We start from the raw sequence: 60948 nt of genomic DNA, 5'->3' as shown, positions 1-60948 counted from the left end.
AGGAAAGTCTTGAGGGTCTTCCTGAAAACAAACAGAGAAGGAGATGCTCTTATTTCAGCAGGGAGCACATTTCAAAGCCCTGGGGCAGCCACCGAGAAAGCCCGGTCCAGAGTCACCACCAGACGAGCTGCTGGCAACTGTAACTGGACGTCTCCAGAAGATCATAAAAGGTGGGAGGGTTCATGACAAAGGAGGTGTTCACTTAAATAGCCTGGACCCAAGCCATTAAGGGCTTTATAGGTAATAATAACCAGCACTTTGTTGATACAGCACTTTGTATTTTAAGTGATACAGGAGGCCCTATTTATTTATGAGGGTTCTGTTCTCACCTAGTCATAAGAGCACACTGGAAACTTATTATTCCCAAGCTAAAGTTAATCTTCCCTTTTTGAGAGTAATTGTGGTGCAGAGGTTACACGGCCGGACTAGGAAGTCCCAGTTTCCAATTCCTGATCAGCCATAAAGCTCACTGTGTGATTGTAGACCAATCAACCCTCCCTCACAGGGTTGTTGTGAGGATATGAGGGCAGAGAAGGAAGAAACCTGCATGCCATGCTAAGTTCCTCACAGAACCAATGGGATATTATCTTATGAATACTCCAGACATGAAAACCTATTAATATTGCAGTAACCTTTATTAAAGTAGACCATATCCATTCCAAACAGTTGATTAAACACAGCACAAGTTTTTCATCTGTCAGTAAACCTTACATCTGCAAAAGGGGGTGTGGTGTGAATCTTAATACAATAACCCAATTCTGTTTCATGCAAAGAATTCTTTAAGAGATGCAGCAATGCAAGATGGCCACAGTTTTTAGCACTATGTGTCGCAAAGTCCCAATAATGCCAGTGTCCAATTGGGTCATGTCCTTCCATGAACCCAACACTTTGTGAATGGTTACAAGTCATCAACTTCTGCAAAGAAGGGTGGCATCTTTTTCTCCTCAGGCCATGGGTTGGCTTCCAGTGTCTGTGCTAGTATTGGAGACCCTGAATCCTGCAGAAATCCAGTCTCTGTTCATAGTGTTGACTGCAATGCTCTCCTGAAATCTTCCAGATATAATAAATTCTTCAATAGCAAATACCTCATCCAAAAAGACCGGGGCAGGAGGGCAGGAGAAATACTGGAATGCCACTGTAGAAAGAGATGGCCACATGTGCTTCCTTGTGTTCCAGTAGACCAAGGGATCCATACGTGAGAGAGCAAGGTCTATGTTGTCCTGCAGGTAGGATTCCAGTTCTTGACTTGCCAGCTCAGTCAAAGAGGAAGTTGTGTAATCACTAGAGAAGTTCAAGTATTCCTTCTCAATCTGTTGCATCAAATGCTTTTTCAATTGCCATCTTTGCAGATGCACATCTCCCTTCAGATATTCGCAGATGTGGTCCCTGAAGTATGGATGAAGCAATGTTGCAGTCTGGTACAGAATGTTTTCTCTTACCACAGCTAGAATACTATGGCCTTCCAGAGATTGCAGCAGCTCAGTTGCAAAGAGAGTAGCAGCAGCAGCAGCATCGGCCTCTTTCTTCAGCTGCTGGAAGCATCCTTTTATCGTGCTCTCAAGCAACCAGAGCTCATGAAGGACTTGGCCTAGGTTAGCATGATCCCTCCTGATTGTAGTGATGGTATCTTCACATGGCTTCAGGAGACAGGCTAGATGATGCAGCAAACTCCATTGCTGACACGTCAGGTTGAGTTCAGGGTTCTCCATTAGATAAGCACTGAATGCATTCTGCCGGGCAAGTAGAAACTGCATGAAGAGAAAGAGGTTATTTGATGGCGTTGGCATCTTCTCTTTTAGAAGTTCCTGGGGGAGACCACACAGCAACTGCATTTCTAGCAGGCGGTCGTGAGCCCCTGGGGATTGCTCAAAATGAATGCTGATTTTGCATAGGGCTTGGAAAAGCTGTCCTATGTGGACGTCTTCATCTTTCACCTTTTCCATCACCCTTTTCAACAGCAGGTATATGCAGTGGACGGGGGGAAAAATGCGTCCCAGACCAGCACCTGCCACAACCATTTCCACTCCCTTTGTGGCTGTAGTCACATACCCCACCTCCAGCTGCAGGGGACGGAGCCATTTGTCCTTCACCTCTCTTAGTTTGTGGGACAGGATTTCAGTCAGGTTACTCTGCTCAACCTCACAAATAGCCTTCACTGCCCGGCACCTGTGCAGAACTCCATCACAGTCCGCAGCCCAGTGTGCTATGATAAACATATAGCCTGTGGTTGGCCCAGTGGCCCTGACATCAATGGTGAAATGGACAACTGGGCAGAGTGACCTTTTCAGGAGTTGCTCAATTGCTCCATTGATTTGGTGTTCCAAGCCTAACTCAGCTGCAGACGCATTTTCACTTGTGGGCAAAATCTGGCCACTTTGGTGTCCAAGGAATGCAGCATTGCTTGCACTTGCAGATGTATAGTGCAGTACTGGGCCTCCGTCCTCCAAGCCTAGCTCAGCTGCAGACACATTTTCACTTGTGGGCAAAATCTGGCCACTTTGGTGTCCAAGGAATGCAGCATTGCTTGCACTTGCAGATGTATAGTGCAGGACTGGGCCTCCGTCCTCCAAGCCTAGCTCAGCTGCAGACGCATTTTCACTTGTGGGCAAAATCTGGCCACTTTGGTGTCCAAGGAATGCAGCATTGCTTGCACTTGCAGATGTATAGTGCAGGACTGGGCCTCTGTCCTCCAAGCCTAGCTCAGCTGCAGACGCATTTTCACTTGTGGGCAAAATCTGGCCACTTTGGTGTCCAAGGAATGCAGCATTGCTTGCACTTGCAGATGTATAGTGCAGTACTGGGCCTCCGTCCTCCAAGCCTAGCTCAGCTGCAGACACATTTTCACTTGTGGGCAAAATCTGGCCACTTTGGTGTCCAAGGAATGCAGCATTGCTTGCACTTGCAGATGTATAGTGCAGGACTGGGCCTCCGTCCTCCAAGCCTAGCTCAGCTGCAGACGCATTTTCACTTGTGGGCAAAATCTGGCCACTTTGGTGTCCAAGGAATGCAGCATTGCTTGCACTTGCAGATGTATAGTGCAGGACTGGGCCTCCGTCCTCCAAGCCTAGCTCAGCTGCAGACGCATTTTCACTTGTGGGCAAAATCTGGCCACTTTGGTGTCCAAGGAATGCAGCATTGCTTGCACTTGCAGATGTATAGTGCAGTACTGGGCATCCGTCACTGCCATGATGACTTTCAGTACTGGAGGCAGAGAGCAATGGAGCTCTGGGATGCATGAGTGGTACAGAGATGGTATTGAATGACTTTCTCTTCGGGTGGAACACTTAGCACAGTAGAGTGCTTGAACTCTGGCAAAGTGGACTCTATGCCCTCTGGCTGCACCTCTAAAGTTGGTGGGACCATGCAACTCCCTTCTGTTTCATACATTCCATAAGCATGGGGGTGATTGCTCCGAAGACGATGCAGTTGTAAGATTCGCAAGTTTCTGATAGGGTTCCTCTTCTAGATCGTTGGTGAAGCATGTAATGGTTGTGAACTGAAAAAACAAAGGTCAAGATAATGCAAGTAGTAACAATTGTATTATTCTTTATACACCCCATCCCCAACCCAATCTGGTGTAGTGCAACATCCACAAGTGCAATCTGTGAACCAGAAAGCCCCTTGGTTCTTATATCTATGAACATATTGTCTGGCTTGCCTTAGGCAGCCTGGGACAGCCAAATATCAAAGGTTTTTTTGACCTCTGAATTTTAGAACCTCTGCCTTCTAGAACAAGTTTAGGTATGCTTCCTCTATTTTCCCTCCAAAAGATTGTTTGCTCCCAGAGCTCATTGCATGCAAACCCTGATCATTGGAATATTTCATAGAAAGCTTATATGCTCTAAGAAGCAAAGCCAAATCTTCAGTTACAGTGTTTCGTTCAAAAAAGTATGCATTCTAAAATAAAAGCCTGTTCTTTCCACAGTAAAATCAGTTCAGTTGATTTTCACACTACTTCTAGGTATGGACCTTAAACCTTCTTTGTTGTTGTTGTTGTTGTTGTTTACAGATAACATGAGCCACTCGGTTAGTAACGGAAGGTCCTGAGGTGGTACAGGTTGGAAGCAGCTCTTGAGAGGACAAGACTCAGAGCAGGGGAGGCAACAAACTGGTTTTCTTTCTTAAGAATGTGGGCAAATAGTAAAAACGAACAAGAAAGCAAAGGGGAAAGCACAATATGAGTTTGTTAGGGCTAACTTTTTCAGGAGTTTGATTTCTGGTTGGTTAGGGATTTGTTTTTGACAGGGCCATTTCAGTTTAGCTAAGGGAGACAGTGGGTGGGGATTAGCTAGAGGCGAGTCACACAGCTTGTGAGAGGGGTCAAATTCCTCAGGAGGTACTGTTTGGTAGCAGCTCTTGAGAAGACTAGGCTCACACCAGGGGAGTTTTGCTACCCAGAGCTTTGCAAATAGGGGTTTGCTAACCGATGAAGGAGTTTTGCATAAAGTTTAGCAGGGAGGCACACATGTGGTACCCTTTATCACAAAAGAGAAACCCAGCATGAGGAGAAGGCAAGTCCTACACCACTACTGTAATTTCCTTGGAGGATAGAGCTCTAAACCTTTAGTTAGCCAACCACCACAGGCAAGACCAAGCTTTCAAGTAAACAAGCTCTATATATTCTAAACAGCAGAATGCTAGCAGGGGGAGTGCTTTCCATTGTATTGCAAAGAGTATTGAATGAATAACTATCAGAACTCAAGAGTTCTGAAGGAACTACAATGTGCAATTGCTGATCTCCTAGCAAAAATATGTAACTTGTTCCTACAGTCAGGCTCTGTACCAGAGGACTAGAAAGTAGATAATGTAACTCCCAATTTTCAAAAGGGGATCCAGGGCGGATCTGGGAAATTACAGGCCAGTTAATTTAACTTCATTGCCAGGGAAATTGATGGAAAGCGTACTTAGGGACAAAGTTGTTAAACACATGGAACAGGCCTTGGTGAAGAAGAACCAGTTTGGGTTCTGCAAGGGCATGTCTTGCCTCACTAACCTTTTGGAGTTATTTGAGACTGTCAACAGGCATGTGGACAAAGTTGAACTGGTTGACATTCTTGGACTTCCAAAAGGGTTTTGACAAAGTTCCTCACCAAAGACTCTTGAGAAAACTTAGCAGTCATGGGATAAAGGGGATAGGTTCGTATGTGGATTGGTAAGTGGTGAAGGAACAGGAAACTGTGGGAATAAATGGGCAGTTTATAGAGTGGTTAGGAAGTGGAGTCCCCCAGGGATCGGTACTGGGAACAGTGCTCTTTAACCTGTTCATAAATGATCTAGAAGCTGGGGTAAGCAGAGAGGTGGCCCAATTTGCAGATATCATTATACTTTTTAGAATTTATTTATACACTGATGGGATCTGAGCTGTCAGTGACTGGCCAGGAGATAGATCTTGGGGTTGTGATGGACAAAGTGTCAACTCAGTGCATGGCAGCATTAAAAAAAAAGGCAAATTCCATTCTATAGATCATTAGGAAGGGGGTTGAAAATAAAAATGCCCTTATACAAATCAATGGTGTGGCCACATTTGGAGTACTATGTACAGTTCTGGTCACCGTATCTTAAGAAGAACGTTGTAGAACTGGGAAAGGTGCAGAAGAGGGCAACCAAGATTATGAGGCAAGGCTCCTGGGGCTCTTTAGTTTGGAAAAGATGTGAATATGGGGAGACATGATAGCTGTGTATAATATTATGCATGGAGGCAAGAGAAGGTTTTCTCCCCACCCCACTCTACGCTAGAAACAAGGGTCATCCCATGAAACTAGTGGCCAGGAAGTTTAAGACTGACAGAAGTACTTTTTTACACAGTGCTTAGTCTATGGAATTCTCTGCCACAGGATGTGGTGATGGCTACTAGCTTGGATGGCTTTAAAAGGGGCTTGGACAAATTCATGGAAGACAATGGCTACTAACATGGCCTAGGCACCTCCAGCCTCAGAGGCAAGATGCCTCTAAATCCTGTAATTTGGGGTAGAAAAGCCACAGCAGGCACATTATTAAAAGTTGTTTATTGCCGCCTGCAGCATTTACGTTGAACCAGCATTTACACTAGAATTCAGCATCCAACTGTAGTAAGAGTTTAAGTATTCAACACAACAGGGAAAAAAATGCATGGTGTCCCCCTGTAACTGTGACATTTATGCCAATGTGGCATTTCTGCAATTTTCCAGCCCTTTTTCCTTACTGCGATGTTTATGCCAATGAGATGTTTATGCCTAAAATTATGTGACCAGTTTCAGGGGAGCAACAGCAAGAGAGAGGATCTATCCTCCCCTCTTGCCTGTAGGCGTCTCAGAGGCATCTGGTTGTGGGAAACAGGATGCTGGACTAGGTAGGCCTAGCAGCCCCCAAATGGGCCCAAACCAGTTTACCAATTCACTTGTGGAATTCTCTACCACAAGATGTGGTGAAGGCCAACACACTGGATGGCTTTAAGAGGGGTTTGGATAACTTCATGGAGAAGAAGTCTACCAACGGCTACTAATCGGAGGGCTATAGGCCACCTCCAGCCTCCAAGGCAGGATGCCTCTGAGTACCAGTTGCAGGGGAGTAACAGCAGGAAGGAGGGCATGCCCTCAACTCCTGCCTGTGGCTTCCAGCGGCATCTGGTGGGCCACTATGCGAAACAGGATGCTGGACTAGATGGGCCTTGGGCCTGATCCTGCAGGGCTGTTCTTATTTTCCTATGTTCAAACAAAACACTCATTTAAAAGCCTGGGTAAAAAGCCAAGATTTTACTTGCTTGCTAAAAAACAAAAAACAAACCCAAACCCTATGACAGTTAGAGGAAAAACATTGCATGGAGGAAGATCTGCTAAGAAAGCTTTATTCCTTGAGGTGGGAAGATGTAGCATTCTCCCACCCCTGTTAACTGAGCAAAGAGACACCTTTTAAAGTGGCGATTCTCTTATATTTAACAGCTGGGGGCAGGAAGCAACTGGCCCTATGCAACTCAAGCACAGTATCCTTCCAGTGGCTGTCACTGGTATCTGGCTTGTGTTCCTTTTTAGGTTGTGAGCCCTTTGGCCTTTATGTATTATTTATTTTTCTATGTAAACCACTTTGAGAAGTTGGGCTGAATAGGAATATATAAATATCCATAGTACTAGTAGCAACAGACAGAGGTGCTCTTACCCCTGGGCTTTGGGGCCAAAGTCCAGGGCCTCCACAGCCCCTGGGCCCCCCTAAATCCTCTTTAGTCTGTCCCAGGTGGTGTGGTCACCCGGCAGAGCAAGATGATGCTTAATTTGCTGGGTAGGGGGCATCCCATGTCCTTTAGGTCCAGGCTGCAAAATTACCTAGGTGCACCTTTGGCAATAGCATGTAACTATATGGTGGAAGTCATCTAACTCCACCATATAGATAAGATATTTCTCCCCACCCCAGGAGTGAAATTCTGAGAGTATTTCTCAACAACCCTGCCATTCTCAAGCCCAAATGTACTCCAAACTCCTTCATAGACAGATCAGTGTGAACTCTTAAAAGCTTCTCCAACTCCAGGCTTCCCAACAACTCACCACAGTAATTCCCCCACTTTTATTATAGTTTCTTTTCCATTCCTCCCCCACCACACACACACCCCATTTCTACCCCTTTGCAGAGAGAGAGATTTTACCTGAATTAATCAGTGGCTGCAGAAGACTATAACTTATCTATCTCATTAAAAGAAAAGGAAAAGGAAAAAAAACTAGGTCCAGAACTCAGCAGATTCCTATAGACTTTTAATAGCTATGTAGAAAAGAGGAAACCAAGGGCACCTTTTAATCACTGTTTGAAGAGGAGACTCTATCACCCTGGATTTTTCCCTCTGGAGCAACTCTAAACCTGGGGAAAAAATACCTGCAACTGAACTCTACAAGTCAGATTGCCTCATTCATCAGGCAGAAGAGGCCTGTTCAACTTTGGCCCTCAGCTGTTATTGGAGAACAGCTCTCATAATCTGCAGCCACAGTGACCAATGGCTAGATATTATGCCAATATCTGCAGAAGGACCAAAGCTGAGCAGCCCTGAGATAGTACCATTGCACATCACTCCTCCAAATTAAAAAGAAAAGAAAAATTACTTACTTGCTCAAAGCAGAACAAGATTCCCCAGACAATGACCTTGTACTCTCTTCTAACAAAAGTGTATCCTTGGTAGAAAGAGCTCTTTTTATAGGGAGTTGAACACTGGCAAAGTTGCAGGGGCCAGCTCCTGACAGAAGACAAAAAGGCAGGTGAACCTAATCCTGTTGAACTGAATGGAGAAGGCAGATCACAGCTGGGACTGTTGCGATTGTTTGCTAATCAGTGCTAAGTAATCAGTTTTACTTAGGTGGAACTAAATGAGTAAGGAAGCACACAGGAGAAACAACTAAGCGGAATTTACTCTGCACACCTAAAAACAACATCAACAACAACAACAACAACAACAACAGTGAGAGAAAGGCCAGGAGGAATATATGGTAGAGAAGTTTATTTTTTAGAATTCCTGACTATCTACTAATTTGTGGTATACACATAAAGCTGCCTTGTACACTGTCAAAATGTTGGTCCAAGTAGATGAGTATTGTCTACTTTGACAGGCAGCCACTCTCCAGGGGTTGTGACATGATCTTTGGCAGCCTGGTTGGTAACTAAAGGGTAGGAAGGAATTGACATGTTTCTGGTCAAAATTGTGCTCACTTCCATTTTGCCCTTCAAGGACCCACACTTTTACTTGGCCTTTGAGGCCCAAATCAAGATGGGGAGGATGAAGTGTTTGGCACTAGAAAAAATACCCCATGTTATGATGGTCCTGTATTGCCTTATGATGGAGCTGAGCTTCACTCCATTATAAGAATTCGCTCCATTATATTGCAGTCCCAGATCCAGAGTAAGGACCTTGAACTACAATATCATTCAACAGGGGAAATCCTAGGTCCCGGTGATGCAATCCAGTGTGAACCTCCCCCACCTGGGGCACTGTATGACCCCTGTGACCCTTTCCATGTGTTCATGTGGTATCATCCTCCTCCTCACCCTCCCCACCCCCACCTTGTGCTTTGTATGCTGGCTGGGGCTTTAATAACAGAACCAGAAGGAACCATATGCTTTAGAAGGCATTTGTGACTCTAGCATCTTCATTCGTTGGAGGGATTCTAGACTGTAGAAAATGCTAAGATATTTAGATTCTCCTAAGTCTATGGTCTCTGACAGAAGAAGTGCAAGCCAGTGACAGGTGGGCACCAGAAAACCTTTCACCCTGAGCTTGGGACAAGGTCAGGATGGTGGTGTCATATCACCTTTACTGGAGTGCCCTATAAAACCGCCTTTGTGTTGAGTCAGGATAAGGTTGATGAAAGGTGCCAGAAAGACACCCCTGCACACACACTTCTGAGCCAATCCTGCAAGCTCTTGATGTAAGCAGCAAACAGGTATGTGACGAGGAGTTTCTCCACCGTAAAGCTGAGATGCTTCATAAGGCAAGACAAGGACAACGCGTCGTGGAGCATCTTTGCTGGTGCCAGGCACTCCGTCCTCCCCCTCTTGAATAGGGCCTCAAAGACCAAGGAAATATGTGGGAGCATGGAGGGCACAACCTCATTACTGATCCTATGGCATGTACGTGGGGGCATCAGCCATAGGTTCTAATTTCTCCACCTTATGGAGTTTGATCCAAAATGCCATCTGCTTTACACTGGTTTTAAATTTGCAGGGTTTGTTTGTTTGTTTTTAACTATCAAAAGTCCATGGTTTGTTAAAAGGAAATTCATCATTACAATACTGGCAATTGGGTATCCTCCCCAAGATCACCTGTAGTGTTAATTCTGAAGAGGCAGGAAAATTGCATTATATTTTATATATTTCTTAAACAGTTATAATATTCTGAATTATACTTAACAATCATCACTGTGATATATTACAATATAAACCACAGTATCTTAGAAGGGGCATAAGGAATGCAGGGAAGAGTAGTTCTTCCCAACACTTTCCCTAAAGAGCTCTATGGGGGAAACATTGGGTGTGTTTTGGTGTTTGTGTGCTGCATATGTATGTAAGACCGGCCCTGCATTAGCAGGCTCAAGGCCTACCTAGTCCAGCATCCTGTTTCATACAGTGGCCCACCAGATGCCTCTGGGGAGCCCACAGGCAAGAGGTGAGGGTGGGTATGCCTTCTCTCTTGCTGTTGCTTGCCTGCAACTGGTATTGGGAGGCATCGTGCCTCTAAGGCTGGAGTTGGTCCAGAGTAGGAATGTGCACAAATTTGTTCACAGGCCCTTTTAATGGCCTCTGAACTGGTCTGAACGACCAGCTGTTTGGCCAGTTGGAAGGTGGGAGGGTATACCTTTAAGACTGGCCATGAGTGCAACAGCATACCTCTCTGCCACCCCTTCTCTGCCATTGTTGGGATCTGGAGATGCTATTGTGGCTGCAGGGGTCTCCTTAAATTCTCCCACCCCTCATAGCCCTCCTCATTTTTATCCCATTATAGGGATCATTGTGGAGACGGTGGCCATTTTGAAAGCTGCTGCACATGCCAATGACCATCTGTGTGGCTGGGTCATGACCCAGGCCACACAGATGGCCATTGGGCATGCACGGTGGCCTCCAAAATGGCCATGGCCACCACCAAGAGGTCCATAACAGTTACCCCTGCTAACTGGGCAAAGAGGCACCTTTTACCATGGTGATTCTCATTATTTAGCAGGGGGAGAGTAATTGGCCCTATCCACCCCCAGCACAGTACTTCCAGTGACTCTTGCTGGTGTGTGTCTTATGTTTCTTTTTAGAATGTGAGCCCTTTGGGGACAGGGAGCCATCTTATTTGTTATTTCTCTTTGTAAACCGCCCTGAGCCATTTTTGGAAGGGCGGTATAGAAATCAAATTATTATTATTATTATTATTATTATTAACAGGCCAAAAATTGCCTGTAATGGCCTCAAAATGACTGGGAGGTGGAGGAGAGAGAGGAACATCAGGAGATCCCTCCCCCTGCAGGTGCAACAGCACCCCCAGAGCCAGGCAATGGCAATAAGTCTACCGTTTTTGTTCTAAAAAAAATTTGCTCCTCTGAGCTAGGCCCGAACCGGTTCGTACTAGAGTTGGACCGGGCCTGACTCTAGTGTGCACGGAACCGGACTGGACCCAGTTCAAGTCTGTTTCTACTCAAAGTGAACCAGTTTGCAGTTTTGTGCATACCCCTGTTCATAATTTTGAGGTCTCACTCCCCATGCTTTTCAATAAGAGAGTTCCCCCTCTTCAATGGAAGAGGTTTCTCTCTCTTTCTAAGGCAGTAATGTATTTTCCCCATTTGCACCTGATTGGCCACTGCCCGAAGCAGGATGCTGGGCCAGATGGCCCCTTGGTCTGATCCAGCATGAGTTTTTATATTCTTAAAGAGGAGGAGGAGTGCACACAAAACATACCCTTTCCCAAGCAGCATTACAAGGGAGTAAGCCTTAATTAATGAGACTTCCTTCCAAACAGAAATGGAAGAATTCTGAAAGGTGGTGTTAGAGGGAGGAAAATGGGGAGATATTTTTTAAGATGTGGCTGGAAATGATTGTGAGGGTTTTTAAAACACTGACATCTTAAATACCGGTTAAAAAAACCCCCCGAACACCTCAACACAGACTGTGCTTATATAAATTTTGAATTATCCATGCAATTGCAAAGGGCACAGTATATTTGAAGTAAGAATGCCAATAGACCATCCTCTCCTACTTTGTAGAGAATAAAACAAGGAAAAGTTAACAACAGGAAGACCTTGTGGGGAGAAATGTATTCAGTGCATGCTCAATGGCACCGTCCTCTGAGGAAGCTTGAGATGTTCTGCTTTCTACACAGTAGGAAATGACATACAGAGCAGCCACTGCCATCCAAACATGCCACCATTTTATTAAAATAATTGAAGAGACAAGGCTAGAAGAGCTGCCATAACCTGCTCCTGAGAAGCCAGCTCCGGCCTGGCAGAACTGTTGAGTAGTCCTTCCCCCACCTTCCCTGGTTTGTTTCAGCCTTATATGTCCTGAGGGAAAGAGAGTTTGAGACCACCATTACTTTAAGTGTCGGCCTAAGGGCTTCTACACTGGGTCTCTCTGTGTGTGGTCAGTGGCACACCTAGGTCCAAAACCAGCCTGGACCTGAAGGGTTTCAGAAGCCCCACCCATCCCTGATTTTTTTAAAAATGTCCCACTGCTGTCGATATTTGCAGATCCCACCACCACTTGCATGGCCAGGGGGCGAGCCGGTCTCCTCCGTGGTGGGGGCTCCCAGACCTTCAAGGGGAACAGCAACCTCTTGGGCCACGCACTCAGGAAATACACAGCTGGGCGACCCACGGATCCCAGCGCGGCCTTAGCAGGCAGAAACAGCAGCCAGAAGAATGTGCTGCATTAGTTCTGGGCAGCATTACTAATCGGACTGGTTTATTGACAAAGTCTCTGATAATTTTATGTTATGGCTTTTTCTTGTCCCTGCATCTTATTTTTATTTTAGTTTAGCAGCGTTACTAATTGGCCTGGCTCGTTGATGATAAAAAGCCCCTTTTTATTTTGTTATTACAATGTTTTAGCTTACTAGTTTTCCTTATTTCCTACTAGACAAAGTTTCCTATACTTACTAACCTGAATACCTTTGCTACTTTTCCGTTATGGTATTTTCTATTTCCAATTCATGCAATTGGCTTCTAAAAGTTATTGTGACATTTTTGGTAGTCCTTTACTTTAAAAAAAAATCAAATTATTTAGAGAAAAACTGCTCTTAATTACAGATTATTTCACTCTGCCACTTTCCTTTATTATTACTATTATTATTTTTCTTCTGTTTTCCCTCAGTTTGCCTTGATGCAATCATTCAATATTTTTTGGTAGATAATATGCTAGATACCTGAATGATATAAAAACCAATGAGATTCAGGGAATAATGAAGGTTTCAGCAGACCCATAACCTCACCTGGGGGGCACTGGGAGCGAGTGGTGGTGTACTGCATATAGGGTGCCAACCACCCCCATGGGTTGCTAACCCATGGGGTGCTGGGTTCTGTTTCTGAGGTGTTCTGAGTGTAGATTCTCTGGTAGCATATGAGATTTTCAACGACAAACCATGAATCCACTCATGCTACCAGAGAATCTGAATCTACACTCAAAACATCTCAGAAACAACAGAACCCAGTACCCCATGGGTTAGTAACCCATGGGGGTGGTTGGCACCCTATGTGCTCTACACCAACACTTGCTCTGGGCCACCCTGGTGCCCCTCAAGTGCAGATATGGGGCAGGAATTATGGAGGTCCATCATTCCCTATGGGGAAGAACTTTACAGACACGCAAACTCCATTACATCTTTAAAAATCAGCCCTCTGCCCAATTCCTTTGAAATAGTTCTGGCACCTTCCTTGCTCCCACTGAGCACTACCACCCACCCTACTCTGCTCTGGGCCACCCCTTTCCCCCCAACATGAAGCTATACTTTTGCTGAAACCTCCATTCTTCCCTATGGGAAAAACTGTATACTTCAAAAATTCACCAAAAACCAGCCCTTTGCCCAATTCCTCTGAAATTTGGGTGGTAGTTTCCACCCATTGGGAACTACCACCCCCACCCACTAGTTTTTCCCTGGGGCAATTTTTTAAAATCCAAAACATTTTCGATTCGGATTTTGCAATTTCGAACAAAGAACAAAATCAGGGTGTTTTGGATTCGGGTCAAAAACAAAACAGGGGAAAAAAATGCATAACTCTACTAGAGAGGGAAGAAATATGCATGCCATGCTCAGCTCCTCACAGAGCCAGTAAGTATGATATCCTCTTATAAATACCCTAGAGATTAACACCTGATGAGATTTTGGTAACTTTTATTTAAATATATCAGATCCATTCAAAGCAGATGATTAAGCAACACACATTTTCATATGTCAATAACCCTTACATCTGCAAATCGTGATGTGGTGTAAATTCCAGTACAATATCTCAATTCCGTTTCATGCAAAGATTTAAAAAGATGCAGCAATGTAAGATAGTCCGAGCTATTAGCACGTGTTGCAAAATCCCAATAATGCCAGTGTCCTATTGTGTCCTGTCCTTCCATGAACTCAAGACATTGTGAATGGTTACCAGACATCAACTTCTTCAAGGAGGGACGGCATCACTTTTCTTCTCAGGCCATGGACTAGCTTCCAGTGTCTGTGCTAGTACTGGGGACACTCATTTCTGCAGCCACCCAATCTCTGTTCAGTCTGTTAAGTGCTAGCCTCTCCTGAAATCTTCCTGGTATCATCAGCTCTTCCATACTAGGTACTTCCTCCAGAAGGACAGGGGTGGGAGGACATGAAAAATAGTGGAGTGCCACTACAGAAAGGCATGGCCAGGTGAGCCGCCGTGAGTTCCAGTAGACCAAGGGATGCAACTGCAAATGGGTAAGGACTATGTTGTCCTGCAGGTAGGATTCCAGTTCTTGATTTGTCACCTCTGTCATAGGGGAAGTTGCAGGATCACCAGAGTAGGTTCTTAAGTATTCCTTCTCAGTCTGCCATAACACCCAATCCTTCAATTCCCACCTTTTTTTCTCCACGTCTCCCCGCAGATATTGACAGATGTGGTCCCTGAAGCATGGATGAAGGAATGTTGCAGTCTCATACAGAATGTTTTCCCTGACTACAGCTACAAAACTATGGCCTTCCAGAGACTGCAGCAGCTCATTGGCAAAGCGAGTAGCAGCAATAGCAGCAACACCTGTTTCTTGCTGCAGTTGCTGGAAGTAGTCTTTGACCTTGCTCTCAAGCAACTGGATATCATGAAGGACTTGGCCTAGGTTAGCATGCTCTTTTTTAATTGTAGTGATGGTCTCTTCAAATGGCTTCAGGAGGCAGGCTAGATGGTGCATCAACCTCCAGTCCAGAGGTGGAACATTAAGGACAGGGTTCTCCTTCAGGTAATCACTGAATGCCTTCTGTCGCTCAAGTAGAAACTCCAAGAAGAGAAAGAGGTTATTTGATGGTGTTGGCATCTTCTCTTGAAGAAGTTCCTGGGGGAGATTACTCAGTGACTGCAATACTCTTAGGCGGTCATGGGCCACTGGGGATTGCTCAAAGTGAATGCTGACTTTGCACAGGGCTTTCCAAAACCATGATGTGAAAAGGTCTGCCTCTTTCACCTTTTCCATCACTCCATTTATCAGCTGGTATAAGCAGTCAATAGGGGAAACAACCCATCCCAGACAATGACCTCCCACTGCCTGTGCCACTGCCATGGTGGGTGTCACCACATACCCCACTTGCAACTGCAGGGGATGGAGCCATTTGTCCCTCACTTCATTTAGTCGGTGGAGTACAATTTGAGTCAAGTTGCTCTGCTCAACCTCACATACAACCATGACCGCCTGCCGCCTGCACAGAATTAAACCATTGTCCACAACCCAGTGTGCTATGAAAAACATATAGCCTGAGGTTGGTCCTGTGCACCGGACATCAATGGTGAAATGGACAACTGGGCAAGTTGACCTATTCAAGTCTTGCTCAATTGCTCTACTGATGTTATGTTCCAAGGCTAGCTCAGCTGCAGCAACATGTTCACATGGGAGCAGATTTTGGCCACTTTGGTGTCCAAGGTGTCCAGTTGCAGATGTATAGTGCAGCATTGGGCCTCTGTCACTGCCATGGCAGCTTGCGGCACTGGAGGCAGGGAGTGATGGAGCTCTGGGATGCATGGGTGATACAGGGATTGCATATGGTGGGTTGAGCGAGCAGAATACGTCTTCCTCAGGGAGAACAGTTAGCACAGCTGAGACGATGAGCTCTGGGATGGAGGATTCCCTGCCCTCTGGCTGCACTTCTGATGATGGTGGAACTGTGTGGCTCTCTTCTCTCTCATAGGCAGCAAGAGCTTGAGGGGATCTCTCCCAAGGGATTCTAGGCACAAGATCTTCTGAATAGGGTGCCTCTTCTGGTCTGTTGCCAAAGCGTCTCATGGTGGTGAGCTGCCAAGGAAGATAAAGAGACCCAGAGTGGTGTAGTGGTTAGAGTGCTGGACTAGGACTGGGGAGACCCGAGTTTAAATCCCCATTCAGCCATGAAACTAGCTGGGTGACTCTGGGCCAGTCACTTCTCTCTCAGCCTAACCTACTTCACAGGGTTGTTGTGAAAGAGAAACTCGGGTATGTAGTACACCGCTCTGGGCTCCTTGGAGGAAGAGCGGGATATAAATGTAATAATAATAATAACCTCAACACCATAGGGGCCACAGAAATCACCATCAGCCAATTACAAAAAGCAGCTTTACTGGGAAAAGCCTATATTCTGCGACAATATCTATAACCATTGACAATAAAATTCTGGCATCCCAGGTCCTTGGGAAAGACTCGATGTCTGGATAAAACAGACCAGTCAATAACACCTGTCTGACTGTGTAAACAAGAAATAACAACAACAACAACATAAACATTCAGATATTTATAAAAAAATCAATGAGCATGTGGAGTACACAGTTAACAATCAATGGCGAGACACTTGGACAGGTTAGCATTAGAAGAGGCATTTTCCAAGGGGACTCACCATCTCCTCTGTTGTTTGTAATCGCCATGACCCCACTTTCACAAATACTAAACGAAACAGGCCTCAGATACCAAACATCTAAAACATCAAGTAAAATCAACCATCTGCTGTACATGGACGATCTGAAGTTGTATGGAAAGTCCCAGTCAGAAATCGAATCACTGCTAAACACTGTCCATATATACAGTAGCGATATAGCAATGGAGTTCGGACTAGACAAGTGTGATGCATTAATAATGAACAGAGGGAAAATAACAAAAACAGAAGGAATAGAACTGCCCAATGGAAGCAAGATCAAGAACCTGGAAGAGAAAGAACATTACAAATACTTGGGCATTCTCCAGTCTGATAACATTGCACACACGGAAGTTAAAAGAAAAATGGGAAGTGAATACATCAGGAGAGTTCGAAAAATCCTAAAGTCCAAACTCAATGGTGGGAACACCATACAAGCCATAAACAGCTGGGCTATACCTGTTATCAGATACACTGCAGGAATAATAGACTGGACCCAGGCAGAGCTAGAGACGCTAGATCGTAAGACCAGGAAAATCATGACCATCAATCATGCTCTGCACCCCCACAGTGATGTAGATAGGCTATATCTCCCTCACAGCTCAGGTGGAAGAGGAATGCTGCAAGTCCATCAAACAGTAGAGGAGGAGGCCTTGAAGAATATATCAAGGACAATGAAGAAGATGCACTTCAAATGGTCAATAATGCAAAACTATTCAACCCCAATGAAACAAAGCAGGCCTACAAGAACGAACAAGTCAAGAACTGAGCAGAAAAATGGAAAAATAAGCCACTGCATGGTCAATATTTGCACAATATAAGTGGAAAATCAGACACCACCAAGACCTGGCAATGGCTTAAGAATGGCAACTTGAAGAAAGAAACAGAGGTTTTAATACTGGCTGCACAAGAACAGGCACTAAGAACAAATGCAATAAGAGCAAAAGTCAAAAAATCAACCACAAACAACAAGTGCCGCCTTTGTAAAGAAGCAGTTGAAACCGTGGACCACCTAATCAGCTGTTGTCAAAAGATCACACAGACTGACTACAAACAAAGGCATGACAAGGTAGCAGGGATGGATGATACACTGGAACATCTGCAAAGAATACAATCTACCTGTAGCCAAAAATTGGAGGGACCATAAAATTGAAAAAGTTGAAGAAAATGAAGATGTAAAAATATTATGGGACTTCCGACTTACAAACAGACAAACATCTGGCTCGCAATACACCAGACATCACTGTAGTCGAGAAGAAAGAAAAACAAGTCAAAATAATCAACATAGCAATACCAGGGGATAGCAGAATAGAAGAAAAAGAAATAGAAAAAATCACCAAATACAAAGATCTACAAATTGAAATGGAAATGCTGTGGCAGAAAAAGACCAAAATCATCCCAGTGGTAATTGGCACCCTGGGTGCAGTTCCAAAAGACTTTGAAGAGTACCTCAACACCATAGGGGCCACAGAAATCACCATCAGCCAATTACAAAAAGCAGCTTTACTGGCAACAGCCTATATTCTGCGACCATATCTATAATAACCAACAGTATTGATGATAAAATTTTGGCATCCCAGGTCCTTGGGAAGGACTCGATGTCTGGATAAAACAAACCAGTCAATAACACCTGTCTGACTGTGTAAAATAATAATTAAAAATAATAATAATAAATAATAAAAAGCCAAGTAGTAACAATAGCATTATTATTTATACATCCATTCCAAGAGCTGGTGTACTGCGATAGGCAGAATTCCAATCTGAATCAGCAAGCCCCTCAGTTCTTATGTCATCCATGACCTAATTACTGGCTTGTCTTGGATAGCCAGCTGTTCTTATTTTAATCTCTGAACTTGACAACCTCCTCCTAGGAAAGGTTTAGGAAAGCTTCCTTGGTTTTCTTTTTGAAAAGTTAGTTTTGTTTTCTCTCTCTCTACATTTGTTGCATGCAACCATTGGTCATCAGAAATTTCATAACAAGTTTGTATGTCCTAAGAAGAAAGGAGAGCTGGTCTTGTGGTAGCAAACATGACTTGTCCCCTTAGCCAAGCAGGGTCCACCCTGGTTGCATATGAATGGGAGACTTGATGTGTGAGCACTGGAAGAGATTCCCCTTAGGAGGCGGAGCCACTCTGAGAAGAGCAGAAGGTTCCAAGTTCTCTCCCTGGCATCTCCAAGATAGGGCTGAGAGAGATTCCTGCCTGCAACCTTGGAGAAACCGCTGCCAGTCTGTGTAGACAATACTGAGCTAGATAGACCAATGGTCTGACTCAGTATATGGCAGCTTCCTATGTTCCTAAGATGCAAAGCCAAATATTCAGTGTTTCATTAAGAGAACATACACATTCTAACATAAAAGCCTGCTCTTTCTAGAGTAAGAGTTTATTGTTCACAAAGTTCAAGGTTCAGACTTCAACGCCTTCTTTCCATTTCTCTCTCTCTCCAACAGCTGCAGATAACAGAGCCACTTGGGTTAGTAACAAAGATCTTAATTGGAAGGTAAAGTAGAGATTTGCTCAGCTGAAGAAGTCTTGTCCTTTTTAACAAGGGCACTAAAAACTGCTCTAAGGCTGAACATTCATAGCACAAAACATGACAATATCCTCTACCTGATGGGCACTACACATACAGAGATGTTGATATTTGGGGACCTTTGCACATTCCCCCATCTACATATGATGGAAGAAAATGCAATTCAGTGAAAGCTTGTCACACAGCATAATGGGTCAATGATTGATGAGCAAATGGTTCAAAGCTTCAAGCACATGTGCAAGAAAACTTCACAGCATGACACAGACCCAAATAACATGATTTTTGTGGAGATTCAAATGGCCTCTGCCCATGTGCAGAGGCCTGAACTGGCCCAGGCTGTCATCTGGGAGGCCAGCGGGGGGCTTGGAGGAGCTAGAACTGTTCAGGGCAGAGCACTCTGTGTTGAAGAGCACACAGAGTCTGTTTGGATTTTCAGTTTCCATTATAGTTCTGATCTGAATTTTAAGGTTTGTTTCTCTTTTGACTGTACTGCCCTAAAGGGTCTTCTCCATCTGGGACCTGTACAAATTTAAATAAGTCTACAGTCACAATATAAAGCCTCCACCCTTCCATGATGATAGAAAACAGGCATTTGATAGGCCAAGCAGGAGATAAGGTATGCCTTGAAGTCCCTCTGAAAGTCAAGGATGGAAGAGATCAGAAGATTCCAACTGCTTTGTGGCAGAGAATTCTGCAGCCTCGGGGCAATTGTCAAGGGCCTGCACCTAGTCCCCAGGGTTTTTTAAATTCTATAATACACAACTGAGGCAGCTCAGAAGTGTTTACTCTGTAGAAACAGCAGCAACAACAGTTTTCTAAATAGAAGCTTTTGATTAATTAAAGAACCTGCAGAAGTCTTCATCTTAGTGGCTTGCATTGCTGGGAAAGAAGCAAAGGAAAAGGGCTGGGCTGTGTGGCTAGACAGGAAAAGGAGAAGCTCTGCATTCTTTACATGAGATTAGGGGGGAAACACATAATGATTAAGGGGGTGGGGGTGCAAACCCCTCCTCTAGCTGTCAGGCAGGCTAGCACCATCCACTTTTTATTGGAGCAGATTCACCCTTCCAAGGGAATATTCTGGAAGGGTAAAATGGAAAGCCCCTTTGAGCAGTCTTAGGCCTTCAAGAGCATGTGACTAGGGGTGTGACACTTTATAATAAGGATTTTTTAATGACTGGATGATCAGGAAGACTATAGTGGTATCAGCCATCACTGCTTCCATTCAAGTAAATCTCTTGCCCAGGAAATACCATGCCATCTGATCCAAGCACTTAAACCTATATCAATTCCCTGACGTATCTAGTTACACTGGTCCCTATCCTTCCTACTTCAAGGTAAGGAACTGCTAGTTGATTCCCAGCCCAAGGCCATTAGTTTCCCCTTTCCTTACAGTGGTTGCTAATCAGACCTCACTCTGAGGCCTGCTGTGGGTCCAGAACTTAATAGCTCTCTCTCTCATATATATATATATCTAGAGAGAGAGAGAGAGAGAGAGAGAGAGAGAGAGAGAGAGAGAGAGCCAAGTTCACATTTTCATTATCACACCACTTTGAAGAGGAGAATCTACCACCCTTTGTTACTACTCTAAACCTGGGGAAAAATATCTAGAACTGGCAGCTCTACAAGTCAAACTACCCCTTACATCAGATTGTACAATTACACATTACTCCTTCAACTTAAAAGGGGGGGGGATGTTACTTACTTGCTCAATAGAGACCCTGTTTCCCCAAACAATTACTTCATATTCACTTGTAACAAAAGGATATCCTGGGTAGATGGGAGGAACTCTTTTTATAGGAAGTTGAAGATTGACAAAGTTTCAGCTCCTGACAGGAGACAAAAAGACAGGTGAACCAAATCCCATTGAACTGAATGGAGAAGGCTGATCACAGCTGGGACTGTTGGAATTGTTTGCTAATAAGTGCTAAGTAATGATTACTTTGGTGCAACTGAGTGAGTAAGGAAGCAGACAGGAGCAAGAACAGTGACACAGTAGAGTAGCAAAGAGGAATTTACTCTGCACAACAAACAAGAACAACAGAAAGAGAGGGAAGGTGAAATATATGGTAGAAGAGTTTAATTTTTTTTAAAGAATTCCTGACTATCTTCCAGTTAGCAGTATAAGTATCAAGCTGCCTTGTACAGTGTTGAATTGCATGTCCATGGGTTTATGTTGTGGCCATGTACAGATGTTTGCATGTAGTATTTCCATGGATATCTGGGAATGTGCATGTAAATGTATTTGTGTGTGAGTGGGTTTCTGTGTTTGTAGTGTGTGTGCTGCATATGTGTGTTTGCTGCATATGTGTGTTTGCTTTTCTGTTTGTTTTTGAGTGAGTGTGTGTGTGCAATTTCAAACGTGTTCCACACACCACCTAAAATGCCACTTTCCCATGCCCTCTAACTACCTACCTAGTTTACCCCACCTGTATATCCCATGAGATGTCACATCCCATAACTAAGAGAATAGGTATTGTACTTGCAATAGAATCTACTAGCTGGCTGCTCTTGCCAATGTCAGAGGGCTGGCAAATGTGTCCCCATTCTGGCTTCATTGTCAAATTGGTCACACTCTCTATAAATTTGTCAGGACTTGCTAGCTATAGAAATTGCTGGGACAGGGTAATTGTCATAACTTTTGAAGAACTGCTGCTCAAAATTTCACCAAACTACTAAGAGGCTCCCTTCCTAGATGAGCTTGAACAAAAAAGATTCAAGTGTCTATTTCCAGCACTATTTACACTTGCTGTACCTGATCACTTTGCAACATGCACAGTTGTCGACTGGGCCTAAAGGATCATGTACACCAGCTTTCATCTTATTGGCACAACAGAGGTCATATTTATAACCATTACAATTTTGAGCATAATATTGGTGGAAACCTTGTTGTGTTATGAACCAGTCCCAGTCCTAGGCGATTCTGCCTTGATATTCTGGTGGAAGGAATTCATCTCATGAAAACCAGGGGTCATCCCATGAAATTGATTGCCAGGAAATTAAGGACCAACAAACAGAAGTACTTTTTCACACAACGCATAATCAACTTGTGGAATTCTCTGCCACGAGATGTGGTGACAGCCAGCAACTTGGATGGTTTTAAGAGGGGTTTGGATAACTTCATGGAAGAGAGGTCTATCATCAGCTACTAATCGGAGAACTACAGGCCACCTCCAGCCTCAAAAGCAAGATGCCTCTGAGTACCAGTTGCAGGGGAGTAACAGTAGGAGAGAGGGCATGCCCTCAACTCCTTCCTGTGTGTTCCAGTGGCATCTGGTGGGCCACTATGTGAAACAGAATGCTGGACTAAATGGGACTTGGGCCTGATCCAGCAGGGCTGTTCTTATGTTCAGTTTCCTCAGATGTCCTCTAGCTTATTCGCTTGCAGCAGCCGCAGAACCTGACGGAGATTGTGCGAAGTCTTTTCCACTCAGCCCTTTGGGTATTTTTCTTTTAATAAAGTTTTGACATGTTTAAATGGCAGTTGTTGATGTGTGTATCTTCCCGGCTGCCTAGAAGGATGCCTACATGTTTCTTTTTAGAATGTGAGCCCCATGCACTGAGTACATTTCTCTCCTCTAAGCCACAGCTTTCTAATTAGTTGTTGCTTTACCTTTTCCTTGTTTTATTCTCTACATAGTAGGAGAGGAAGGGCTATTGGCATTCATAGTATATTTCAAATAACAGCCTTTCCTCCCTCAAGCACTATCTTTCAGAATTCTTCCCTTTCTTTTTGAATGGAAGTCTCATTGATTAAAATGGAGCTTGCTTCCTTGTAATGCGGCTTGGAAAGGATTTGCTTTTAAAACATCCTCTTTGCGAACATTAAAACACTCTTGCCAAATCAGGCCAAGGGACCATCTGGACCAGTATCCTGCTTCATGCAGTGACCAATCAGAGGGAACTGACTGGGTGAAATTCATTACTGCCTCACAAAGTGAGGGAACACCCTCTCATTGAAAAGCATGGGGAATGCGACCTCATAGACCTAAGAACAGAATAGTGTCACATAGTGATGGTGGTTCCATCAGCACAGCAAGGATGAGGGAAACTATCTGCAGAAATTAGCTATGTCACCATTTCTGGGACCTCAGATCCTGTGGGAAGCTTGGGAGCTGAGATGACCTCTGCAGATGTCGAGAGGCCATGCACTATCCCATTCCTGATAGTCACTGACAGCTCGGATTCCATCAGGGTATAATTTGGAAGCTTTTATAACTGTTTCCCAGAGCAATCTTATTCATTAATTCGATTTCTATACCGCCCTTCCAAAAATGGCTCAGGGTGGTTTACACAGAGAAATAACAAATAAATAAGATGGATCCCTGTCCCCAAAGGTCTCACAATTTAATAAGAAACATAGAACAGACGCCAGCAACAGTCACTGGAAGTACTGTGCTGGTGGTGGATAGGGCCAGTTACTCTCCCCCTGCTAAATAAAGAGAATCTCCTTGTTAAAAGGTGTCTCTTTGCCAAATTAGCAGGGATTATCTTATGTGGATGTAATGAAGACTTAATTCCAAAAATAACTCCAAATTCTCCTTCTCTGTTTTTGGCACCTCCTCCCAAACTCTCTACAGGATTACCACTGGGACAAATGTCCAAATAATAAAATACAGAGGCCAAATTCACACATAACAGGAAGCTGGAGACTGGCAGTTTCAATGTTGAACTGCAGATCACACCACAGATGTTTGTGCAACTATAGTCCGGTTCCAGAAGAGGATAGCCCCTCCCTGCTTCTTGGCTGCTGAGGCAGATCCTAGCAAGCTCCAGGGCTAGACTGTGGACCATTAGCAAATCAGCAGAGTGGCCACAATCTTGAAGGGGACTTGTTGATGGCGGTTTGCTCACTCCACTTCACTTGTTATCGTTTGGGAGGTGGGTGGGCAGAGCTATTGCCACCATCCCTGCTCCACCGCCACACAGCAGCAGTCAACCACCACCACCACCACCACCACCAGATAAGTGTGCCCAGATGCTGTATCCTGCCACCTGGGGGCAAGTGCCACCCCACCCCCCTACCCGGTGGCCAGATTTCGGCCAACACAATATTGGCAACCCTATCTCCTCATGCAGTGAGCAGCTAGGCACTAGGCGTTCTATAGCTGTTGCATTTCGTGAAGAAACTAATTTACTTAGAACTTTAACTCCATGTCTCCAGATAATTAGCAGCACTCTTTTTACTTGTGCACTTCTGCTGCAGGTGGGAACATATAAGTCATCTAACCCCTCACAGAACTGGTATAGGATAAGAGAATAGAGAGGGAAGAAACATGCATGCCATGCCAAGCTCCTCACAGGACCAGTATGCTATCCTCTTGTAAATGCTCTAGAGATGAACATATGCTGAGGTTTTGGTAAATTTTATTTAAACAAGTCAGATCCATTCACTGTATGATAATTAAGCAACATATATTTGCATATGTCAATAACCCTTACATCTGCAAATCGTGATGTGGTGTAGATTCTAATACAATATCCCAATTCTGTTTCATGCAAAGAAATTTTAAAAAGATGCAGCAATGCAAGACAGTCCTAGTTATCAGCACCACGTGTTGCAAAATCCCAGTAATGCCAGTGACCTAGTGTGTCATGCCCTTCCATGAACCCAACACTTTGTGAATGGTTACCAGACATCAACTTCTGCAAAGAGGGGTGGCATCACTTTTCTTCTCAGGCGATGGACTGGCTTCCAGTGTCACTTATTTCTGAAGCTTTCCAGCTCCTGTTCAGTCTGTTGAATGCAAGGCTCTCCTGAAATCTTCCTGGTATTATCAAGTCTTCAATTCCAAGTACTTCCCTCAAAATGACAGGGGCAGGAGGGCATGATAAATACTGGAATGCCACTGTAGAGAGGGATGGCCACATGCTCTTCTTTGTGTTCCAGTAGACCAAGGGATCCATATGTGATTGAGCAAGGTCTATGTTGTCCTGCAGGTAGAATTCCAGTTCTTCACTTGCCACCTCAGTCAAAAAGGAAGTTGCATCATCACTAGAGAAATTCAAATATCCCTTCTCAATCTGTTGTGTCACCCACTTCTTCACTACCCACATTTCCTGTTGGCCATCTTCCTTCAGATAGTTGCAGATGTGGTCCCTGAAGTATGGATGAAGCAAAGTTGCAGTCTGGTAAAGAATGTCTTTTCTAAGTCCTGTTCCTAGGTCCTTGGTGCTTTCCAGAGATTTCAGCAGCTCAGTGGCAAAGCGAGTAGCAGCAGCAGAAACAGTAACTTCTGACTCTTGCTGCAGCAGCGGGAAGCATCCTTTTACCTTCTCCTCAAGTAACTGGAGCTCAGGAAGGACTTGGCCAAGGTTAGTATTTTCCTTAGAAAGAGTAATGATGGTCTCTTCAAATGGCTTCAGGAGGCAGACTAGATAGTACATCAGGCGCCAGACCTGACGTGAAAAGTAGAACTCAGTGTTTTTCTGCGCAAATTTGATGAATGCCTTCTGTCGGGCAAGTAGAAAATCCAGTAAGAGAAAGAGGTTATTTGATGGTGTTGGCATCTTCTCATGAAGAAGTTCCTGGGGGAGACGACACAGCAACTGGAATTCTCTTAGGCGGTCGTGGGCCACTGGGAATTGCTCAAAGTGAGTGCTGACTTTGCATAGGACTTTCCAAAGCCATGATATGAGAGAGTCTTCATTTCTCACCTTTTCCATAACTCCTTTTATCAGCTGGCCCAAGCAGTCAATAGGGGAAGCAACCCACCCCAGACAACACTCTCCCACTGCCTGTGCCACTGCCATGGTGGGTGTCGCCACATACCCCACTTGTAGGTGCAGGGGACGAAGCCACTTGTCCCTCACCTCCTTTAGTCTGTGGAGTACGATTTCAGTCAAGTTGCTCAGCTCAACCTCACACACAAGCATCACTGCCTGGCACCGGCGCAAACGGAAATTGTAGTCCACAACCCAGTGTGCTTTGATAAACATGTATCCTGTGGCTGGTCCTGTGGACCGCACATCAATGGTGAAATGGACAACTGGGCAGAGTGACCTTTTCAGGCCTTGCTCAATTGCTCTACTAATGTTGTGTTCTAAATCTAGTTCATTTGAAGCAGCATGTGCAGCAGGGGACGAAACCTGGCCACTTTGGTGTCCAAGGAATGCAGCATTGCTTGCACTCGCAGATGTATAGTGCAGCATTGGGTCTGCATCACTGCCATCATAGCTTTTGGTACTGGAGATAGAGAGTGAAGCTCCTCTGGGATGCATGGGTGGACCAGGGATTGCATCTAGTTGGCCGACTGAGCAGAATGCCTCTCCCTCTTCAGGGAGAACACTTGGCACAGCTGAGACATTGAGCTCTGGGATGGAGGACTCGCTGCCCTCTGGCTGCACCTCTGGGATGGCGGACTCCCTGCCCTCTGGCTGCACCTCTGAAGATGGTGGAACTGTGTGGCTCTCTTCTCTCTGATACGTAGCAAGAGCTTGAGGGGATCTCTCCCAAGGGCTTCTAGGCACAAGGTCTTCAACTTCTGGATTAGTTGCCTCTTCTGGTCTGTCGCCTAAGCTTCTCATGGGGGTAAGCTGCCAAGGAAGACAGAGGACAAGTTAAAAATAGTATTATTTATTCATACATTCCAAGTCCTGGTGTACTGTGATAGCCAGGGGTACTATCTGTGCATCAGCAAGCCCCTCAGTTCTTATGTCCTCTATGACCTTATTGATTGGCTTGCTTTAGGGAGCCTGGGACAGCCAGCTGTTTTTATTTGTGCCTCTGAACTTGTCAACCTTCTCCTAGAAAAGGTCTAGGAAAACTTCCTCCATTTTCTCTTGGAAAAGTTTGTTTTGTTTGCTCTCAAAAAATTTCACATGCAAAAATTGGTCATCAGAACATTTCATAAGAAGCTTGTATGTTTTAAGAAGTAAAGCCAAATATTCACAGTGTTTCATTAAGAGAACATTTACATTCTAAAATAAAAGCCTGCCTTTTCTGGGGCAAGATCAAATCAGCTGATTATTCACACAATTTAAGGCTGAGAATTCAACACCTTTTTTCTTTTTTCTCTCTCTCCGGCAGCTGCAGCTAATCAAGCCACATGGTTAGTAACAAGGAACCTAATCAAAAGGTAAACTACAGATTTGCTCAGCTGAAGAAGTCCTGTCCTTTTTAACAAGGGCACTAGAAACTGCTCTAAAGCTGACATACAGGTGAAACTCGGAAAATTAGAATATCGTGCAAAAGTCCATTAATTTCAGTAATGCAAATTAAAAGGTGAAACTGATATATGAGACAGACGCATTACATGCAAAGCGAGATAAGTCAAGCCTTCATTAGTTATAATTGTGATGATCATGGCGTACAGCTCATGAAAACCCCAAATCCACAATCCCAGAAAATTAGAATATTACATGGAACCAAGAAGACAAGGATTGAAGAATAGAACAATATCGGACCTCTGAAAAGTATAAGCATGCATATATATTCAGTACTTGGTTTGGGCCCCTTTTGCAGCAATTACTGCCTCAATACGGTGTGGCATGGATGCTATCAGCCTGTGGCACTGATGAGGTATTATGGAAGACCAGGATGCTTCATTAGCGGCCTTCAGCAATTCTGCATTGTTTGGTCTCATGTCTCTCATCCTTCTCTTGGCAATGCCCCATCGATTCTCTATGGGGTCAGGTCAGGCGGGTTTGCTGGCCAATCAAGCACAGTACACTGTATACTTTTCAGAGGTCCGATATTGTTCTATTCTTCAGTCCTTGTCTTCTTGGTTCCATGTAATATTCTAATTTTCTGAGATTGTGGATTTGGGGTTTTCATGAGCTGTACGCCATGATCATCACAATTATAACAAATTAAGGCTTGACTTACCTCGCTTTGCATGTAATGCGTCTGTCTCATATATCAGTTTCACCTTTTAATTTGCATTACTGAAATTAATGGACTTTTGCACGATATTCTAATTTTCCGAGTTTCACCTGTACATAGCACAATGTTGGAGGTAAGAGTTCCAGTGCACCGACCTTTTGTACCGACTATCCTAATGACCACTAGGGGCATTAGGTGTAGAGGTAGCTAGTGAGAGTCTCCTTACCTGTCCCTTCTTTACCTCTACTCTATGACACCTGCCTTGACTCCTTAGGCATTTCCTGTGAGAGACAGAATCCCTTCCTTTCCTCTTGGAAAGCAGATGGAAACGTCTCTCTCTCTCTCCCTCCTTCCCTATTCATTATGTAGCCTATAGATAGGTATTTCCTAGCCAAAGGCCAACGTAAGATAGAGTGTGCCATCAAGTCAATTTTGACTCCTGGCACCCACAGAGCCCTGTAGTTTCTTTGATAGAAAACAGGAGCGGTTTACCATTGCCTCTTCCTGCATAGTACGAGATTCCTTTCAGCATCTTCCTGTATTGCAGCTGCCTAATATAGTACCAGCAGGGATTCGAACCGGCAACCTTCTGCTTGTTAGTCAGGCATTTCCCCTCTGCACCACCAATAAATCTTAATATTTTGATTCTACAAGAATCTAAATGTGTCTTCTCTAAATAGCTTCAACAGATAAACTCTGCATTCTACTCTAACTGGAGTGGCTAAATTCCTTAAGGATCCTCTTATTAATCACAAAACCCATCAAGGGTAAATTACACACGCCTACAGAAAACACAGGAGAATATCCTCTACCTGATAGACACTGCACATGCAGAGATGCTGATGTACTGGGACATTTGCAGATGCCCCATCTACAGTAGGCTGTAGGCTATCTATACCCGATGCATTTCATAAGCCCACTAATTTACTTAGAACTTTAACTCCATTACTCCAGACAATATTAATTAGCAACACACTTTCTACTTGTGCACTTCGGCTGCAGGTGGGAACAGATAAGTCATCTAAACCCTCATAGGATAAGAGAATAGAGAGGGAAGAGCTTGCCATGCCAAGCTCCTCGCAGGGCCAATATGCTATCCTCTTGGAAATGCTCTAGAGATGAACACCCACTGAGATCTTGGTAACTTTTATTTAAATATATCAGATCCATTCAATCAGATGATTAAGCAAAATACTTTTTCATATGTCAATAACCCTTACATCTGCAAATCGTGAGGCAGTGTAAATTCCAATACAATATCCCAATTCTCTTTCATGCAAGGGAAATTTTAAAAGATGCAGCAATGCAAGGCTGTCCTAGCTATTAGCACCAGGTGTTTCAAAATCCCAATAATGCCAATGTCCTAGTGTGTCGTGTCCTTCTATGAACCCAACACTTTTGTTAATGATTACTAGAAATCAACTTCTGCAAAGAGGGGTGGCATCCCTTTTCTTCTCAGGCCATGGACTGGCTTCCAGTTTCTGTGCTAGTATTGGAGACCCCAGATCCCGCAGCTATCCAGTTTCTGTTCAGTCTTTTGAGTGCAACCCTTACCTCACATCTTCCTGCTATCATCAAGTCTTCAATACCAAGGCCTTCCCTCAAAATGAGAGGGGCGGGAGGGCATGAGAAATACCGGAATGCCACCATAGAGAGGGATGGCCAGATGTCCCTTTTTTTGATCCAGTAGACCAGGGGATCCATATGTAAAAAAGCAGGGTCTATGTTGTCCTGAAGGTAGGATTCCAGTTCTTGGCTTGCTGTCTCAGTCAAAGAAGGAGTTACATAAACACTAGACAAATTAAAGTATTCCTTCTCAATCTGCTGTGTCACCCAAACCTTCAATTCCCACTTTTTCTTCTCTATGTCTCCCTTCAGGTATTTATGGATGTGGTCCCTGAAGCAGGGATGAAGCAAGGTTGCAGTCTGGTACAGAAGGTTTTCTCTGTCTATACCTAGCTTACTATGGTTTTCCAGAGATTTCAGCAGTTCAGTGGCAAAGCGAGTAGCAGCAGCAGAAACAGTAACATCTGACTCGTGCTGCAGCAGCAGGAAGCATCGTTTTACCTTGTCCTCAAGCAACTGGAGCTCAGGAAGGACTTGGCCTAGGTTAGCATCTTCCTTCTGAATTGCAGTGATGGTCTCTTCAAAGGGCTTCAGGAGGCAGGCCAGATGGCGCATCAGGCACCAATCCTGACGTGTAAAGAAGAGGCCAGGGATCTCTGGCTCAAGAGCACTGAATGCCTTTCGCCGGGCAAGTAGAAACTCCAGAAAGAGAAAGAGATTATTTGATGGCTTTGGCATCTTCTCATGAAGAAGTTCCTGGGGGAGACGACACAGCAACTGCAATTCTCTTAGGCGTTTGTGAGCCACTGGGGATTGCTCAAAGTGAATGCTGACTTTGCATAGGACTTGCCAAACCCATAAAATGAGAAAGTCTTCATTTCTCACCTTTTCCATAACTCCTTTTATCAGCTGGCCCAAGCAGTCAACAGGGGAAGCAAACCATCCCAGACAACAATCCCCCACTGCCTGTGGCACTGCCATTGTAGGTGTCACCACATACCCCACTTGCAGCTGCATGGGATGGAACCACTTGTCCCTCGCCCTCTTTACTCTTTGGAGTATGATTTCAGTCAAGTTGCTCTGCTCAGCCTCACACATGATCATCACTGCCTGGCGCCTGCACAGAATTGAACCATTGTTCACAGCCCAGTGTGCTATGAAAACCAGACAGCCTGTGGTTGGTCCAGTCTCCCAGTAATTAATGGTGAAATGGACAATTGGGCAGAGGAACTTTCTCAGGTCTTGCTTAATTGCTCTACTGATGTGTTCCAAGGTCTGTTCATTTGAAGCAGCATGTTCAACAGGGGGCAAAGCCTGACCACTTTTGTGTCCAAGGAATGCAGCATTGCTTGCACTCGTAGATGTACTGTGCAGCAGTGGGGTTCCATCACTGCCATGGTGGCTTGTGGCACTGGAGGCAGGGAGTGATGGAGTTCTGGGATGCATGGGAGGACCAGGGATTGCATCTGGTGGGTTGAGCGAGCAGAATACATCTTCCTCCTTGGGGAGAACAGTGAGCACAGTTGAGACATTGTGCTCTGGGATGGAGGACTCACTGCCCTCTGGCTGCACCTCTGACGATGATGGATCTGTGTGGCTCTCCTCTCTCTCATACGCAGCAAGAGCTTGAGCGGATCTCTCCCAAGCGCTTCTAGGCACAAGATCTTCACCTTCTGGATTGGGTACCGCTTCTGGTCTGTCGCTGCAGCAGCTCATGGTGGTGGACTGCAAAGGAAGTTGGAGGCCAGTTAGTAACATTAGTATCATTTATACATACATCCCAGGAGCTGGTGTACTGTAATAGCCAGGAGTGATATCTGTGAAATGTTCAAACCATCCAACACATGTTCAAAAAGACTTCACAGGAGGGTACAGACCTAAGAAATGTGATTTGCGTGGCAATGCAAAAGGCCTCTGCCCATGCGTGGAGGTCACAATGCACCAGACCACAGCTGGCCTGGGCTGTCATTTGGGAGGCTGGTGGGGGGCTTGGAGGATCTGGAACTGTGCAGAGTAGAGCACTCTGTGTTTTACTACTCAGAGTTTGTCAGCGGAGCCCAGGAAGGTGGAGAGCGGTGGTGGTGGGTGGTGTTTCTTGACTCCAGTCAAGAAAAACCGGTCTTGACTGTGGAGTCCAGTCAAGAAAAACCATAGGCTCTGGCATGGTATGAACAGACCTGAGGCTGCCTGGCTGGCATGCAGGGTGACCCTTGGAGTGTGCCTAGACCAGGAAGGTGGGTGAGAAGTACTTAAAGGGCAAAAGCTCTTGTCAAGGTGGCCCAGCAAACAGACAGGATTCTACTGGGCAAGCAGGCAGTGAAGCCAAGCAACTACAAAGAAAAGGAAAGAGGAAATGGTATTTGTGGCATGCCAACTCAGGAGGTCTGGCATGGCAGGAACAGACTTGGGGCCTCCTCACTGGCATGAAGTGAGGCCCAGGGCATGCACAGAGACAACTGCGAAGAGAGCAAAAAGAGTTGTCAACACAGCCCAGCAAACAGGCAGAGTTCCACTGCAAAAAATTAAAGCCAAAAAAAACCCCCCCCAAACACCACACCGCACACGGAAGGGCTTGCACAAGTGACCAGCAGGAGCCAGAATCAAAGGGAAATCCAGCAAGTCAGTAACCTTAATCGACGCATACTCAGGAGAACAGAACACTGGGGCCTTTCCGGAGAAGAGACTACAGGCAGGTTTGCAAAGGGAAAACATGAACCGAGCATGTTGCACACAGAAAGGTCACCAGCATCCCAATTGCAATTAATTCCGAGGACATTAAGAAAATGAGATTATAATAACCAAGAAGGTGGGAGAAGTAGCATGTAACCTGTGAGGAGCTTACCATGTAGATAAATTATTTCTCCACCACCACCATTGCCACTGCCACAAAGAGCGAAATTCAAAGAACAAAATTGAGGGGTATCGGAATCTGAGGGAGGAGTTAGATCTTCCTTTGCTGGCTGGAGTTAAGTTTCCCCCAGAAGGAACAGGTACGCAGCTTGGGAGTGCTCTTGGATCCAGGTCTCACCCTGGTAGCTCAGGTGGAGACTATGGCTAGGAGTGATTTGCATCAGCTGCAGTTGATTCAAAAGCTGTGTCCATTCCTTGAAGAGAATGATCTCCAAAAACAGTGGTGCATCAGCTGGTAACCTCCAGGCTTGACTATAGCAATGCATTCTACGTGGGTCTGCCTTTGTACATAGTTCAGAAACTTTAATTAGTTCAAAATGCAGCAGCCAGACTGGTCTCTGGGGTAACCTGGAGAGACCATATGCCTGTTTGAAAACAGTTGCACTGGCTGCCGACATGTTTCTGGGCAAAATACAAAGTACTGGTGATTATGTTTAAAGCCCAGCTTGGGTCCGGGCTAAATTAGAGAGAACCTTCTTCTGTATGATCCCCATCACATCTTGAGGTCATCTGGAGAGGTCCGTCTCCAGTTACCACATAGGAAGCTGCCATATACTGAGTCAGACCATAAGTCCATCTCTCTCAGTATAGTCTACACAGACTGGCAGCGGCTTCTCTCCAAGGTTGCAGGCAGGAGTCTCTCTCAGCCCTATCTTGGGGATGCTGCCAGGGAGGAAACTTGGAACCTAGATGCTCTTCCCAGAGCAGCTCCATCCCCTAAGGGGAATATCTTACCTTGCTCACAATACTAGTCTTCCTTTCATATGCAGCCAAGTTGGACACTGTTTAGCTAAGGGGACAAGTCATGCTTGTCACCTCTGCTAACTTGGCAAAGAGGCACCATTTAATGAGGTGAGTCTCTTTATTGAGCAGGGGGAGAGTAACTGGCCCTCTCCACCCCCAGCACAGAACTCCTCCAGTGATTGCTGCTGGTATCGATCTTATGTTTCTTTTTAGATTGTGAGCCCTTTGGGGACAGGGAGCCATCTTATTTATTTATTATTTCTCTGTGTAAACCGCCCTGAGCCATTTTTGGAAGGGCGGTATAGAAATCAAATGAATGAATGAATGAATGAATGAATGAATAAAATGCTCACTACCACAAGACCAGCTCCCTTCTCTTCACAACCGGCACCTCTGGGGGCGACTTGGAGTCGGGTCTTCTCTGTATCTGCTCCTGGCCTATGGAATGCACTACTGGCAGAAATCTGTATTTTAGGCTCTTTGTTGAAATTTAAGAGAGCCCTAAAGACTTACTTCTTTGTCCTGGCCATCCAGGGTTTCTAAGTTATTTTTGAGTATTTTCATTGGTTTTCAATGCTTCTGAATTGTTTTGAAATTCTTTTAAGCAGTGTGTTTTAAATGGTGTTTCTTTTTATGTTTAAAACTTGTGCATCAGCCCGGAACCTTTGGATGGGGCAGTCTAGAAATGTAATGAATAATAAATACATACAGAATACCATTGGCTCCTGCCATTCCCAAGTCCACATGTGCTACAAACTCCTAGATAGACTTATCAGTATGAGAGGATTCACTCTGTGTGAACTCTTAAAAGCTCATGGCCACGTTAGCTTCCAATTCTAGTCTGCCCAATAGCCACTGCTGCAGTAGTAGCTCAACTCTGCTTTAATTCCTGTTCCCTTCTTATCCCTTTGCAGAGACAGTGGTTGAAAAATGCCATGACTTCTCCACGATCCTCCCCATCTCTGGCAATTTTCAAAAGACACCTGAAAACACATCTCTTCAACCAGGCTTTCTCAGCTTTTAAAAACTTGTTTTTAAATTCTTCAGATTATTTAATTGTTGTTTTACAATGTTTTTAATTGTTAATTATTGTTTTTATGCTTTACTATTTTTGTTTTAATTATTTACTGTTTTTAATGGTGTTTTAATGTAAACCACCCTGAGCCTTTTGGAAGGGCAGTATAAAAGTTTTAATAATAAAATAAGATAAATAACTTCTCCACCTACAAAAATAAGTAGGCTCAGAACTAGACTGTATACTTCCAAGAGTAGGAGAGAGAGAGAAAAAACCTGTTCTTCATCACACCACTGCTTGGAAAAGCTATCACCCTGGAGTTTTCCCTTTGGTGCAACTCTCAACCTGGAGAAACTCCTGGAATTGGCAAGTCTACAAGTCAGAGGACTCCTCCCATCAGTAGAAATTTTGCTCACCACCTCCTCAAGTTAAAAAGGGGGGAAAAGACTACTTACTTTCTCAATGAAGAACCAGCTACTCTGAACAATAGCCAGTTGTAACAAAACAACAACAAACAGTAGTAACAACAAGGTCAAATAGGCCACTGGAAAGAGCTCTTTTTTATAAGAAGTTAATGACTGGCAGAGTTGTCAGCCCCAGCCAATCTCCTGACAGCAGACAAAAAGGCAGGTTAACTAGTTCCATTGAACTGAATGGAGAAGGCAAATCACAGCTGAAGCTTTTGGGATTCTTTGCTATCAGTGCTAAATGCTAAGATTTACTTAGGTGGAACTGAGTGAGTAAGGAAGCAGAAAGGAGGAAGCACTTAGTGGCACAACTAAGGGAGACAGGGCAGGAGGGATATGGGGGAGTGGAGTTTAAGAAGTCTAATTCATTTTTTAGAATTCCTGACTGACTTCTAATTTGTATTATATACCTCAAGCTGCCTTGTATAATCTCAGTATTGTCCATCTAGGTCAGTAATTTCTATCCTGACTGGCAGCAGCTCCTGAGGATTTCTGACAAAATCTTTGGCAGCCTGACTGGTAGCTGAAAGACATGAAACAGGCTAGAAAGAAATTGACAGTTTCATGGTCAAAAACATGCAAGTTTAATATCAGAATCATTTTGCCTCAAGTTCTACAAAGATGGGAAATGGGAACCTAAGTCTTATATACATGTCACATGATCAATGTGAGAGAATGAGGCCTTGACCTCTTGGTTTTTGTAAATAAGCCCTTGTATTATAAATGAATTATTAACTGTATTAATACTCCCAAACTTCTTCATTACTATCAATAGACTGTATGTATGAAATGCCTGCAAAGTCCATGTGTGACTTGCCTTGCAAAGAAAACTGGCAGGGACGAGAGTTCACACCTGCTGTACCTTAGTTTCACTTTGAGAATATCAGTTTGACAGTTTGGTTTTGAAAAATGGAGGTAACTTTGTCTTACATGGATTGGATTGTTTAAAAAGAACAGTTCAAACCATTTGTGTATAGATAGGAGGCTGCTTCAGCAGAAAGTAAGTCAGAGTCCTGGAATCAGAAACACAGAGAGCTGGAACAGAGTCAGAGTTGCAAGTCTGGAGAGAGAGTTGAAGCTGGAGCTGGAGGAAGAAGAAGAGTGCCCTGCAGAATGAGAAGAGAGTTAATCTTGCGGGCTTTGAAAAAGACAGCATGACAGATGCTACTGAAATAAAGAATTGATGGCACAGAGCTGTTAAAATCACTGGCAGAGTGAAAATCACTAAGAACTGGGAAAAACAAGACCTGAGACTGAACTAAAGAAAAGCCAGAGTTGCTAAAGGTCATCCTCTCCAAGTTAGGGCTCAGTGACAGTCCTTGTCCTCTCTTGGTTGATGGTTTTGTTTTTTCTATACTACACTAGTGAAGCAACTTTTAATTGAACTAATTGCAAAGTAAAATTGCTTGTTTACCATCAGAGGAAAACTGTAGCTTCTGTTACTCCACCCCATGCCTATAGACCTTACCACGTTACCAAACTTGGTTTTGTGACAGAAGTGGGAAGTCTGTTGTGGTAGACTCAGCCTAAAGCACAAACGTCTACTTGGTGGCAGAATTCAAACTGATAATTCTCAGGGAGATGTTGTGGTAGCAAAGCTGGGTGTATCCACCACAATCAACTACAAGTTTGTACAATGTCACAAATTGTGCTTGCATACAACTTGCCCTCCAGAAACCCACACTTTTACATGGTCATTGAGGACCAAATCAAGATGGAGAGGATGGAGTTCCTGGCACTAGGAAAGATATCCCACAGGATCCTGTCCCTGTATTGCCTTATGATAGTTCTGAGATGTACTCCAATGTCAGAAGAAGCCCCATTGTATTACCATCCCGGATGCATGGTAAGAACCTTGAACACTCCTATATCATTCAGCAGGGGAGCGCCTAAGTCCTGGTGATGCAGTCTATTGCAAATATCCTCCACCCGGGGCACTGTGTGACACCTTTCATGTGCTGGTGTGGTATCCTCCTTCTCCCCTCCCCCGCTCTTGTGGTCTGCATACTAGCTGGGGCTGTAATAACAGAACCAGAAGGAACCATATGCTTTAGAAGACATTAGTGACTCTAGCATCTTCGTTCATCTGAGGGATCCTCGACTGTCGAAAATGCTAAGATTTTTAGAACCTTCTAGGGCTATGGTCACCACCTAACGGCACAGTGGGAGAGTAACTTGCCTAGGGAGCAAGAGGTTGCTGGTTTGAATCCCTGCTGGTATGTTTCCCAGACTATTGGGAACACCTATTTCAGGCAGCAGTGATATAGAAAGATGCTGAAAGGCATCATCTCATTCTGTGAGGGAGATGGCAATGGTAAACCCCTCCTGTATTCTACCAACGAAAACCACATGGCTATGTGATTGCCAGGAGTTGACACCGACTTGACAACACAACTTTACCTTTAAGTCTATGGTCTCTGACAGAAGAAATGCAAGCCTGTGATAGGTGAGCACCAGAAAACTTTTCACCCTGAGCTTGGGACAAGAGAGCCAGTGTGATATAGTGGTTAGAGTGCTGGACTAGGACTGGGGAGACCCGGGTTCAAATCCCCATTCAGCCATGATATTTGCTGGGTGACTCCGGGCCAGTCACTTCTCTCCCAGCCTAACCTACTTCACAGGGTTGTTGTGTGGAGAAACCAAAGTATGTAGCACACTGCTCTGGTCTCCTTGGAGGAAGAGCATTATTATTACAGATATCATAGCAGAATATAGGCTGTTCTCAGTAAAGTTGCGTTTTGTTATTGGCCAGTGGTGATTTCTGTGGCCCCTGTAGTGTTGAGGCTCTTCAAGGTGTTTTGGAATTGCACCTAGGTAGTAATTGGTGCCCTAGGTGGAATTCCAAAACACCTTGAGGAGCACCTCAACACTATAGGGTCCAAAGAAATCACCATCAGCCAATTACAAAAAACAACTTTACTGGGAACAGCCTATATTCTGCGACAATATCTGTAATAATAACAGCAGCAATATTGATAATAAAATTCAGCCATCCCAGGTCCTTGGGAAGGACTTGATGTCTGGATAAAAGAAACCAGTCAATAACACTTGTCTGACTGTGTAAACAAAAATAATAATGGTGTCATTTAGCCTTTACTGGAGTGTCCTATAAAACCTCCTTTGTGTTGAGTCAAGATAAGGTTGATGAAGGGTGCTAACCACCCACCCCCAGCCACTGGTGATCCTGCCTACAAGCTCATGATGTAAGCAGCAAACAGGTATGGGACAACTGACAGAGGAATTCCTCCACAGTAAGGCTGAGATGCTTCATAAGACAAGACAAGGACAACGCGTTGTGGAGCATCTTTGCAGGCGCCAGGCACTCCATCCTCCCCGTCTTGAATTGTGCCTCAAAGACCATGGAAATGTGTGGGAGCATGGAGGGCACCACCTCATTACTGATCCTGTGGCGTGTACGTGGGGGCATCAGCCATAGGCTCCAATTTCTCCACCTTGCGGAGCTTGAGCCCAAATGCCATCTACTTAACTCTGGTCTTAAATTTGCAGGGTATTTTGTTAACCATCCAAAGTGCATGGTTGTTAAAAGGAAATTTATCATCACAATACTGGCCATTGGATATCCTCCCCAAGATCACCTGTAGTGTTAAATCTGAAGAGACAGGGAAGTGCCTAACATAATAGTTATAGTATATTCTGAATTTTACTTACAATCATCACTGTGATACAGAACAATATAAACCACAGTTTCTTAGAAGGGGCACAAGGAATGCTGGGAAGAGTAGTCCTTCCTAACACTTTCCCAAAAGAGCTCTATGGGGGAAGCATTAGTAAGGAATACAATTCCCAGTGCTCTGTGTGCTCTTTACAAGCTGGTGCTAGGGCGTGACAGCACTCTGTTTCTCTCTTTTCTTACTCCATCTATGTGTGTTGTGTAGGCACACACGTGTTTGTTTCTCTGCATGCATGCTGTGTGCATACATCTACATGTTTTTGTGTTTGCATATCCATGTGTCGAGAGCATGTACTTGTTTGCATTTTTAAGCATGTGCATTTTTTCACATGCATATTGTGTGTACATTGTGTGTGCATGCCTGTTTCTATGTGCACAAATACTTTTCTCTTGTGTGCATGTGCTTATCTTTGTGTTTGCATGTGCATGGGTTTGTGTTGTGGCCATGTACACATGTTTGCATGTGGTGCTTTCATGTATATCTGGATGTGTGTGTGTTTGTGTGCGTGCACATGTATTTGTGTTCGTGTGTGGGTGTGTTGTTGAATATGTGGGAAACATACCAGTGGGGATTCAAACCAGCAACCTCTTGCTCCCTAGGAAAGTTACTTCCCCTCTGTGGCATTAGGTAGTGACCATAGAAGGTTCTTAAAATCTTAGCATTTTCTACTGTCTAGGATCACTCAGCTGAACGAAGATGCTAGAGACACTAATGTCTTCTAAAGCATATGGTTCCTTCTGGTTCTGTTATTAAAGCCCCAGCCAGCATGCAGAGCAGGGCGGCAGAAAAGGAGGATACTAGGGATGTGTGAAACTTTTCAGGTACAGAACGATCTGTACCCAATACTGACCCTTTTGGGTGATTCATTGCCAAAACAAATCACCTTCTCCCCCCCACCCCAATGTTTTGGAGCCGGAACGAATCACCCCCATTTCAGCTCTGAATAATTTGTCATTTTGGTCCTCCATTTTGTGGCCGATAAAGTGCTTCTTCTTCCTCCTCCATTTTGAGTTCTGATGTCCAGAGGCGTATCTAAGGAAAATAGTGCCTAGGGCAAGCATTGAAATTGCGCCCCCTGTCCAAACATCTGACACCCATCTTTCAGATAACTTTACCATAATATCAGCGGAAAAATACAAGTCTGAAGGTCACATACAAGTCACATATCTGAATATGTGTACAGTGACTTATATTATATTAATTTTTTTTTTTAAAAAAAATACCTGTAGCCCCTTTGGGGGGTTTCTAAAGGCTGGGGGGGGGTCTGCAAAGGTTCCCCCTCCCCCCTCCTGGCCTCTGGGGCCTCACTGGGACCATTTAAGCATGTGTGGTGGCCATTTTTATATATATATATATATATATATATATATATATATATATATATATATATAAATGGCAGCTGAAAACAAAATGGCCACCACATGCTCAAATGGCCTCTATGAATCCTGGTATGGCCTAGGGCCTCAAAGAGAGGCCATTTGAGCATGCACGGTGGCCATTTTGTTTTCGGCTGCCTTTTTAAAAAAATTAATTTTAAGAAATGGCGCCCCCCTTCAAGTGGCGCCCGGGGCACGTGCCCTGCCTGCCCCACCCTAGATACGCCCCTGCTGACGTCTACTTGAATTTCCCACCTTTTAGCTTCCATTACATCAATGGAAAAGGTCCGATCCGAGGAATGCCCATATTTGGTGTTCAGGAGCCAAATTAACCCCCCATTGGCCAGGGGGAGTTGGAGGAAGGGGCAAGGGTGGGGGCAAGTTTCGGAGAGCATTGCAGGAGGCTATTTAAAGGGCCAGCACAGCCATTCTCTCCCTTCCTGTCATGTGGGAGAAGAGAGAGCTCTATTGCCTGACTGCCTTAGCCTTGTTGCCCCTATTGCCCACCATTGCCTCCATTTGCCCAGCATAGTGCTTCTATTACTATAGTGCCAGCTGGCACCCAGCTTGCCTTCCTGCATTGATTTGTCCAGCTTTTTTTTTTTTTAGGAAGAAACCAATAAATAAATAGTGGTTCTTCAGTGTGTAGTGCTTTAGAGTTTAAATAGCCCGGATCCCCGTTAGAAAGGTAGTAGGTGGTTCAACTTTAGAGTGGTAGCGTAGCCTAGTAGTGGTTTAAATAAATAACTCTTCCCCCCCCCTTCCAAATATTTTTTTTTTTAAAAAAGGAAAGGAGCCTAGCATGAATTAAAAATCAATTCAGCTAGGCTGTCTCAGCAGGCCTCCTGTCCTGAGTCCTGCAAACACTTTTGTGTTGTTTCTTTTTAAAAAAATATTATAAGCCCCTAGCCTGCCCACCCAGTTATTTCTCTGCCCATAATTTGTGAATTGAAACATACATTTCTTGACTTGTGTGCGTAGGCCCAGCACAATTTAGTTGCATTATATCATCTTCTGTGCCTGCTGCCTATGCTATTGACAACATCATTGTTGTTTCAGCCATCCAGATCTGTAACTAAACTTTACTTTGATACGTTGTAACTTCCAATAACCGCAGATAGAGAATATAACTTTCCCTGTTGTTCTTGCTGAGTGCCTGCCAGCCTTAAAGAACTCCTCCACAGTCAGTGCAGCAGTGCCACAAGTTGAGTAACATTATTTCTTGTTCTGTGGCAGCCTGCTTCTTTGCTGTTGTGTCACTCGAACTCCCAGTCCCTCTGTGTGATATTCAACATTCGGAGTTAGCCAGCCACAGAATCTGCGCCAGCAAGCCTTAAGCAAGGAGGCACTGCATCAGAAGTCATCACAGCAGCCCGTTTTGGGTAATAATAGTAATGTCACTTAAGTCTTTCTCCCCCGCCCCAGCAGTATGCATTGCAATGCAATCCCAAAATGCAATTGTGTGCCTATCCTAATGTGACTTCTTTTGCGGGACCTCTCGTGGTATGGTGTGGTGTGGTGTTGATGTACCTAAATACACTTTTCTGGGTTCTTGTCTGGGTCCTTATATTAAGAATAACCAAACACAGGAGAAACTTTTATAAGGCTTTTAATATTTGCACTACTGCAGATAGTGCGGTGCTCAATAGTTCTCTCACCAAAATTGAGGACCCTGAATTACAATTTCAATAGGTCTTTATACCTTAGCATAGTGCTTACACAGCTCGAATAAACATCTGTCACACAACAATGAGAAAACAGGATATGCCTTATCAACATGAGCCACAGACTTCTGTTTCCTAACTTAAGACATCACTTTATCTTTACAATGGCTCTAACTTCCCTTAAGGTAAACACATTAGCTAAGCACTTACACAATTTTCACCTTTTATGGATTCAAACACATCAGTGTGGGCAAAGGACAGGTTCAATTCACTGTATCTGTGCACATGCGGACTGATTGTTTTTGCAATGAAGATTGGGTCATATTGTGAGTTGTCAGCATTTTTATTCAAAGATTGCTTGCATCTACATAGGTTGTGCTCACAGCTCATGCCAAAGGCTCTGATCTGTAGCGGAAATGCGCCAAAAACTTGTGTGCCGCCGTTGTGGTCATCAATTCATCACTCTTCAAATTTGTGTGTGTGCTGGGAGGGGCCCCCGTGCCAAGCCTCACTGATCCGCTTGCAGAATGTTGTTTCTTGTTTTGCACCCTTCTTACTGAACACGTGTTGCTGACTGTGTCTCTCTGTTGCTTGTGGTGGACACTGGACAAAAAATGCTTGGGGGAGGGGCAGGGCACTGTTGTTGGACCTAGGGCCTAGTCTGCTGCTCTGCTGCATCTGTGTAACAACATGCTTGCTGTGGAAACCTGGCTCTTTGCAAAGCTCTGCAGTTGTGTGTGTGTGTGTGTGTGTGTGCGCGCGCGCGCGCACGCTGTGTGTTGTTCTTTGGGGCATATTTGGGGAAGAAATGGGGCATCTGGGGTAGAAGAGTGGGGTGGGGTGGTAGCACCTAATAGGTGGAGGCTACCACCCCAATTGCAGTGGAACTGGGCAAAGGGCTGATTTTTTTGTGATTTGTTGAAGTTTATGCATCTTTAAGGTTCTTCTCCATAGGGAATAATGGAGGTTTCAACAGCCCCATAAGTGCACTTGGGGGGTGCTGGGGTGACCCAGAGCAAGTGACAGTGTAGTGCACATAGGTTGTCACCCACTCCCATGGGTTGCTAACCCATGGGGTACAGGGTTCTGTTATTTCTGAGGTGTATTCTGAATGTGGATTCTCTGATAGCAATTGAGAGTGGATTCATGGTGTCTCATTGAAAATCTCATTCCACCTTCATTGTCAAATTGATCACGCTCTGCATAATGTTGTCAAGACTTGCTGGCCATAGATATTACTGGGGTAGGAAAATCTTAATAACTTTTGAACTACTGCTCACATTTTCAACAAACCACTTAGAAGCTCTCTTCCTAGATAAGCTCAAATAAAAAAGAGTCAAAGTGTCAATTTCCAGCACTTTTCAATTTGCTGTACCTGGTTAATTAGAAATATGCACATTTGTAGAATGGGCCTAACAGCTCTGTATGCCAGCTTTCATCTTATTGGCACAACAGATGTCATATTTATAACCGTAGTATATATGTCCTGTCTCTTTAAGATTATGTGTGTGGGTTGAACATAGCTTAGCTTCTTGTTTTAAGTGCAAGATACCCAGAGCTTGTTTTAGTCTTGTCTATCTTGTGAAGGAAGGTATTTGTACAAGCCAAATAAAGAGAGGATTTTAAACATATTTCATCTCCTGCTCCTTGAGGCTTAAGGTCAGGCTAACAGAGAGTGACTGATTGTGAGTGTACCTAGCAACTTTACCTAGAGGGAGATACTACAAATGATTGATTGACTGAGTGCTGTCAAGTCAGTGTCAACTCTTAGAGACCACATAGAGAGATTCTCTCCAGGATCATCTGTCTTCAAGTTGGCCTTTAAGGACTCTCAGTGGTGTATTCATTGCTCTTGTAATCGAGTCCTTCTACCTTGCTGCTGGTGTCCTCTTCTTCTCTTCTCTTCAGCTTTTCCCAGCATTATGGACTTCTCAAGGGAGCTGGATCTTCGCATAATGTGTCCGAAGTATGATAGTTTCAGCCTGGTCATCTGTACCTCCAGTGAAAATTCTGGATTGATTTGTCCTGTGATCCATTTGTTTCTTTTCCAGGCTGTCCATGTTATCCTCAAAAGTCTTCTCCAGCACCAAAGTTCAAAAGCGTCAATGCTTTTTCTATCTTGCTTCTTCAAAGTCTAGCTTTCGCATCCATAGAGAGTGTCACAGGGAAAACCATTGTCCGAATGATTCTAACCTTTGTAGGTATAGACACGCCAGAGCATCTAAATATCCTTTCCAAGGCCTTCATCACAACCGTGCAAACGTTAGTCTGCCCCATATTTTTTGACTTTATCAAAATATTTTTATCCTTTACTGTTGATGGTCGATCCTAAAAGGCCGACGCTATTCAACGTCTTCATTATCAATTCTGAGGCAATTTTGAGGAACGTAATGGTGGAAAACCAGGCTCAGTGAATCTATCTTTATATTCTGGTGGAAGGCATGAACATGGCCTGCCTCACTTGGCACTAGCTGCTGCAGCCATGAACAAATGCCTTTTATATGAACTGTGCCTTAGTGATGTTGCTGTAACCAGTTTATTTTTATACTTTACTTGGCCCTTAAGCTTTAAGCAAAAATATAAAGGCCCAAGTAAAATATATTATATAAAAGTTAACACCGAAGGACTATGGGGAAAAAAGAAGAATGCTGTTTGAATAAAGTTAAGGATGGACACAGACCACTGGTCAGATGAGTTGGCAGCGGTCATGGACTGGCAGGTGGAGTATTGGCTGGCCAGGGAGCCAAGTCTCCGCTGAGGCTTCACGGTCACTGACAACGCAGCCAACATCTGTAAGGCAGCTAAGCAGGTTCACAGTGTGCATATCGCTTGTATTGCACTCACCTTGAACCTGGTGGTGCAGGATGCGCTTGGGCTCAAGGAGGCGTCGAAGTCCAGGGCGTGCACGCAGGGCAGGGCAGGTGGCTTAGGTCAGGCCCCAGATCCTGCTGCTTCCTTGGCCACTCTGGTGGAGCAATGCCGCAAGATTGCTGGCCACTTCCACTGGAATGAGAAGGCAAGGCACCTGCTCAAGGCCAGGCAGGTTGAGCATGGCCTGCCTGAAGACCTGCTCCCCTGGGATGTTCCTACCCAGTGGAACTCCTTTGCCAAGGCAAAGAGGCACCTTTTAACATGGTGATTCTCTTTATTTAGCAGGAGGAGAGTAACTGGCCCTATCTAGCCCCAGCACAGGACCTCCAGTGACTGTTGCTGGTCTCCACCTTATGTTTCTTTTCTTAGATTGTGAGCCCTTTGGGGACAGGGATCAATCTTATTTATTTGTTTGTTTGTTATTTCTCTGTGTAAACCACCCTGAGCCATTTTTGGAAGGGCAGTATAGAAATCAAATGAATAAATAAATAAACTTCACTTTTCTCTTGCTCCAGTGCATGCACGAGCAAGAGGGAGCCCTCCGCAGCCTGGCAAGGCATGGTAGCTTGGATGTGTGCACACTGGTCCATGTGGACTGGCAGCTCATTTCCGAGCTGGTCTCAGTACTTGAGCCATTCTGTTCCACCACAAACAGCTTGTGTACTGAGGCAGCCATGCTGAGCCAGACTTTGCCCGCGGCTCTTCTCCTCGAGAAGGCCATGGGTGATCTCCAGACCACTCTGACCACCGGGGATGCAATTGCCCTGGCAGGTTGGTTGAGGACTGGGGTAGTGGAGCTGATCAAGACACCCCTGGGTGCATCTGCATGGCATGTCCTGGCATGCATCTGCGACCCAAGGATGAAGGGCAATCCTGTGCATCCTGGCGAGCTGCCCAAATGGAGGGGCCTCCTGATCGAACACCTCAGGCATGAAGAGGATAGGAGGATAGGTGTAGGTGATGCAGCAGATGACCAGGAGGAGGGGGATGGGTCGCAGCCTGGCAGTGCGCATCCCACCCCCAGCAGCACTGCCACCACCACTTATTTCCAGTCCAGCAGCATGCAAGAGGTGGCATAAGACGAGGAGATGGAGCCATTCCACTTTTAGGCGACATGTTGCAAAGTCTGACCGGACTTGGCACCCATTGCTGTCTGGTTCCTCTCATGCCCGCCAACCAGTGTCTCGAGTGAGAGGTTCTTCTCCATGGCCGGGGACGTGGTGACTCCTCTGCACTCATGTCTTCTTGAAGGCCAACCTCCCCCTGCTGGGCTACCTCGAGCTGGCTGTGGAGGGTGAGTGACTCGCGCCACCCCCTATGCAGCACCTCCCACACCACGGCAGCTCATCCCAGCCAAGATGTGTCACAGTCCCTCCCTGCCCCTTAGTGCTGCTGACACATCCAGACACGCACACAGGCACCACTGCACTGCCAGCGTGAGATGATGGACTGCTGCTGTGCTGGCACTCAGGGCTAGGGCAAGTGAGTGCTCCCTGCATCAGGGGTTCTCCTAGATTTTGCTGAGAGAGATGACAACTCCCATTTTTGTGATGGCTGGCCACCATCGAGACTAGGTACAATGTGCATTGTAGTCACTGTCTCAGCAGCAAACGTCTGTGGTGGATCCCTCCCTTTTGCAGGAGTGCCCATTTGCCTGGTCCTGAAGGCCGGAAGACAGAAGCATCACACCATCCATCACACAGGCAGGCTGCTGCTGCTATGGGATGCTTTGTGCTGTACATGGCATGCTTACGTTTGAATTACACACACACACACACACACACACACACACACACACACACACACGAAGGGCGAGCACACTGTCACAGAGGGTTTGCTTGCTTTCCCCCTTCAATGTGAAAGAATTTGCTTTTTCCCATTGACTATTTTGAATATTGATGCCAAAATGAAAACGACGGATGTGTCCAGTTGATAATGTGGTGCTGATGCTGGGGATGTGATGGCGAGTTGTTGTTCATGCGGCATCTCTCTTTTCAAATGTGGCTTGGCTTTCACTGGTCTATATTTAATGTTGGTTGTCTGAGACTTTGCTTTGCTTTATTCCACCCATGGAAGGACTGTGACTGAAGCAGCAGCACATACACACATGCACCCCCGCCCCAAGGATGAGCTTGCTGCCGGTGCTGCCCTCCCAAATGTCTGTCTCACGCAGACTTGGAGAGCACACACAGCATTCTGAGGTGACAGCCAAACGTTTACCCCTAAATCTTAATCTTCCCTTTTCAAGCATCTGTGGTGTAGGACAGACAGACTAGGAAGCCCCAGGTTCCACTCCCTGCTCAGCCAAGAAGCTCACTTTGTGGCCTTGGGCTAATCACTCTCTCAGTCCAGCCTGAGCCTGCCTCATGTTGGAGATGCAGCTCCTGATGGCATTGACACTTGGCACATAGGAAGCTGCCATATACTGAGTCATTCCATTGGTCTATCTAGCCCAGTACTGTCTTCACAGATTGGCAGCAGCTTCTCCAAGGTTGCAGGCAGGAATCTCTCTCAGCCCTATATTGGAGAAGCCAGGGAGGGAACTTGGAACCTTCTGCTCTTCCCAGAGCTCCTCCATCCCCTGAGGGGAATATCTTAAAGTGCTCACACTTCTAGTCTCCCATTCATATGCAACCAGGGCAGATGCTGCTTAGTCGAGGGGACACGTCATGCTTGCTACCACAAGACAAGCTCTACTCTCCTGGGCACAACAGCCCAATTGGCCACTAGGGGTATTGGAGTAGAGAGACTGAGGAAGGGAATCCCCTCTGACTATGCTCTCTCTGTCCAGATCCCCCTTGGTTAGTTCCCATTCTCTTACTTGAGACACAGACTGGCATATTCTTCCTCCCATCTCCTGATGCGGTGAGCAGCTAGGCAGTAGGCTATCTATACCTGATGCATTTCATAAGCCCACTAATTTGCTTAGAACTTTAACTCCATTTCTCCAGACAATATTAATTAGCAACACACTTTTTACATGTGCACTTCTGCTGCAGGTGGGAATGGATAGGTTATCTAACCCCCTCCAGGACTGGCATAGCACAAGAGAATAGAGAGGGAAGAAACATGCATGCCATACCAAACTCCTCACAAGGCCAGTTTCCTATCCTCTTGGAGATGCTCTAGAGATGAACACCAGCTGAGATTTTAGTAACTTTTATTTAAATATTTCAGATCCATTCAAAGCAGATGATTAAACAACATACATTTTCATATGTCAATAACCCTTACATCTGCGAAACATGATGCGGTGTAAATTCCAATACAATATCCCAATTCTGTTTCATGCAAAGAAGATTTTAAAAGGCGCAGCAATGCAAGACAGTCCTAGCTATTAGCACCAGGTGTTGAAGAATCCCAATAATGCCACTGTCCTAGTGTGTCGTATCCTTCCATGAAGCCAAGACTTTGTGAATGGTTACTAGACATCAACTTCTGCAAAGAGGGGTGGCATCTCTTTTTGTCTCAGGCCATGGATTGGCTTCCAGTTTCTGTGCTAGTATTGGAGACCCCGGATCCCGCAGCTATCCAGTTTCTGTTCAGTCTTTTGAGTGCAACCCTTACCTCACATCTTCCTGCTATCATCAAGTCTTCAATACCAAGGCCTTCCCTCAAAATGAGAGGGCTGGGAGGGCATGAGAAACACCGGAATGCCACTGTAGAGAGGGATGGCCATATGTATTTTTTTGTGATCCAGTAGACCAGGGGGTCCATTTGTAAAAAAACAGGGTCTATGTTGTCCTGAAGGTAAGATTCCAGTTCTTTGCTTACTATCTCAGTCAAAGAAGGAGTTACATAAGCACTAGACAAGTTTAAGTATTCCTTCTCAATCTGCTGTGTCACCCAAACCTTCAATTGCCACTTTTTCTTCTCTATGTCTCCCTTCAGGTATTTATGGATGTGGTCCCTGAAGCAGGGATGAAGCAAGGTTGCAGTCTGGTACAGAAGGTTTTCTCTGTCTAGACCTAGCTTACTGTGGTTTTCCAGAGATTTCAGCAGCTCAGTGGCAAAGCGAGTAGCAGCAACAGAAACAGTAAAATTTGACTCTTGCAGCAGCAGCGGGAAGCATCCTTTTACCTTGTCCTCAAGCAACTGGAGCTCAGGAAGGACTTGGCCTAGGTTAGCATCTTCCTTCTGAATTGTAGTGATGGTCTCTTCAAAGGGCTTCAGGAGGCAGGCCAGATGGCGCATCAGGCACCAGTCCCGACGTGTAAAGAAGAGGCCAGGGATCTCAGGCTCAAGAGCACTGAATGCCTTTCGTCGGGCAAGTAGAAACTCCAGTAAGAGAAAGAGGTTATTTGATGCAGTTGGCATCTTCTCATGAAGAAGTTCCTGGGGGAGATGATACAGCAACTGCAATTCTCTTAGGCGTTCGTGGGCCACTGGGGATTGCTCAAAGTGAATGCTGACTTTGCATAGGACTTGCCAAACCCATAAAATGAGAAAGTCTTCATTTCTCACCTTTTCCATAACTCCTTTAATCAGCTGGCCCAAGCAGTCAACAGGGGAGAAAACCCATCCCAGACAACAATCTCCAACTGCCTGTGGCACTGCCATTGTAGGTGTCACCACATACCCCACTTGCAGCTGCATGGGATGGAACCACTTGTCCCTCAACCTCTTTAGATTGTCGAGTATGATTCCAGTCAAGTTGCTCGGCTCAGCCTCATACATGATCATCACTGCCTGGCGCCTCCACAGAAGTAAACCGTTGTTCACAACCCAGTGTGCTACAAAAACCAGATAGCCTGTGGTTGGTCCAGTCTCCCAGTAATCAATGGTGAAATGGACCATTGGACAGAGGGACTTTCTCAGGTCTTGCTTAATTGCTCTACCGATGTGTTCTAAGGTTCGTTCATTTGAAGCAGCATTTTCAACTGGGGGCAAAGCCTGGCCACTTTGGTGTCCAAGGAATGCAGCATTGCTTGCACTTGTAGATGTACTGCTCAGCAGTGGGGCTCCATCACTGCCATGGTGGCTTGTGGCACTAGAGGCAGGGAGTGATGTAGTTCTGGGATGCATGGGAGGACCAGGGATTGCATCTGTTGGGCTGACTGAGCAGAATGCCTCTTCCTCTTCAGGGAGAACACTTGGCACAGCTGAGACATTGAGCTCTGGGATGGAAGATTCGCTGCCCTCTGGCTGCACCTGTGGGATGGCGGACTCCCTGGCCTCTGGCTTCACCTCTGACGATGATGGAACTGTGTGGCTCTCTTGTCTCTCATATGCAGCAAGAGCTTGAGGGGTTCTCTCCCAAGGACTTCTAGGCACAAGGTCTTCAACTTCCGTATTGGGTGCCTCTTCTGGTCTGTCGCCTAAGCTTCTCATGGTGGTGAGCTGCCCGGGAAGACAGAGGACAAGACAGAGGACAAGTTAAAAATAGTATTATTTATTCATACATTCCAAGTCCTGGTGTACTGTGATAGCCAGGAGTACAATCTGAGCATCAGCAAGCCCCTCAGTTCTTATGTCCTTATTGGTTGGCTTAGTTTAGGGAGCCTGGGATAGCCAGCTCTTTTTATTTGTACCTCTGAACTTGTCAACCTCCTCCTAGAAAAGGTTTGTTTGTTTATTTTTATTAAAACATTTTTATACCGCCCCGAACTCTGGGCAGTTTACAACAGAATAAAAACAAAGTAAGACATTTTTAAAGACCAAAATAGGGAGGGGGGAAACACACACACATTACAACAATTTTAAAATTTTAAAATAATATTTCAAAACAGCATTAAAACCATTAAAACAACATTAATCATAAGCCTGAGTGAAGAGATGTGTTTTCAAAGACTTTTTAAAAGCTGTCACAGATGGGGAGGCTCTTATTTCACTAGGGAGCGCATTCCAAAGCCTCGGCGCAGTAGCGGAGAAGGCCTGTCCCTGAGTGGCCACCAGACGAGCCGGTGGGAACTGCAGATGGACCTCTCCAGCAGATCTCAGTGGGCGGTGGGGACACGATTGCTCCTAAGCATCCCTTCCGACCTGCTGCAAAAAGGGCCCCTTGGTATACTGAGGAGCTGCGGGGGCTGAAGCGGTTGGGTAGGCGACTAGAGCGCAAGCGGAGGAGAACTCGGTTCGAATCTGACAGGATTCAGCACGTGACCCATTTGAAGGCTTACGCGGTGGCAGTGCGCGCAGCGAAAAAGACATTCTGGTCTGCGCGCATTGCAGCTGCAGGTACACGCTCGGCGGAGCTATCCCGGGTTGTGAGGAGTTTGGTTTCTCCTCCTCCTACTTCCAATCAGTCCCCGGGGTTGCTCTGCTGTGATGCCTGTAATGGGTTCTTTGCGAATAAGATCTCCTGTATTCGGGCTGACTTGGACTCCACTATTTCTGCAAGGTCTATGGAGGAGGTGTCCAGCAATCTTTCTTGCAGTATTAGATTGGATCAGTTTCAATCTGTGACTCCTGAGGATGTGGACAAGCTGCTTGTTCTCTGGATCCTTGCCCGACTTGGCTGATTCTATCTAGCAGGGAGATTGTTGGAGATGGCCTAATTAATATCCTAAATGCATCGCTGAGGGAGGGTAGGGTGCCCCCCTGCCTGAACGAGGCAATGATTAGACCACTCTTAAAGAAGCCTTCCCTGGACCCCATAGCGATGGACAGTTACAGGCCAATCTTCAATCTCCCTTGGTTGGGCAAGGTGATTGAGAGGGTGGTGGCTGACCAGCTCCAGGCAGTCTTGGAGGAAACTGATTATCTAGACCCATTTCAAACTGGCTTTAGAACAGGCTATGGAGTTGAGAAAGCCTTGGTCGGCCTGATGGATGACCTTTACTGGGGAATCGACAGAGGGAGTGTGACTCTGTTGTTTTCTTCTGGATCTCTCAGGGGCATTCGATACCATCAACCATGGTATCCTTCTGGATCGCCTGGGAGAGTTGGGGATAGGGGGCACTGCCTTGCAGTGGTTCCGTTCCTATCTCTCGGGCAGATTCCAGATGGTGGAGCTTGGTGACAGTTGCTCCTCAAAATGGGAGCTATTATATGGAGTCCCTCAGGGCTCCATTCTGTCACCAATGCTTTTTAACATCTACATGAAACAGCTGGGTGAGGTCATCAGGAGGTTTTGTGCTGGGTGTTATAAGTATGCTGATGACACCTAAATCTACTTCTCCTTTTCATCCCCAGGAAATGGCACTCATTCTCTAAATGCCTGCCTGGAAGCAGTAATGGGCTGGATGAGGGAGAACAAATTGAAGCTGAATCCAAGCAAGACAGAGGTGCTCATTGTGGGGGCTCAGAATCTGAGGGGTGAGTTAGATCTTCCTGTGCTGGATGGGGTTACACTCCCCCAGAAGGAGCAGGTGCATAGCTTGGGAGTACTCCTGGACCCAGGCCTCACCCTGGTATCTCAGGTGGAGGCCATGGCCAGGAGTGCTTTCTATCAGCTCCGGCTGATTCGACAGCTGTGCCCATTCCTTGAAGAGGATGACCTCAAAACAGTGGTGCATCAGCTGTTAACCTCCCAGCTTGACTATTGCAATGCGCTCTATGTGGGGCTGCCTTTGTACGTAGTCTGGAAACTTCAGTTAGTTCAGAATGCGGCAGCCAGATTGGGCTCTGGGGCAACCCGGAGAGACCATATGATGCCTGTTTTAAAACAGTTACACTGGCTGCCAATATGTTTCCGGGCAAAATACAAAGTGCTGGTCATTACCTTTAAAGCCCTGAACGGCTTGTGTCCAAGATATCTTAGAGAGTGCCTTCTTTTACATGATCCCCACCGCACGTTAAGGTCATCTGGGGAGGTCCGTCTCCAGTTGTCACCGGTTCGTTTGGTGACGACTCAGAGGCGGGCCTTCTCTGTAGCTGCTCCTGGACTGTGGAATGCACTCCCAGTGGAAATTCGTAATCTTGATTCTTTGCTGTCCTTCAAGAGAGCCCTGAAAACCTATCTGTTTGGCCTGTCCTTTCAGGGTTTTTAATTTAGTTTTAACTGTTTTAATCTTAACCTGGTTTTCAGGGTTTTAATTGTTTTGATAGTTTAATTGTTTTTTAAGTTGTTTTAAATTGGTATTTATATTTGTATCTCTGTTTTAATTGTTTTTAATGTTTTCTATTTTGATTGTAAACCACCCTGAGCCATTTTGGAAGGGCGGTATGTAAATCAAATAAATAAATAAATAATAATAAATAATTAAATAAAATATCGAAGAAGGCGTTCCCTTAAATACCTAGGGCCCAAACTGTTTAGGGCTTTATCAGTTATAACCAACACGTTGTATTTTGCCGGGAAACATATCGGCAGCCAGTGTAGCTCCTTCAATACAGGAGTTATATGGTCTCTCTGAGATGACCCAGAGACCAGCCTGGCTGCCGCATTCTGGACCAGCTGTAGTTTCCGGACTACGAAAGAGGGCAGCCCCGCATAGAGCGCATTACAGTAATCCAGTTTGGAGGTTACCAGCAGATGCACCACTGTTTTGAGGTTGTTCACCTCAAGAAAAGGACACAGCTGGCGTATCAGCCGAAACTGATAGAAGGCACTTCTGGCCACCACCAGACTCAAGAGCAGCTGCAGCTAACTGAGCCACTTGGTTAGTAACAAGGATCCTAATCAGAAGGTAAACTACAGATCTGCTCAGCTGAAGAATTCCTGTCCTTTTTAACAAGGGCACTAGAAACTGCTCTAAGGCTGCCATACATAGCACAATGTTGGAGACAGAGTTCCAGTGCACCAACCTTTTGTACCGACTATCCTAATAACCACTATTATTTATTTATTTATTTGATTTCTATACCACCCTTCCAAAAATGGCTCAGGGCGGTTTACTCAGAGAAAGAAAAAATATAGATAAGAAGATGGATCCCTGTCCCCAAGGGGCTCACCATCTAAAAAGAAAGGTTAGATACCAGCAACAGTCACTGGAGGTACTGTGCTGGGGGTGGATAGGGCCAGTTACTCTCCCCCTGCTAAATAAAGAGAATCACCACGTTAAAAGGTGCCTCTTTGCCAAGTTATCATGGGTTAGGGGCATTAGAAGTAGAGGTAGCTAGTGAGAGTCTCCTTACCTGTCCCTGCTTTACCTCTGCTTTATGACACCTGCCTTGACTCCTCAGGCATTTCCTGTGAGAGTCACAATCCCTACTTTTCCTCTTGGAAACATCTCTCTCCCCCTCTTGCCCTATTCATTATGTAGCCTATAGACAGGATTAGGTATTTCCTAGCCAAAGGCCAACGTAAGGTAGAGTGTGCCATCAAGTCAATTCCGACTCCTGTCGCCCACAGAGCCCTGTAGTTTTCTTTGATAGAAAACAGGAATGGTTTACCATTGCCTCTTCCTGCACAGTACGCAATGCCTTTCAGCATCTTCCTATATTGCAGCTGCCCAATATAGTACCAGTGGGGATTCAAACCGGCAACCTTCTGCTTGTTAGTCAAGCATTTCCCAACTGCACCACCAATAAATCTTAATATTTTGATTCTGCAAGAATCTAGATGTGTCTTCTCTAAATAGCTTCAACAGTTCTACTCTAACTGGAGTGGCTAGCTTCCTTAGTGCTCTGCTTATTAATCACAAAACCCATCAAGGGTAAATTACACCCACCTACACAAAACACAGCAGAATATCCTCTACCTGATGGGCACTGCACATACAGAGATGTTGATGTACTGGGACCTTTGCATATGCCACATCTACCTATGTTGGCATAGTTTGAAAATGCAATTCAGTGAAAGTTTGTCACACGGCATATTGCAACAGGGATTGTTGAGTGAATGGTTCAAAACAGCAAGCATATGTTCAAAGGGACTTCACGGGATGGCCCAGACCCCAGGAACGTGATTTACATGGGGATGCAAATGGCCTCTGCGCATGCATGGAGGCCACAAAAATGGAATGTGCAGAGGCCTGAACATCAGGAGGTCGGCAGGGGGCTTGGAGGAGCTGGAACTGTGCACGGCAGCACACCGTTGGAGACTGGTGGGGTTCTCCAGTCAAGAAAAACCATAGGCTCTGGGACAGTAGAAACAGACACAAGAGCAAAGAAGGCAAAAGGAGTTGGCAACCCAGCCCAGCCCAACCCAGGCAGAGTTGCACTGAGCAAACACAAGCAAAAATGAAAGCAACACCACAAACTGAGGGGTTTGCACGAGTGACCAGCAGGTGCCAGAGTGAAAGCGAAATCCAGTCTGTCAGTAACCCCGGTACAAGCATACCTGGGAGAACAGAACACTGGGGCTCTACAGGCAGGTTAGGAAAAGAGAAACATGACCTGAGCGTGCTGCACACGGAAAGGTGACCAGCATCCCAGATGCAATTAAAGCCAAAAACATTAAGACAGCAAGGTAACAATCACTTAAGATTTCTTTTTTTTTTTTAAAGGAAGCATGAGTAGTGGGAACGACTCGCTCATTTGATGGGCAGGCTGGAGAATCACGGCTCTTGGAGGTTTTCCTTTAGAAATAGCAACTGCTCCACCAAACCAGGCTCCAAGCAAGTGCGGTGGGGTGTCACAACGTCACCCGCCTATGAGAACACCCTCCTGCTTGGAAAGCTGGTCGCTGGGCAAGACAGCTGTACCGGGTGACTCAACAGATCTGGCCACATCTGCCTCCCTGTCACCCAGTAGACCCGGGGATTGCAGGTCTCCTTCTCCACTGCTTCTGCCAGGTAGTCTTACCCCCATGGCCCCTGCACCTGCCTACAGCTAGGCAGGGCACCCAGAGCGGCTTGTCATGTGTAAGAGTTAGTAATTCTTATTCATAATTTTTTTTATATGGCTGCTCCATAAGAAGTTGTGCTCTGGGTGGCTTGCCAAGTCAACACCACATACACACTTGCAAGTATAAGCCAATCAAGCCATACAGAGCAAAGAGACATGCCATACTAGGAAGCAAGTTAAACATGCCACCACAGCCTACAATAAGGAAAGAATGAGGCTGAAGAGAAAAAAATCCAATGATTTACAAAATCATAATCTTATATAAGGTACAGGAATATAATCCAAGTAGTATGAAAGCAGAAAGAGATGCCTGCCCAAACTCCCTTACCAAGCACACATTCATCCAATGATGCCCTTCAAGAAGGCCATGCCAAGAGGGGAGGGCAATGATTTGTTTGTTTGTTCATTCATTCATTAAAATTCTATACCACCCAAACTTTCATCTCTGGGTGGTTAACATAAAACAATTAAAACACTTATTATTATTATTATTATTATTATTATTATTATTATTATTATTATTATTATAAACAACCAGTCAATAACACCTGTCTGACTGTGTAAACAAGAATGATAATAATTATTATTACTACTACTACTACTAAAAAATGTATACCTCCCTTTCAAAAGGCTCTGGGCAGTTCACATTTAAAAAACCATTAAAATCAATTAACAAAACAAAAAATATAAACTACATAAATAATAATTAACAATTAAAACATCATAAAACACCAATTAAATAGCCAAAACAATTTAAAAACAAGTTTTAAAAAGCAGAGAGAGCTTGGTTAAAGAGATGCATTTTCAGTAGTTTCTTAAAAATTGCCAGAGATGGGGAGGCTCGTATCTTATTAGGGAGCGCATTCCACAATCTTGGGGCAGCAGCTGAGAAGGCCCGTCTCTGTGTAGCCACCAAACGAGTTGGCAGCAACTGGAGATGGACCTCCTCATATGACCACAATGGGCGGTGGGGCTTGTACTGAAGAAGACGTTCTCTTAAATACCCAGGGCCTAAGCCGTTTAGGGCTTTGTAAGTTATAACCAGCACTTTGTATTTTGCCTGGAAACCTATTGGCAGCCAGTGTAGCTCCATCAACAGAAGAGTAACCTGGTCTCTCCTAGATGACCCAGAGACAAACCTGGCTGCCGCATTCTGAACCAACTGAAGTTTCCGGACTACGTACAAAGGCAGCCCCACATAGAGCGCATTACAGAAGTCCAGTCTGGAGGTTACCAACAAATGTACCACTGTTTTGAGGTCATTGATCTTGAGAAATGGGTGCCGCTGGCGTATCAGCCGGAGCTGATAGAAAGCACCCACGACCACCACCTCAACCTGAGAAACCAGGGAGAGGTGTGAATCCAGAAGTACTCCCAGACTGTGAACCTGTTCTAGTTGGGGTCACACTTCCCCAAAAGGAACAGGCAGATCAAAATTGTCTCTAGAATTCTGACCCCGCACAATAAGTACTTCCGTCTTATCTGGATTCAGCTTCAGTTTATTCTCCCTCATCCAGCCCATTACTGCTTCCAGGCAGGCATTTAGGGAGGGTATGCCAACTCCTGAAGAGGTTGACATGGAGAAATAGATCTGGGTGTCATCAGCGTACTGGTAACACCCAGCTCCAAATCCCCTGATGATCTCTCCTAGTGGTTTCATGTAGATGTTAAAAAGCATTGGAGAAAATATGGAGCCTTGAGGAACACCATACTTAAGCTCAGATTTTGAAGAGAACAATCTCCAATCGACACCATCTGAAATCTGTCTGAGAGGTAGGAGCGGAACCACTGTAAAACAATGCCTCCCACCACCAACATTCTCAGACGTTGCAGAAGGATACTCTGGTCGATAGTATCAAAAGCCGCCGAGAGATCCAAAAGGACCAACAGAGTCACACTTCCTCTGTCAATTGCCAATTGGAGTTCATCCATCAGGCTGACCAAGGCAGTCTCCACCCCATATCCCACCCAAAAACCAGTTTGAAATGGGTCTAGATAATCAGTTTCATCCAAGACCGGCCGGACCTGAGAGGCCACCACCCTCTCAATTATCTTGCCCAACCATGGGAGGTTGGAAACAGGCCTATAGTTGCTCAACTCTGAGGGGTCTAACGCAGGGTTCTTTAGAAGTGGTCTAATAATTGCCTCCTTAAGACAAGGAGGCATCCTGCCTTCCCTCAGAGAGGCATATAAAAGTTAAATTAAATCAATAGTTTAAAATCAACCATAAAATTAAAACAGACCATTTTAAAAAGCCGAGATAGCTTGGGTGAAAAGATGGGCTTCCAGGTGTTTTTTTAAAAAAATTGCCAGAGATGGGGAGGATAGTATCTCAGCATGGAGCACATTCTACAATCTTGGGGCAGCAACTGAGATGGCCCATCTATGTGTAGCCACCAAATGAGTTGGCGGTAACTGGAGACAGACCTCCGCTGATGACCTCAATGGGCAGTGGGGCTCATAGCGAAGAATATGCTCTCTTAAATACCCAGGGCCTAAGGCATTTTGGGCTTTATAAGTTATAACAGATCAAAAGTTTGGGGCAGTATAAAAATTGGATCAATCAATCAATCAATCAAATAACTAGCACTTTGTATTTTATCCAAAAACCTATTAGCAGCCAGTTTAGCTCCATCAGTAAAGGAGTGACGTGGTCTCTCTGAGATAAGAACATAAGAACAGCCCTGCTGGATCAGGCCCAAGGCCCATCTAGTCCAGCATCCTGTTTTGCACAGTGGCCCACCAGATGCCGCCGGAAGCCACAGACAAGAGTTGAGGGCGTGCCTTCTCTCCTGCCATTACTCCCCTGCAACTGGTACTCAGAGGCACCCTGCCCTTGAGGCTGGAGGTGGCCCACAGCCCTCTGACTAGTAGCCATTGATAGACCTCTCCTCCATGAAGTCATCCAAACCCCTCTTAAAGCCATCCAGGTTGTTGGCTGTCACCACATCCTGTGGCAGAGAGTTCCACAAGTGTATCAGGCATTGTGTGAAAAAGTACTTCCGTTTGTTGGTCCTAGACCTCCTGGCAATCAATTTCATGGAGTGACCCCTGGTTCTAGTGTTGTGTGAGAGGGATGACCCAGAGACCAACCTGACTGCCTCATTCTGAACCAACTGAAGTTTCAAGACTACATACAAATACCGAGTCTGACTTTAGGCCCCACGTACAGCACATTACAGAAATTAAGTCTGGTGGTTACCAACAGATGTACCACTGTTTTGAGGTCATTTATCTTGAGAAATGGGTGCCGCTGGCGTATCAGCTGGAGCTGATAGAAAGCACCCCTGGCCACCACCTCAACCTGCGAAACCATGGAGAGGTGTGAGTCAGAAGTACTCCCAGAATGTAATCCTGTTCTTTTTGGGGAAGTGTGACCCCATCTAGAACAGGTAGATCAAAATAGTCTATAGAGTTCTGACCCTGCACAATAAGGACCTCCATCTTATCTGGATTCACCTTCAGTTTATTCTCCCTCATCCAGTTTAGGCAGAAGCCACAAGACAAGCCCTTCTAGCATGGACCTCAGTGTCAGGCACTGGAAACCTTGAACCAGAGATGAAGACATCTTGCTCTGCATCATTGTGGCAGCTCACCAGAAGAGCTGCCCTACATGCTGTGCATAGGGAGCATCAAGCCTGCTGACTAGAACAAAGTACTGAAGCCTGTGAAGTCAACAATTCTCACGTGATCCAAAGTTTCAATTGAGTTTCATTTGGCCCTATAAAGCCTCTGATGTTGACCTGCCTCCATCTTTTGAGAGAAGACCAATGTTCTCTTTAGGAACATAGGAAACTGCCATCTACTGAGTCAGACCATAGGTCCATGTAGCTCAGTATTGTCTACCCAGACTGGCAGTGGCTTCTCCAAGGTTGCAGGCAGGAATCTCTCTCAGCCCAATTTTGGAGATGTCAGGGAGAGAACTTGGAACCGAGATGCTTGAAACGTTTTCAGGTTTTTTCAGCAGCTTTGTTTGGGTTCTGATTATTTGTTTCCATTATTGTTCTGATTTGATTTTCATGTTTGTTTTTCTTCTGACTGTAAACTGCCCCAAAAGGTCTTCTCCTTCAGGAGCTGTATCTTTCATTCATTCATTTGATTTCTATACCACCCTTCCAAAAATGTCTCAGGGTGGTTTACACAAAGAAATAATAAATAAATAAGATGAACCCCTGTCAACAAAGGGCTCACAATCGTTTAAAAATGATTAGATAGACACCAGCAACAGTCACTGGAGGTCCTGAGCTGGGGGTGGATAGGGCCAGTTACTCTTCCCCTGCTAAATAAAGAGAATCACCATGTTAAAAAGGTGCCTCTTTGCCCAGTTAGCAGGGGTTATGCCAAGTTAGCAGGGGTATACACATTCATTAAATAAATCTACACTCACAAATATGAATCCACAACCCTTCTGTGATTTTAGAAGAAAGAATTCCCTCTGAAAGGCAAGAATGGAAGAGACCAGAAGTTTCTAAATGCTCGGTGGTAGAGATGCTAGATGCTCTTCCCAGAGCAGCTCCATCCCCTAAGGGGGCTATCTTACAGTGATCACACTCTTAGTCTTCCTTTCATATGCAGCCAGGTTCAACCCTGCTTAGCTAAGGGGACAAGTCATGCTTGCTACCACAAGACCAGATCCCTTCCTTTCACCACCTCTGGTGGTGACTTGAAGTCAGGTCTTCTCTGCAGCTGCTCCTGGCCTATGGAATCCACTCCTGGCAGAAATCTGTATTTTAGGAGTCCTAAAGACTTACTTGTTTGTCCTGGCCATCCAAGGTTTTTAAGTTATTTTTGAGTATTTTCATTGGTTTTCAATGCTTCTGAATTGTTTTGAAATTCTTTTAAGCAGCGTGTTTTGAATGGTGTTTCTTTTTATGTTTAAAACTTGTGCATCGCCCAGAACCTTTGGATGGGGCAGTCTAGAAATGTAATGAATAATAAATACATACAGAATATCATTGGCTCCTGCCATTCCAAAGTCCAGATGTGCTACAAACTCATAGACTGATCAGTATGAGAGGATTCACTCTGTGCGAACTCTTAAAAGCTTATGGCCACGTTTGCTTCCAATTCTAGTCTGCCCAATAGCCACTGCTGCAGTAGTAGCTCAACTCTGCTTTAATTCCTGTTCCCTTCTTATCCCTTTGCAGAGACAGTGGTTGAAAAATGCCATGACTTCTCCATGATCCTCCCCATCTCTGGCAATTTTCAAAAGACACCTGAAAACACATCTCTTCAACCAGGCTTTCTCAGCCTTTTAAAACTTGTTTTTAAATTCTTCAGATTATTTAATTGTTGTTTTACAATGTTTTTAATTGTTAATTATAGTTTTTATAGGTTATTATTTTTGTTTTAATTATTTACTGACTTCTCCACCTATGAAAAATAAGTAGGCTCAGAACTAGACTGTATACTTCCAAGAGCAGCTAAGTAGGAGAGAGAGAAAGAGAAAACCTGTTCTTCATCACACCACTGCTTGGAGAAGCTCTCACCCTGGAGTTTTCCCTTTGGTGCAACTCTCAACCTGGAGAAACTCCTGGAACTGGCAAGTCTACAAGTCAGAGGACTCCTCCCATCAGTAGAAATATCACTCACCCCACCGTTGCAAGTTCAAAAAAAAAAAAAAGGCTACTCACTTTCTCAATGCAGAACCAGCTTCTCAATAGCCAGTTGTAACAAAAAGGTCAAACAGGCCACTGGAAAGAGCTCCTTTTTATAAGAAGTTAATGACTGGCAGAGTTGTCAGCCCCAGCCAATCCTCTGACAGCAGACAAAAAGGCAGGTTAATTAATTCCATGGAACTGAATGGAGAAGGCAAATCACAGCTGAAGCTTTGGGGATTCTTTGCTATCAGTGCTAAATGCTAAGATTTACTTAGGTGGAACTGAGTGAGTAAGGAAGCAGAAAGGAGGAAGCACTTAATGGCACAACTAAAGGAGACAGGACAGGAGGGATATGGGGGAGTGGAGTTTAAGAAGTCTAATTTATTTTTTAGAATTCCTGACTGTCTTCTAGTTTGTATTATATACCTCAAGCTGCCTTGTATAATCTCAGTATTGTCCATCTAGGTCAGTAATTTCTACCCTGACTGGCAGCAGCT

At 45.0% G+C, this 60948-nt stretch overlaps 3 protein-coding genes across 5 annotated transcripts; all 3 read right to left on the bottom strand.

Annotated features, from left to right (window-relative positions):
• Positions 1-616: 616 nt before the first annotated feature.
• Positions 617-20895, bottom strand: LOC128323953 (zinc finger BED domain-containing protein 4-like). 2 transcript variants are annotated; one of them, XM_053247967.1, is made up of 3 exons: positions 20757-20895; positions 8065-8191; positions 617-3496 (listed from the first exon to the last, which is right to left on the bottom strand). In XM_053247967.1, the coding sequence occupies exon 3, from the start codon at positions 3234-3236 to the stop codon at positions 945-947; it is 2292 nt and encodes a 763-aa protein (XP_053103942.1). In that variant the 5' UTR covers positions 3237-3496; positions 8065-8191; positions 20757-20895; the 3' UTR covers positions 617-944. The 2 variants fall into 2 exon arrangements, with proteins under 2 accessions (XP_053103942.1, XP_053103952.1); XM_053247977.1 differs by lacking the exon at positions 8065-8191 and having other exon boundaries at positions 20757-20841.
• Positions 20896-24401: 3506 nt separating this feature from the next.
• LOC128323950 (uncharacterized) lies at positions 24402-34646 on the bottom strand. The gene is made up of 3 exons (XM_053247952.1): positions 34566-34646; positions 29430-31166; positions 24402-26587 (listed from the first exon to the last, which is right to left on the bottom strand). The coding sequence occupies exons 2-3, from the start codon at positions 31155-31157 to the stop codon at positions 24728-24730; spliced, it is 3588 nt and encodes a 1195-aa protein (XP_053103927.1). The 5' UTR covers positions 31158-31166; positions 34566-34646; the 3' UTR covers positions 24402-24727.
• A 12677-nt stretch (positions 34647-47323) lies between these two features.
• On the bottom strand, positions 47324-60612 carry LOC128323938 (zinc finger BED domain-containing protein 4-like). 2 transcript variants are annotated; one of them, XM_053247914.1, is made up of 2 exons: positions 60485-60612; positions 47324-49520 (listed from the first exon to the last, which is right to left on the bottom strand). In XM_053247914.1, the coding sequence occupies exon 2, from the start codon at positions 49509-49511 to the stop codon at positions 47649-47651; it is 1863 nt and encodes a 620-aa protein (XP_053103889.1). In that variant the 5' UTR covers positions 49512-49520; positions 60485-60612; the 3' UTR covers positions 47324-47648. The 2 variants fall into 2 exon arrangements, with proteins under 2 accessions (XP_053103889.1, XP_053103898.1); XM_053247923.1 differs by lacking the exon at positions 60485-60612 and adding an exon at positions 60341-60478.
• Positions 60613-60948: the final 336 nt, after the last annotated feature.

The sequence above is a fragment of the Hemicordylus capensis genome, chromosome 1, assembly GCF_027244095.1.
Source record: "Hemicordylus capensis ecotype Gifberg chromosome 1, rHemCap1.1.pri, whole genome shotgun sequence".
In the NCBI taxonomy this organism is placed as follows: domain Eukaryota; kingdom Metazoa; phylum Chordata; class Lepidosauria; order Squamata; family Cordylidae; genus Hemicordylus; species Hemicordylus capensis.
This window is presented reverse-complemented; position numbering and strand designations above follow the sequence as displayed.

Excerpts from the sequence above, each read along its gene's own strand:
- LOC128323953 (XM_053247967.1), bottom strand. The coding sequence starts at position 3,236 with ATGCATCCCAGAGCTCCATTGCTCTCTGCCTCCAGTACTGAAAGTCAT.
- LOC128323950 (XM_053247952.1), bottom strand. The coding sequence starts at position 31,157 with ATGAGCTGCTGCAGCGACAGACCAGAAGCGGTACCCAATCCAGAAGGT. Across the intron at positions 26,588-29,429 it reads TGATAGCAGGAAGATGTGAG|CTTACCCCCATGAGAAGCTT; the intron begins GTAAGGGTTGCA and ends CTTCCTTGGCAG.
- LOC128323938 (XM_053247914.1), bottom strand. The coding sequence starts at position 49,511 with ATGAGAAGCTTAGGCGACAGACCAGAAGAGGCACCCAATACGGAAGTT.